Source organism: Misgurnus anguillicaudatus, chromosome 22 (genome assembly GCF_027580225.2).
Source record: "Misgurnus anguillicaudatus chromosome 22, ASM2758022v2, whole genome shotgun sequence".
NCBI lineage: Eukaryota > Metazoa > Chordata > Actinopteri > Cypriniformes > Cobitidae > Misgurnus > Misgurnus anguillicaudatus.
In genome coordinates, this window is record NC_073358.2 from 18,663,465 (window position 1) to 18,735,553 (window position 72,089).

General features: G+C 40.0%; 3 protein-coding genes and 1 long non-coding RNA gene across 5 annotated transcripts in view; 3 read left to right on the plus strand and 1 right to left on the minus strand.

Annotated features, from left to right (window-relative positions):
• The first annotated feature begins 3,228 nt into the window (after positions 1 to 3,228).
• On the plus strand, positions 3,229 to 9,707 carry LOC129445314 (E3 SUMO-protein ligase ZBED1-like). The gene is made up of 2 exons (XM_073860820.1): positions 3,229 to 6,511; positions 7,400 to 9,707. The coding sequence occupies exons 1-2, from the start codon at positions 6,266 to 6,268 to the stop codon at positions 9,065 to 9,067; spliced, it is 1,914 nt and encodes a 637-aa protein (XP_073716921.1). The 5' UTR covers positions 3,229 to 6,265; the 3' UTR covers positions 9,068 to 9,707.
• A 16,684-nt stretch (positions 9,708 to 26,391) lies between these two features.
• Positions 26,392 to 30,026, plus strand: LOC141358938 (uncharacterized). Its single transcript, XM_073860927.1, has 3 exons — positions 26,392 to 27,847; positions 28,071 to 29,357; positions 29,445 to 30,026. The coding sequence occupies exons 1-2, from the start codon at positions 27,473 to 27,475 to the stop codon at positions 29,142 to 29,144; spliced, it is 1,449 nt and encodes a 482-aa protein (XP_073717028.1). The 5' UTR covers positions 26,392 to 27,472; the 3' UTR covers positions 29,145 to 29,357; positions 29,445 to 30,026.
• An 18,241-nt stretch (positions 30,027 to 48,267) lies between these two features.
• On the plus strand, positions 48,268 to 56,220 carry LOC129440687 (uncharacterized). 2 transcript variants are annotated; one of them, XR_008643198.2, is made up of 3 exons: positions 48,268 to 48,405; positions 48,598 to 55,906; positions 56,099 to 56,220. XR_008643198.2 is itself a non-coding variant. In XM_055200178.2 (2 exons), the coding sequence occupies exon 2, from the start codon at positions 49,383 to 49,385 to the stop codon at positions 55,470 to 55,472; it is 6,090 nt and encodes a 2,029-aa protein (XP_055056153.1). In that variant the 5' UTR covers positions 48,268 to 48,405; positions 48,598 to 49,382; the 3' UTR covers positions 55,473 to 56,220. The 2 variants fall into 2 exon arrangements, 1 of the variants encoding a protein (XP_055056153.1); XM_055200178.2 differs by having other exon boundaries at positions 48,598 to 56,220.
• Positions 56,221 to 64,065: 7,845 nt separating this feature from the next.
• LOC141358869 (uncharacterized) overlaps positions 64,066 to 72,089 on the minus strand; it is a 15,720-nt gene continuing 7,696 nt past the window's right edge. The window contains exons 3-4 of the long non-coding RNA XR_012365379.1: positions 64,604 to 64,685; positions 64,066 to 64,402 (exon numbers count right to left, since the gene is read on the minus strand). This is a non-coding gene — a long non-coding RNA (uncharacterized lncRNA). The remainder of the gene's footprint in view (positions 64,403 to 64,603; positions 64,686 to 72,089) is intronic.

The window sequence follows — 72,089 nt, forward strand, 5'->3', positions numbered from 1 at the left end:
TCTCATGTTTTTAAGATTATCTTAAGTACTAAAGGATTTTTGGTATATTATGTACAAAATTAGTGTGTGAAAATATGGCACTTTAAAGGGATTGTTCACTCAAAAATTAAAATTATTTAAATTACAATTCTAAAAAAAATGTAATAAGAAAACACTGAGGGCTTGACATTAACTTTTTGAGGAACTTGTCCTTCGGACAAGTAAATTTGTGTTTCACTTGTCCATGCACAAAAGTCACTTGTCCAGGTAAAGTTTTGTAATATAATGTATTTTTTGTGTTTTGCTAATCAGTGGCAGAGCAAGGGATTTTTCATAGAGGAGTCGGACAACTAATTTTTTCTTAAACTTGTACTACAAAAAATCCACTTGTCCCGGACAAGCGGACAAGCCTTAATGTCGAACCCTGAACATGTGCAGCACAGCCGTTATAGTTGGTTCTAGGCTTGCTAGCTATCCCTGTATTTACATAAAATGGTCTGTGCTAAGCCCCGGATGTCCTTAAATGCTGGAAGCACCCCTGGTTACAAGCCTGTATACATTTCTGTGTGTGTGTGTGTGTGTGTGTGTGTGTGTGTGTGTGTGTGTGTGTGTGTGTGTGTGTGTGTGTGTCAGGAATGCTTTCACGTATTGAAACCAAACTTTGTACATGAACTTGGGACTCCAATGCGAGGATGCACAAGATAAAAAACATTCTAAAATGTAACATTTCACAAATCACGTTAGTGACCGCACCAGAGCAAGCACACTTTTGCGGTTCCTCCGGAAGTGCATTTTCTAGTTTTTATTATTTTTCCCGGGTAGATTTTTTTGGCCAGCTCTAGCGACCAGACCGTTTGACGCAGAGACACCGTTCAAACTTTAAAATGTTCGGGCAGTACCGGTGTAAGTTGCTTGAGAAGATGAAGTCACAGATCCATGTCGTTCGGCCACCATATTGGATAGAACACAAAACCTTTAAAAAGTTTCACAGGTCACAAATTTTGTCCAAACTTCAAGAAATTCCACGTACACGATCCTTGGACCAAGCCTCACAAAAGTTACTAGAAGGATTTTTGATTTTCGGAAGCATTTGCCCAAAACAGGTCAAAATATACCTATGGCGTAGTCCCCAAACAGGAAGTAGTTCATATCTCAGATTGTCTGTAACATATCTTTATAATTTTTTTAATATGAACTCGGAACTCCAATGTGAACATGGCCAAGATAAAAAAACATTGCAGTAACATGTCTATATTATGTTATTTTCACTTTAAAATGTCCAATAAAATCCTATGTAAAAATAAAAATGTCATATAGCTTTTACCACTAGAGGGCAGCCCAAGCGTGTTTAATTGCCTTGCCTTCACACGTGACTAGACCGAAACTTAGTCCGTGCCTATTGAAAACTATATATACTGAGGATTATTTGATACTAAATCCAATGGAATATTAATATTTCTCATATACATTTGTGTACAAAACTGCAAATGGATGTTATATTCTGAAGGCGTGAATCAACGCGAGCTCTCTGGAGAACGTGCAGTACAGGTAGGAATGTTTCAGGGATTCAGACGTAAAACCCTTTCTTTTATTTCAGTAATATATAACATGACAAGTTTAATTCCGTTTTTCATCAATGTAATACATTGTAAACGTATTAGTTTGTAAAGACGTCAATTTCGCGTCCTCGCGTAGCAGTGATCGTTTGGCATCGGCTCTATAACAGCTGCATGGTTTAAATGATTGTGAATTGACGCGAAAAAGTGTCACTTTACCTTAAATCATGCATGTTATGCCAAGTGTATTTAACGTAAACAGTCATGACTTTGAGAAATGTATGAGACATTAAAACACAGCTTGCCACAGCTAGAAGACTGCGTATATTTACATAATCTTCAGATAAGAAAGTTATATATCATCGTATGCTTAACTAACGGGAACACGATCGATTGCATTATGCTGTCAATCATTATGCTGTCAATCACTCAGCGAAGCATTGATTTCACATGGAAAGCAAGAGGACAGGGTCGCAATCTTGATGCGCGTGCATATGTTGTTGCATGAGATGCAGAGCGCGAGTCACCCCTTCACGTGTATTCGCGCTTTGGTCTGCCCGCGTCAAGATGCAGAGACCACGGACTCTATGGCTGTTTTAACTTTATTTCTTGTATTTCCAGCTTACAACAACTCCTCTTCCGACAGTTGTTGTCTGATATGTCGGCTCAACGATCACAATGACATTAGATGTCTTAATAAAGGAAACGATTTTTGTGAACTAGATAAAAGATCCTGGCGTTTCTCCGAAGTTCAAAGCAGACAAAGGCTCAAATATTATGCGAGTCATCGTTCTCACACAAGAATGCAATTTAAACGTGTAAGTTAATCGCCCATCGCTCACAGCCCAGCACCTGCACCACTGCATGCGTATCGCGCTGACAAACATACACGTGATTTTACTGCCCTGATGAAATCTAAAAGTATAATTTCTCTTATTAGAAGCTAGCTTAATGTTTGCCAGTTATTAAGATGGCGGTTGTAGTTTAAATAGAGGTCGTGAAATAATTAGCATTGCCAAAAAGTGCATAAAACAATGTTATGTTCCATATTATAAACTTTTGGTTATGTGTACTTAAGTGAGTAAATAAGTTAAATTCTCAATGAGTGTGATATGGCTCTTATTTACCCCTTTAAATGAAGAATAAAGCTTACTCGGGTATCTTACAATGCACTTATGTTGTTATGCAGTTTTAAAATACAAAATACGAACGTCTGGATGTAGATAAAGCCTACTTGGTCATATTACAATGCACAAGTTTTGTTGTATGCAGTTTGAAAATACATGTTTGTAGAAAAAGTATATTGTACAATGCACTGATTTTGTTGTTATGCAGTTTCAAAATACAACATGAGAATGTTTAAATGTATATGTAGTCATCATCACTGATGTATCTCTGGCCCCCATGACAAACTAATTGAATAGCCCTGTCGTAGACGCTCAACACACAATCATATTCATAAATAGTAAAGAAATGAAATGATATTAGGCTATCAGTGCTGCTGTCGCTCTTTCCTATCGCTTATTTTAAAAATGAGCTTATGATCAATAAAATGCAGCTTACATCTGCTGCTTTTGGTGACGTGAACTCTGGCCTACATTAAGTCTCATGTTTTTAAGATTATCTTAAGTACTAAAGAAGAATTTTTGGTATATTATGTACAAAACTAGTGTGTGAAAATAGGACACTTTAAAGGGATTGTTCACCCAAAAATTAAAATTATTTAAATTACAATTCTAAAAAAATTTAATAAGAAAACACTGAACATGTGCAGCATAGCTGTTATAGTTGGTTCTAGGCTAGCTAGAGCGGGTTATCTAGGCTTGTGATCCCTGTATTTACATAAAATGGTCTGTGCTAAACCCCGGATGTCCTTCAATGCTGGAAACACCCCTGGTTACAAGCCTGTATACATTTCTGTGTGTGTGTGTGTGTGTGTGCGTGTGTGTGTGCGTGTGTGCGTGCGTGCGTGCGTGCGTGCGTGTGTGTGTGTGTCAGGAATGCTTTCACGTAGAGGTCGACCGATATGGCTTTTTCTCTGGCCAATGCCGATATTTAGAAATCAGGGCAGCTGATGGCCGATATGTTAGGCCGATTTTCTATATGTACATAATTATCAAAATGTTCTCATCATTAGCAGATATTTTAAATGTAAAAATGTCACTATTTAAGTCAAAGTCTTTTAAAAAAATTATGACTGGTCTTTCTGAAGAGTTTTACAACCTCCTCTGCACCATGCATTTATCAGACACAGATATTACCTGACACTCTTCTGTCATCATCTTTGATCAGTTTTTTACCATGGCTTTTATTGCTTTGTAGGATAAAATCCTTATTTGGTAGACCTGATAAAATATTTATTCATCATAAAGTTAACATAGTAATAAATGTCTATGTTTTTTAGTTGAGACTGTTATTTAGGGCAAATCTTTCTAAACAGATTTACATTCTCCTTTCTGAGGCGCTATAAGTGACTGATTGTGCTGACAGTGACGTCTTGTGAGTTTAGTGTTGGGACAGATCTGTTGTTTCAACCGTTCATTCAAACGAATCCGTTCAAAGGAGTCAGTTCGCGAATCGGACGCATTGTGTTGTAATCCAGGCTGAGCAGCGCAAAACTGTAAACAAAGTCTCACTGTAACAACACGAAAAACATTTCCTCGGTGGATATGATTTGGTCTTCCGACCTTTCGCCATCGAGTCAGTTTTGTTTTGAGTAATAAAAGCAGGGAGACAGTTTAAAGATAGAACTGTCTCCCTGCTCTCCAGTAACGCATAACTTATGTTGTTATGCAGTTTTAAAATTCAAAATACGAACATGTCTGGATGTAGCATTTTTTTGTGGAGGGAGGTGCCCTTTTTTTTAGGTTAGAGCAACTGCCCCTTAAAATTCCTGTGCACGTCCCTGATGCTTAGTTACTGTTGAACGGGAACACGATTGATTGCATTATGCTGTCAATCACTGAGTGAAATATTTTTTTTTATGGTAAATTTTAGAGAAACAGTTGTTACAAGTCTGTATACATTTCTGTGTGTGTGTGTGTGTGTGTGTGTGTGTGTGTGTTTTTAAAATGTTCGGGCAGTTCCGGTGTAAGTTGCTTGAGAAGATGAAGTCACAGATCCATGTCGTTCGTCCGCCATATTGGAAACCTTAAAGTTTCACAGGTCACAAATTTTGTCCAAACTTCACGAAATTCCACGTACACGATCCTTGGACCAAGCCTCACAAAAGTTACTAGAAGGATTTTTGATTTTCGGAAGCGTTTGCCCGTCACAGGCCAAACTAAATGTGCGTGGACGCCGCCAAAACAGGAAGTAGTTTATATCTCAGGAATGATTTCACGTATTGAAACCAAACTTTGTACATGAATTTCGGTCTCCAATGTGAGGATGCACAACATCAAAAGAACAATTTTTTTTCTAAAATTTTACGCTGCCAAACAGGAAGTAGTTTATATCTCAGGAACGCTTTTACGTATTGAAACCAAACTTTGTACATGAACTTGGGACTCCAATGTGAGGATGCACAAACTAAATCGGCGGCACCAGAGCAAGCACACTTTTGCAGTTCGTCCCGAAATGCATTTTCTAGTTATTATTATTCCCGGGTAGATTTTTTGTGTCAGCTCTAGCGACCAGACCGTTTGACGCAGAAACACCGTTCAAACTTTAAAATGTTCGGGCAGTACCGGTGTAAGTTGCTTGAGAGGATGAAGTCACAGATCCATGTCGTTCGGCCGCCATATTGGAAAGAACACAAAACCTTAAAAAAGTTTCACAGGTCACAAATTTTGTCCAAACTTCATGAAATTCCACGTACGCGATCCTTGGACCGAGCCTCACAAAAGTTACTAGAAGGATTTTTGATTTTCGGAAGCGTTTGCGCGCCACAGCCCAAACTAAATGTGCATCAACGCCGCCAAAACAGGAAGTAGTTCAAATCTCAATATGTCTGTAACATTTATTAACCAAAATTTTTATATGAACTCTTTACTCCAATGTGAAGATGCCCAAGATAAAAAAACATTGCAGTAACATGTCTATATTATGTTATTTTCACTTTAAAATGTCCAATTAAAACCTGTGTAAAAATAAAAATGTCATTAGCCTTTACCAGTAGAGGGCAGCCTTTACGTTCAAACGTGTTTTTTAGACAGAATGTAAAGATAGCGGCAGCCATCTTTAGAAGCTAAGCTAACAGGCTATTGCTCCGTGGAAAAGTTTGAATAACAATGGCGGGTAGTGTTGTCAAAAGACCCGGTACTTCGGTACCAAGCCGGTACTAAAAAAAAAAAAAGTTACGGTTCCACGTTTTTTTTAAAAGAGCATTTCACCCGTAGAAACATTAATCTGTATTGAAAGTGCGTCATATTTGTAGTCGAAATGTAACATACATTTCGAATTTGGTGCCTATTTGACCGAGAAAAGGGATGTTTGTAGTCTCACCCCCTCAACAAAGATATTGGACTTCCTTCTTTCAATGATGCAATATGATGATTTTTACATCATTGAAAGAAGGAAGTGCAACACTGAAATCTGTATTTCTCCTGTCTCAGGGGAAACTGAGGGAATGATGCATGACCATTCAAAAACATGACTGGGGTTCTAACTATACAAAGCTTAATGCAAATGAGTGAAGTGTCCCTTTAAGAACCGGGTACCCGGTCAACCCGGTTCTTGATGCGCAAGGTGCGCACGCAGTCGCGTCCTCGTTATATAAGCACTGAGACATGGCGACCGGCGGTGCTGCTGATGCAGCGGCGGCTCAGAATCCACTTGTTGAGAAGAAAGGAGGAAAGAGCCACGTATGGAGATATTTTGGGTTTGCAGCTGATGACAAGGGTAACATTATAGATCCCCAAAAACCAGTTTGCAAAAGATGTCACCGAAGTTTTCTCTCAAGAGGAGGAAACACTTCAAACTTAATAAAGCACCTTAAAGACAGGCATCCGGATCTAATGAGAGAGTTTAAGCAGGTAAGTTTCAATTTAATTTTGTTCTTAGAGCTTCTGTTATGAATATTATGCCGTATTTTAATTTGAGTGTCGGGTTGAAAATGGATCGCTGCTTGCGCAGTTAATCGTTAGCATAGGCGCGGCTAACGCTAATATAATGCGTATTAGAAAAAAAGTTTCTTCATTAATCATTTATTGCTCCTATAACTTTTGTTAGGGTAAAAAACAGACGAACATTGTGGTATTTGCTATCTTTTACACACCAGAGGATTTTTAAATGACTCGTGTATTCAAAATATGTGTTAGAAAATATACAAATGTATGGTTAATATTGTTTTTGTCATTAAGCACTTCTAGGCTTAATCTTGGTTAAATATTTTTTAAGCAAGTTTAAAAAAAATGAATTCATTTAGGAATAAATTAAAGTTAGAATTGACTAAAACACGTGTTATCTCCTGTATAGTTTGATAACACTTTACCATAAGATATCATTTTCATGCAACATCAGCTTACAGTGAGTGAACATATATTTTTACGACATTAATTAAAACAACATTTACAAATATTAATTAATGTTAACAGATAAATAATTGTGATTTTAGAAAATATATTTTTGATCAACCCTAAGAAAAATAATTGCTATTTAACTTTTGTTTATTGTTTGGTCATGTTATCTAATATCATCCAACTAATGTAATAGCATTTTAAATTGTTTTCAATAATACAGTTTTATCTATGTAACAGTGATATACAGTACACTTTATCTGCACACTGTAACTTACCTACATTTATTATAAAAGCTAAGGTTTGTTACTGAAAAATTGTGTTTTAGCTAGTGTCAACAATTTAATGTAGCATTTGGTCAGACTCAAGTCTATTGCTTTACTTGAGTATTTTTTTATTTTACAGCTGCAGACTGAGGATGATCATCAAACACCTCAGCAAACTCTAAAACAGACAACAGTTACAGATGCTTTTCAGCAGCAGCAGAAATATGACAAAAACTCACCTGAAGCAAGAAAACTTAACCGAGCTGTTGCAGAATTTTTATGTACAGATCAAGTGCCCATTTACACGGTTGAAAAACGTGGATTCCAGCAAATGCTTCATCACCTAAACCCAAAATACCAGCTTCCAAGCAGAAACTTTTTTATGTACACAGAGATTCCCCGCCTGTACAATGAAACGAGGGATATCATAATCCAGCATCTCGGAGAGAAACCGTTTTACAGCTGCACAACAGATCTTTGGACAAGTAGAACTGCAGACACTTTTATGTCTGTAACTCTGCAGTACATTACCAAATTGTGGGAATTGCAATCCTGGTGCCTTGGCTGTTGTGGTCTCAACACAGATCACACTGCTGAAAGTTTGAAGGAGGCCTTTGAAGAGAAACTTGAAGACTGGAATTTGGACATCATACGAATGTCAGGCATCACAACTGATAATGCCACACATAACAAAAAAGCCTTCGAAGACTACACCTGGATTCCTTGCTTTGGACACAATCTCCATCTTGCTGTAAATAAAGCATTAGAGATTAGCAGGGTGTCTGCATCGCTGTCAAGGCTCCGAAAAACAATCTCTGCCTTTACAAGATCCCCAAAACTTTCACGTCAGCTTGTCAAAAAACAGAAAGATCTCTCCTCTCCAGACCATAAACTCATTCATGATGAACCCACTCGCTGGAATTCTTCATACGATATGGTGCAACGTTTCTTGGAGCAACAGCAGGTTGTCTGTGCTGTGCTGGCTGAAGACAGGAAAAAATGGTATCTGATGCCAAAAGACACGGACATTACAGTTTTAGAAACTGTTAAAGCAGTTCTCGAGCCTCTCAGTCCTTTTACAGATGCACTTAGTGGGGAAAAACATACCACCCTGTCCTCAGTCTTGCCATTGCTTTGGAAGATATATGATTGTCTCAGTTATGAACAAAGTGACTCTGCATTAACCCAGGAGATGAAGGAGAAGATAAACGAGTATCTTCGGCATCGCTATGATAACCTGCAGCTACAGCTTCTTTTAAACACTGCAACTTACCTTGATCCAAGATTTAAGAACAGCTTTGTTTCTCTTAAGGATGATGTGAAGCAAAGTCTCCTGGATGAGGTGAAGAAAATGGGCAATGATGGAAATGTATCTCAAGTTTCTGGAGAGTCAAGTCAAGTGAGGCCTTCTAAAAAATCCAAAACTGACCTGAAGCAACTTCTCTCCACCATACAAGGGGAAAAGAAAGAAAAAGGAGAACCAGCATCCTCAAGTCAAACACAGCTTACTGCAAGTGACGAGTTAAATGGTGAGTTCTTGGTGTACAGTCAGATGCCTGAGGTCAGTGCTGAGGATGATCCACTTTCATGGTGGAAAACAAATATGGGTACACTACCTCAACTATCAGAGTTTGCCAGGAAGTATCTGTGCATTGCTGCATCAAGCTGTTCATCTGAAAGAGTATTCAGTACTGCAGGGTATATTGTAAGCCCAAGACGCTCAAGACTGACTCAGGAACATGTTGATATGTTAGTGTTTCTTTCAAAAAATCTGGAAATGACAAAAAAGTTACCCAAGGAAAATTAACATCAAAGTTCTTTAAATAAATGTAAGCCAGTATTGTTTGGTGTGAAACTTTAAGCAAAGAGTAAGTGAAACTTTTTTTGTTCTTTTCAATGCTTGTAATTTATTAAGATGTTATTTAGTTACTCAGATGTTTACAATCCTTGAAGTACTTGAATAATGCCATTGTTTTGTTTACATTTTATATTATTTCAGTGTTACTCAGTCATGGCATATTTTGTTACATTTATAAAAATGTTTAATGTTATAAGAAAAGTGTGTTAAGTAATTTGTGTGTTTTTGTTTAACTTTATTAATAAAAAATAGTGTTTTGTTTGAATAACATGTTTTTGTGTTTTGCTTTGGTACCGGAATTGGTACCGAGAACCGTGAATTTTCACTGGTATCGGTACCGAATACTGAATTTCTGGTACCGTGACAACACTAATGGCGGGACAGATTCCTGGATACATATTTTTAGAATTGTAAACTTCATCTTATTCACTATACAGTATGCGGTTTCGGACGCAAAACTGCAAATGGATTTTATATTCTGAATGCTTGAATCAACGCGAGCTCTCTGGAGAACGTCTCGGTTACGGATGTAACCCTCGTTCCCTGAAGGAGGGAACGGAGACGTCACGTCGTGACCGACGAATTGGGAGCTCGCTTAGAGAGACCAATCTGCTTCGAATACTACTAAAACGCCAATGAACTTGGCATTGAGATATTTGCATAATGCTGGCGCCGCCCCGCCAGGTGCGTATATAAGGCGCACGTGCAAATAGGGAAATCAGCTTCTGTTCGCTGAGAAAGCCGGAAGGTGACCGGCCTAAACAGCAGGTGGCAGCACCTGTGGCGACGGGACGTGACGTCTCCGTTCCCTCCTTCAGGGAACGAGGGTTACATCCGTAACCGAGACGTTCCCTTTCAGTCGGTCACTACGACGTCACGTCGTGACCGACGAATTGGGAAACCCTACTAAAACGCCACTAGGGGCTGACCTCTTCCAGTGTCTGCATAAAGCCCTCCGGTTCCACTTAAGGATAGGAGAATTAGGTTTTAAGGCAGAAGGCCGGGCACTAGATGTTCCTTTAACCCACAGTAGTGCCAGCGACTGGGAAGCGCCCTATCTGAGCGGTATAGGGACGCTGCGGAAGCCACCGCCCCGTTAAGGGCTATTGGTGGGCGAAAGTCAACCGTAGTTGAGGTAAATGACAGCCGTGGCTGTGTAAGCAAAGCAGTGCTCTGCTAAGGGAAACGTGGGCTGGTAGGATTAACCCCACGGAATAATACTCACAAAGGAACCCGTTGGGACACAATGTGGGGCCCTGGCCAAACACGTAGGTTCGTAAGAATACAGCTAGTGAAAGGCTGACAGCCAATGCTCCACAACAAAGGCTGTCAAGGCAGTGGAGAGAGCAAATCAAACCATTACGCATTTTTGCTCTGTTAGCCTTCCATACTGAAACTCAATTTGGAGCCTCAGTCGGAGGCTGCAAGCCGACTTGCGAGTCTGCTCTCCGTGTCCTTCCTGGTGAGGACAGAACACGAGAGGATACAGGCTCGATACGAACATTGTAGAATCTAATGAACGTATTAGGTGTCGCCCAACCAGCAGCTCTACAGATGTCTGTTAGCGAGGAACCACGAGCTAATGCCCAAGATGAGGCAACACTCCGAGTGGAGTGCGCTCTCAAATTAAGGGGCAAGGAATGCCCTGCAAATTATAAACCAGGGCGATAGTATCAACTATCCAATGACACATCCTCTGCTTAGTGACAGCTTTCCCTTTCTGCTGGCCACCATAACAAACAAAGAGCTGGTCTGAGGTCCTGAAGCTTTGCGTGCGGACCACGTAGAATCGCAGTGCGCGTACGGGCACAACAAAGCCTCGGTTGGGTTTGCCTGCTCCAAAGGCAACGCTTGCAAGCTCACCACCTTATCTCTGAAGGGAGTGGTGGGAACTTTGGGCACGTAGCCTGGTCTGGGTCTTCAGTGAGACAGCAGGACCAAACTAAAGGCACGAATCGTCAACAGAGAATGCATGTAAATCTCCTACTCTCTTCATGGAGGCCAATGCTAGCAGGGTCAGAGCTTTCATTGATAAAAACTTCAGACTCGCAAACTGCAAAGGCTAAATCGGAGACCTGAAGGCTTCAGCACCATGGACAGGTCTCAGGAAAAAAGAGGGAGGGCGCGAGGGGTTTAGCCTGCGAGCGCCTCTTTAAAATGTAATAATTAAATATGCTGGCCAACTGATCTGCCGTAGATAAGTGAGTGATGAGCAGAAATAGCGGCGATATCAATTTTAATGGCGGAGGGACAGCCTACCATCTAACCCATGTTAAAGATATAAAGCATAATGTTAAAGGGCATTCTCTGTGTCCTCGCGTTGCGAAGAGCACCGGGTGACGAAAAGGTTTCATTAAGCGCGTAAGCCCGTCCTGTGGACGGTGCTCGAACCGCGTCGATGGTGTTAGATACCATCCGTACATGGATATCCACAGGTCGGGGCGCGAGTGCCAAATGTGCCCCTTCCTAAGAAAGAAAGTCCTTCCTCAGGGGAATCCGCCAGGGAGGGCTGTCGCGAGGAGCATTAACTATGAAAACCAATTCTTGGTCGTCCAGTACGGACGATTAATAAAAGGCTCTCCTCGTCCTGCCTGACTTTGCACAGTGTCTGCGCAATAAAGCTCACTGGAAGGAATGCGTATTTACGCACCCCCCGCGGTCAGCTGTGTGCCAACGCATCCACGCCGAGGCTGCCCTCGGTTAGTGGATAAAATAGGCGACAGTGGGTATCGTCCGGCGACGCAAACAGATCTATCTACGCACAACCGAACTTCTTCCAAATTAGCTGGACCGTCTGGGGGTGGAGTCGCCATTCGCCGGGGGCGCAGCTCGGAAGCGCGTACCGCTGTATTGAGCGATCCTAACGTGCATTTTCACATACAGGTAGGAATTATATGATTCAGACATATTTTAATCCCTTTCTTTTATTTCAGTGATATATGGCACGACAAGTTTAATTCCCTTTTTCATCAATGTAATACATTGTAAACGTATTAGTTTCGCTCGCGTCAGTATCGCGTCCTCGCTCGCGTGATCGTTTGGCGTCGGCTCTATGACAGCTGCATGATTTAAATGATTGTGAATTGACGCGAAAAAGTGTCACTTTACCTTAAATCATGCATGTGATGCCAAGTGTATTTAAATAGTCATGACTTTCAGAAATGTATGACACATTTAAAAACACAGCTTTTGCCAGAAGACTGCGTATATGCCATTTACATGATCTTCAGGTAAGAAGATACATATATCTAAATCGTATGCTTAGCTACTGTTGAACGGGAACACGATTGATTGCATTATGCTGTCAATCACTGAGGGAAATATTTTCTTTTATCATTAATTTCACAGTCTGGGTCGACAGAGGCGCGGGCGCCGCAAAATCTTTATTTTTCAATCACTCCGCAAAGAGACTTAGATAACTCTGCTGATTTTGGACTTACAGATATGATTTATACATCATTTAAAACGTTAAAGTGTCTAGTATTTTTTCTGTCCACTCCCATTAAAAACAGAATGTTGTGCTTTTCGCAAAATTAAGAAAATAAACATAATGCGCGTTTGTTCTCTCTCTTAGTGACGTCCTTTCAGAAACACGTCAGAAAAATGAGCTGTAACTTAACGAATTGTTTTCATAGAAACAAAAGATAAATGTCTACATAATGCTTGGAATGTCTGCTTTTAAATGGTGTAAGTGAAATCGAAAACAAATATTGTACTTCGTTGTTAACTGTATTAAAAGAAGGAGATGTACCGTCTCTCATGTTACTGCATTATTTATAAAGAGCCACGCCCCGCTCCATTGAAGAGAAGAACAGAGATCATCCATATTCATTAGTCAACGCCACAGTCAATGGAGACTCTGTCTCTGCAGCCATTCAGTGTTGAGTTTTAATCCGAGTGCTGAAAACATCACATCTACTTGTTTACTCGGGACTGTAACTACAGTTATCTCCAGACGCGAATGTTTTCTCTGTGCTTGCTCATACAGCAAAGGCTCAAATATTATGCAAGTCATCGTTCTCACAAAAGAATGCAATTTAAACGAGTAAGTTAATCGGCCATCGCTCACAGCCCAGCACCTGCACCACTGTATGCGTATCGCGCTGACAAACATACACCTGATTTTACTGCTCTGATGAAATCTAAAAGTATAATTTCTCTTATTAGAAGCTAGCCTAATGTTTGCCAGTTATTAAGATGGCGGTTGTAGTTTAAATAAAGGGTTGTGAAATAATAAGCTTTGACAAAAAACTGCATAAAACAATTTTATGTTCCATATTATAAACTTTTGGTTATGTGTACTTAAGTGAGTAGATATGGCTCTTATTTACACCTTTAAATGTAGAATAAAGCTTACTCGGGTATCTTACAATGCACTTATGTTGTTATGCAGTTTTAAAATACAAAATACAAACATGTCTGGATGTAGATAAAGCCTACTTGGTCATATTACAATGCACAACTTTTGTTGTATGCAGTTTGAAAATACATGTTTGTAGAAAAAGTATATTGTACAATGCACTTATTTTGTTGTTATGCAGTTTCAAAATACAACATGAGTATGTTTAAATGTATATGTCGTCATCATCACTGATATATCTCTGGCCCTCATGACAAACTAATTGAATAGCCCTGTCGTAGACGCTCAACACACAATCATATTCATAAATAGTAAAGAAATGAAACGATATTAGGCTATCAGTGCTGCTGTCGCTCTTTCCTATCGCTTATTTTAAAAATGAGCTTATGATCAATAAAATGCAGCTTATATCTGCTGCTTTTTGTGACGTGAACTCTGGCCTACATTAAAGGTGCAGTGTGTAATTTTTAGAAGGATCTCTTGACAGAAATGCAAAATAATATACAAAACTATATTATCAGGGGTGTATAAAGACCTTTCATATGGCTCTTATATGGCCGTTATGTTTTTATTACTTTAGAATGAGATGTTTTTATCTACATACACAGAGGGTCCCCTTACATGGAAGTCGGCATTTTGTGCCACCATGTTTCTACAGTCTTAATGGACAAAATCACGACATGTTTGTCCTGTGGTGGCTACCGTAGCTTCTCTATGCATTTCAAAAGCGAGGGGTGAGCTGTGAACTGAGCTTTTGGTTGCAATTTGGAACCTCACCACTAGATGCCGCTAAAATTTACACACTGCACCTTTAAGTCTCATGTTTTTAAGATTATCTTAAGTACTAAAGGATTTTTGGTATATTATGTACAAAATTAGTGTGTGAAAATATGGCACTTTAAAGGGATTGTTCACTCAAAAATTAAAATTATTTAAATTACAATTCTAAAAAAAATGTAATAAGAAAACACTGAGGGCTTGACATTAACTTTTTGAGGAACTTGTCCTTCGGACAAGTAAATTTGTGTTTCACTTGTCCATGCACAAAAGTCACTTGTCCAGGTAAAGTTTTGTAATATAATGTATTTTTTGTGTTTTGCTAATCAGTGGCAGAGCAAGGGATTTTTCATAGAGGAGTCGGACAACTAATTTTTTCTTAAACTTGTACTACAAAAAATCCACTTGTCCCGGACAAGCGGACAAGCCTTAATGTCGAACCCTGAACATGTGCAGCACAGCCGTTATAGTTGGTTCTAGGCTTGCTAGCTATCCCTGTATTTACATAAAATGGTCTGTGCTAAGCCCCGGATGTCCTTAAATGCTGGAAGCACCCCTGGTTACAAGCCTGTATACATTTCTGTGTGTGTGTGTGTGTGTGTGTGTGTGTGTGTGTGTGTGTGTGTGTGTGTGTGTGTGTGTGTGTGTGTGTGTCAGGAATGCTTTCACGTATTGAAACCAAACTTTGTACATGAACTTGGGACTCCAATGCGAGGATGCACAAGATAAAAAACATTCTAAAATGTAACATTTCACAAATCACGTTAGTGACCGCACCAGAGCAAGCACACTTTTGCGGTTCCTCCGGAAGTGCATTTTCTAGTTTTTTTTATTTTTTTATTATATAAGCGTTTGCGCGCCACAGCCCAAACTAAATGTGCATCAACGCCGCCAAAACAGGAAGTAGTTCAAATCTCAATATGTCTGTAACATTTATTAACCAAAATTTTTATATGAACTCTTTACTCCAATGTGAAGATGCCCAAGATAAAAAAACATTGCAGTAACATGTCTATATTATGTTATTTTCACTTTAAAATGTCCAATTAAAACCTGTGTAAAAATAAAAATGTCATTAGCCTTTACCAGTAGAGGGCAGCCTTTACGTTCAAACGTGTTTTTTAGACAGAATGTAAAGATAGCGGCAGCCATCTTTAGAAGCTAAGCTAACAGGCTATTGCTCCGTGGAAAAGTTTGAATAACAATGGCGGGACAGATTCCTGGATACATATTTTTAGAATTGTAAACTTCATCTTATTCACTATACAGTATGCGGTTTCGGACGCAAAACTGCAAATGGATTTTATATTCTGAATGCTTGAATCAACGCGAGCTCTCTGGAGAACGTCTCGGTTACGGATGTAACCCTCGTTCCCTGAAGGAGGGAACGGAGACGTCACGTCGTGACCGACGAATTGGGAGCTCGCTTAGAGAGACCAATCTGCTTCGAATACTACTAAAACGCCAATGAACTTGGCATTGAGATATTTGCATAATGCTGGCGCCGCCCCGCCAGGTGCGTATATAAGGCGCACGTGCAAATAGGGAAATCAGCTTCTGTTCGCTGAGAAAGCCGGAAGGTGACCGGCCTAAACAGCAGGTGGCAGCACCTGTGGCGACGGGACGTGACGTCTCCGTTCCCTCCTTCAGGGAACGAGGGTTACATCCGTAACCGAGACGTTCCCTTTCAGTCGGTCACTACGACGTCACGTCGTGACCGACGAATTGGGAAACCCTACTAAAACGCCACTAGGGGCTGACCTCTTCCAGTGTCTGCATAAAGCCCTCCGGTTCCACTTAAGGATAGGAGAATTAGGTTTTAAGGCAGAAGGCCGGGAACTAGATGTTCCTTTAACCCACAGTAGTGCCAGCGACTGGGAAGCGCCCTATCTGAGCGGTATAGGGACGCTGCGGAAGCCACTGCCCCGTAAAGGGCTATTGGTGGGCGAAAGTCAACCGTAGTTGAGGTAAATGACAGCCGTGGCTGTGTAAGCAAAGCAGTGCTCTGCTAAGGGAAACGTGGGCTGGTAGGATTAACCCCACGGAATAATACTCACAAAGGAACCCGTTGGGACACAATGTGGGGCCCTGGCCAAACACGTAGGTTCGTAAGAATACAGCTAGTGAAAGGCTGACAGCCAATGCTCCGCAACAAAGGCTGTCAAGGCAGTGGAGAGAGCAAATCAAACCATTACGCATTTTTGCTCTGTTAGCCTTCCATACTGAAACTCAATTTGGAGCCTCAGTCGGAGGCTGCAAGCCGACTTGCGAGTCTGCTCTCCGTGTCCTTCCTGGTGAGGACAGAACACGAGAGGATACAGGCTCGATACGAACATTGTAGAATCTAATGAACGTATTAGGTGTCGCCCAACCAGCAGCTCTACAGATGTCTGTTAGCGAGGAACCACGAGCTAATGCCCAAGATGAGGCAACACTCCGAGTGGAGTGCGCTCTCAAATTAAGGGGCAAGGAATGCCCTGCAAATTATAAACCAGGGCGATAGTATCAACTATCCAATGACACATCCTCTGCTTAGTGACAGCTTTCCCTTTCTGCTGGCCACCATAACAAACAAAGAGCTGGTCTGAGGTCCTGAAGCTTTGCGTGCGGACCACGTAGAATCGCAGTGCGCGTACGGGCACAACAAAGCCTCGGTTGGGTTTGCCTGCTCCAAAGGCAACGCTTGCAAGCTCACCACCTTATCTCTGAAGGGAGTGGTGGGAACTTTGGGCACGTAGCCTGGTCTGGGTCTTCAGTGAGACAGCAGGACCAAACTAAAGGCACGAATCGTCAACAGAGAATGCATGTAAATCTCCTACTCTCTTCATGGAGGCCAATGCTAGCAGGGTCAGAGCTTTCATTGATAAAAACTTCAGACTCGCAAACTGCAAAGGCTAAATCGGAGACCTGAAGGCTTCAGCACCATGGACAGGTCTCAGGAAAAAAGAGGGAGGGCGCGAGGGGTTTAGCCTGCGAGCGCCTCTTTAAAATGTAATAATTAAATATGCTGGCCAACTGATCTGCCGTAGATAAGTGAGTGATGAGCAGAAATAGCGGCGATATCAATTTTAATGGCGGAGGGACAGCCTACCATCTAACCCATGTTAAAGATATAAAGCATAATGTTAAAGGGCATTCTCTGGGTCCTCGCGTTGCGAAGAGCACCGGGTGACGAAAAGGTTTCATTAAGCGCGTAAGCCCGTCCTGTGGACGGTGCTCGAACCGCGTCGATGGTGTTAGATACCATCCGTACATGGATATCCACAGGTCGGGGCGCGAGTGCCAAATGTGCCCCTTCCTAAGAAAGAAAGTCCTTCCTCAGGGGAATCCGCCAGGGAGGGCTGTCGCGAGGAGCATTAACTATGAAAACCAATTCTTGGTCGTCCAGTACGGACGATTAATAAAAGGCTCTCCTCGTCCTGCCTGACTTTGCACAGTGTCTGCGCAATAAAGCTCACTGGAAGGAATGCGTATTTACGCACCCCCCGCGGTCAGCTGTGTGCCAACGCATCCACGCCGAGGCTGCCCTCGGTTAGTGAATAAAATAGGCGACAGTGGGTATCGTCCGGCGACGCAAACAGATCTATCTACGCACAACCGAACTTCTTCCAAATTAGCTGGACCGTCTGGGGGTGGAGTCGCCATTCGCCGGGGGCGCAGCTCGGAAGCGCGTACCGCTGTATTGAGCGATCCCGGGATGTAAATGGCACGAAGGGACCTCAGATGCTTCTGACTCCAAAAGAGGAGATGACGAGCGAGATGCGACAGGTGACGAGAGCGCAAAACCGCCTTAACGGTAAATAACGCAACAGTCGCAAAGTTATCGGTGTCGACAAATACATCCTTCCCTCGCATCTCCATAGCGGAGCGTACAAGTCCCAGATATACAGCGCACCGCTCGCGGCAGTTGGGGTGCTATGCACACCCCAGACTGCAGGCCCGTCATACGTGGCTGAACATCCCGTGCTTAGGGCATCGCATGCTACAGAATGCCAGGAGACCCCTCAGAGGCATATCTTGTTCTATCAGAAATGCTGGGTCTACTACGGGGAAATTTAAATGACACGCAGGTGTAGTGTTTACACAATGTATGCCGGTGCGCCACGCTCTCCTCGAGACTCGATCGTAAAGCCAACGCTGAAGCGGTCTCATATGACGCAGCTCGAACAGTGTCACGGCTGCAGCATGCTGTCATATGTCCAGGAGCTTCTGAAATTGTATCAGAGGGACCGCGTACTTCCCTCGAATTAAACCGAGGCAAGTCAGAACTGACTAGTTGCGCGCTCTTGTAAAACACGCCAATTAGTTGATCGAGTCTAATTCCATACTGAGAAAAAGGATCCTCTGCACGGGGCAAAGTTGCTCTTTCCCAGTCGACCTGATGACTTAAACGAGCGAGATGCCGAAGCATTACTCTCTGTGTTCGCGCACGTCTGCCAAGAACGGGCTATTATAAGTCAACGTAAATAAAGCAGAATGCGAACAACGCTCTCTCTCTGATATTTTAATGCCGTGACTAACACTTTCATGGAGACACGGAGAGAGAGAGACAGCTCGAATGGTGTACTTAATATTAATATGCCCACCCCACGACGCAGAGCGAAAAAACGGTCTAAGGCGAGGGGAGATGGACACAAAAGTACACGTCTTACAGGTCTAAAGCTGCAACCGATCTGAATATTGAAATACGAGCCTCGGCGTTATCATCCAAAAAAGACCACCTCCGTAGAGCCGGGCGTAAATCAAATCGATCGTAACCCACCGTGTATTTCGGGTACTATGAGATAAAGGCTGGAAAAACCCTATCATCATATCATCATCTCGGTAAGAGGGACCGGCTCGATAATCCTTCGCCAGCAGGACATCGACTTATGCACGCAGTACATGTGCATCGGACACTTTCACTATAGTGAAACGAAAGCCCGAGAATTTCGGGGTTGTGCCGGTAATTGTATTTCGTAACCGAGGCGGATCGTGCGTAAAACCCAACGAAACGGGCTGGGAACTGAAGCCAAGCACCCAGGCACCGCACGAGGAGAATTAACGACACTACCGGTGTACCCGCGGCGGGGCAGCGAGGCGGGACAGGCGGGACTGCCGGTGCGTCTGCCGTGACAGCATAAGCATCTACAGTATGTGTGTGTGTGACACTGACCTGAGCCCGCTGAGGGAAACGGTCGTCCGGTCTCCTCAGCTGAGGACGCAGACTCCGACGGGTTTGCTGGTGGTCCGGTCTCCTGAGTGGAGGGCTCGGACTCCTCAGAACACCCGCTGGCGATAGAGGAGAGGTAGGGTGAGCTGGTGTGTGCCCGCTCACGGCTCTCTCGATCCTCTGGAGACCTGAAGAGGGAAGAGGAATGCACTCTGTGTGTGGTTAGTGGGCACCGGCTAAACAGCCGGTGGAACATATGCAAACCAAGAATTTTCCACCCGACCCTCTATCGGGGGAAGGAGCGAATCACCGTCTCCTGAAGAGTGATCCTCTGCCAATCCAGGTCGCCCGCTTACTGGCCACTTAAACTCCCGATCTCACGGGAAGCGGCTAAGCGGGCGGGGCGAGCTGCTGACGACCGGTTCCCCCGCGCTGCCGAGATGGGGTCCGAAGAGGGGAACGGAGGTGGTCGCCGCAGGACGCCGACGGCGAGAGGCAGACTGAGGAACCGGCGTGGTGGTTTTTACCAAGGGCAGCTCTCCTTCGCCTGGGCATGACCACAGAGATCGCCTCAGTCTGCGCAGCGGAGCTGTATGACTCCACGGCCTCGCCGAAGAGGCCGGTCTGTGAGACAGGAGCATTCAAGAAGTTGTTCTCGCCTGCGTCCGTCAGCCAGACACAGCCAAAGGTGGCGATCTTGAACCACTGTCGTGAACATCGCACGACTGAAGGTCGCGGCCTCCCTCGTAAATCCTTGGTGAACCCGTAGCAACGTTAATGCGTGCAGGGCTGAAGCCGCCTCTCCGCATGCCTGACGGACAGCGCCCGTAACCGGACGACTATCTACAAACACGGGAGGGAAGGGTTGGGTGGTCCCTGCCCTTAGCGGCTCCATTGGTGAGGGAGGTGAGGGGTGAAAGCTGAAGCTGAACGGCCGGATGGCCGCAAACCACGTCAGCTCTTCGTGCCGTCGGAAAGAAAGGCACAGGAGCAGAGGACCGAGAGGCCCGAGCAGCTCCGAAATACCAATTACGTGGGCGGTACGGTTCGGGCGGAGAGGGGTTAACCCCTCCAACTCTACCGTTACCGCCGCTCGAGCGGGCACGGCCGCCATCTCCGGAACGACTCCACTTCGGAGGAAAATTGGACACCCCTCTGATGCTGCAGAAGTGAACGGGACCAGAAGGAGGTCCAATGGATTCGGCAGACATCGTAGAACACGACTCTGCCGTCTCCACCGGAACCTCAACCGGCTGAGGATGAAAGGCCGGTAGGTGGAGGACGCATCCTCCGTCCTCCTCAGCGTAGTGATGCGAAGAGCGTCATGCGAGCGCTTGACAGCCGCACCATGGCGGTGTCAGCACTGCAAAGACGCGGACAGCATTCCCGTAGAAACGTCAGTCGTCTCCGCAATCCAAGAGGGTTATGCTCTCACAGAGAGAACAAAAACTCTCCACGAGCGCAGCCTCAGAGTGCTTGATGCCCAAGCATGAAGACAGCGCTCGTGACCGTAACTGGAACCCTTATACCTCTCACATCCAAGATCGCACGGACGAAAAGCAATCCTGAAAAGGACGCTGATCTCCGAATATACGAGAGAGTGGCTGTCTTTAAAAAGACACAGAGCTCTCACGTATCACTCTTTTAGGGAAATCACTCTTGAGGTGCTCAGCTGATGATGCGCACAGGGAAAGGCAACGCACACACTAAACTCAAAACAAAAAATATGCAGAGCAGTGGAATACTGCGAGCGTCCGCTGTGTTAGTACTGCTTGTCAATCAACTTCAGCAACCGTTCCCAGAAGAGCAGATAGTAGCTTCTCAGTCAGATAAAGCCGGCTTTCGAAGCGAAAAAAAGCTGATTTCCCTATTTGCACGTGCGCCTTATATACGCACCTGGCGGGGCGGCGCCAGCATTATGCAAATATCTCAATGCCAAGTTCATTGGCGTTTTAGTAGTATTCGAAGCAGATTGGTCTCTCTAAGCGAGCTCCCAATTCGTCGGTCACGACGTGACGTCGTAGTGACCGACTGAAAGGGAACGTGCATTTTCACATACAGGTAGGAATTATATGATTCAGACATATTTTAATCCCTTTCTTTTATTTCAGTGATATATGGCACGACAAGTTTAATTCCCTTTTTCATCAATGTAATACATTGTAAACGTATTAGTTTCGCTCGCGTCAGTATCGCGTCCTCGCTCGCGTGATCGTTTGGCGTCGGCTCTATGACAGCTGCATGATTTAAATGATTGTGAATTGACGCGAAAAAGTGTCACTTTACCTTAAATCATGCATGTGATGCCAAGTGTATTTAAATAGTCATGACTTTCAGAAATGTATGACACATTTAAAAACACAGCTTTTGCCAGAAGACTGCGTATATGCCATTTACATGATCTTCAGGTAAGAAGATACATATATCTAAATCGTATGCTTAGCTACTGTTGAACGGGAACACGATTGATTGCATTATGCTGTCAATCACTGAGGGAAATATTTTCTTTTATCATTAATTTCACAGTCTGGGTCGACAGAGGCGCGGGCGCCGCAAAATCTTTATTTTTCAATCACTCCGCAAAGAGACTTAGATAACTCTGCTGATTTTGGACTTACAGATATGATTTATACATCATTTAAAACGTTAAAGTGTCTAGTATTTTTTCTGTCCACTCCCATTAAAAACAGAATGTTGTGCTTTTCGCAAAATTAAGAAAATAAACATAATGCGCGTTTGTTCTCTCTCTTAGTGACGTCCTTTCAGAAACACGTCAGAAAAATGAGCTGTAACTTAACGAATTGTTTTCATAGAAACAAAAGATAAATGTCTACATAATGCTTGGAATGTCTGCTTTTAAATGGTGTAAGTGAAATCGAAAACAAATATTGTACTTCGTTGTTAACTGTATTAAAAGAAGGAGATGTACCGTCTCTCATGTTACTGCATTATTTATAAAGAGCCACGCCCCGCTCCATTGAAGAGAAGAACAGAGATCATCCATATTCATTAGTCAACGCCACAGTCAATGGAGACTCTGTCTCTGCAGCCATTCAGTGTTGAGTTTTAATCCGAGTGCTGAAAACATCACATCTACTTGTTTACTCGGGACTGTAACTACAGTTATCTCCAGACGCGAATGTTTTCTCTGTGCTTGCTCATACAGCAAAGGCTCAAATATTATGCAAGTCATCGTTCTCACAAAAGAATGCAATTTAAAGGCGGAGTCCATGATGTTTGAAAGCCAATGTTGATATTTGAAATCACCTAAACAAACGCGCCCCTATCCCAATAGAATCTGGAGCTTCTGTTGATAGACCCGCCCCACACATACGCAAACCGGCATTTGATTTGATTTGATTGGCTATAAGTGTGTTTTGGTAGTCGGCCCGTCTCCTTTTCCAACGCACTTTTCAAACATCATGGACTCCGCCTTTAAACGAGTAAGTTAATCGGCCATCGCTCACAGCCCAGCACCTGCACCACTGTATGCGTATCGCGCTGACAAACATACACCTGATTTTACTGCTCTGATGAAATCTAAAAGTATAATTTCTCTTATTAGAAGCTAGCCTAATGTTTGCCAGTTATTAAGATGGCGGTTGTAGTTTAAATAAAGGGTTGTGAAATAATAAGCTTTGACAAAAAACTGCATAAAACAATTTTATGTTCCATATTATAAACTTTTGGTTATGTGTACTTAAGTGAGTAGATATGGCTCTTATTTACACCTTTAAATGTAGAATAAAGCTTACTCGGGTATCTTACAATGCACTTATGTTGTTATGCAGTTTTAAAATACAAAATACAAACATGTCTGGATGTAGATAAAGCCTACTTGGTCATATTACAATGCACAACTTTTGTTGTATGCAGTTTGAAAATACATGTTTGTAGAAAAAGTATATTGTACAATGCACTTATTTTGTTGTTATGCAGTTTCAAAATACAACATGAGTATGTTTAAATGTATATGTCGTCATCATCACTGATATATCTCTGGCCCTCATGACAAACTAATTGAATAGCCCTGTCGTAGACGCTCAACACACAATCATATTCATAAATAGTAAAGAAATGAAACGATATTAGGCTATCAGTGCTGCTGTCGCTCTTTCCTATCGCTTATTTTAAAAATGAGCTTATGATCAATAAAATGCAGCTTATATCTGCTGCTTTTTGTGACGTGAACTCTGGCCTACATTAAAGGTGCAGTGTGTAATTTTTAGAAGGATCTCTTGACAGAAATGCAAAATAATATACAAAACTATATTATCAGGGGTGTATAAAGACCTTTCATATGGCTCTTATATGGCCGTTATGTTTTTATTACTTTAGAATGAGATGTTTTTATCTACATACACAGAGGGTCCCCTTACATGGAAGTCGGCATTTTGTGCCACCATGTTTCTACAGTCTTAATGGACAAAATCATGACATGTTTGTCCTGTGGTGGCTACCGTAGCTTCTCTATGCATTTCAAAAGCGAGGGGTGAGCTGTGAACTGAGCTTTTGGTTGCAATTTGGAACCTCACCACTAGATGCCGCTAAAATTTACACACTGCACCTTTAAGTCTCATGTTTTTAAGATTATCTTAAGTACTAAAGGATTTTTGGTATATTATGTACAAAATTAGTGTGTGAAAATATGGCACTTTAAAGGGATTGTTCACTCAAAAATTAAAATAATTTAAATTACAATTCTAAAAAAAATGTAATAAGAAAACACTGAGGGCTTGACATTAACTTTTTGAGGAACTTGTCCTTCGGACAAGTAAATTTGTGTTTCACTTGTCCATGCACAAAAGTCACTTGTCCGGGTAAAGTTTTATAATATAATGTATTTTTTGTGTTTTGATAATCAGTGGCAGAGCAAGGGATTTTTCATTGAGGAGTCGGACAACTAATTTTTTCTTACACTTGTCCTACAAAAAATCCACTTGTCCCGGACAAGCGGACAAGTCTTAATGTCGAACCCTGAACATGTGCAGCACAGCCGTTATAGTTGGTTCTAGGCTAGCTAGCTATCCCTGTATTTACATAAAATGGTCTGTGCTAAGCCCCGGATGTCCTTAAATGCTGGAAGCACCCCTGGTTACAAGCCTGTATACCAGGGGTGCCCAACCCTGTTCCTGGAGGGCTACTGTCCTGCAGATTTTAGCTCCAACCCCAATCAAACACAGCTGAAGCAGCTAATCAAGGTGTTCAGGGTTGCTTGATAATTACAGACAGGTGTGTTGGAGCTGGGTTGGAACCGAAGTCTGCAGGACGGTAGCCCTCCAGGAGCAGGGTTGGTCACCCCTGCTGTATACATTTCTGTGTGTGTGTGTGTGTGTGTGTGTGTGTGTGTGTGTCAGGAATGCTTTCACGTATTGAAACCAAACTTTGTACATGAACTTGGGACTCCAATGCGAGGATGCACAAGATAAAAAACATTCTAAAATTTTACATTTCACAAATCACGTTAGTGACCGCACCAGAGCAAGCACACTTTTGCGGTTCCTCCGGAAGTGCATTTTCTAGTTCAAGCTGTGATCACTGGTAGTAAACACCAGAACAGAGATTTACCGAGCAGTAAACACATAAAGGCTTGAAGGAATGAACAATTACAATTATGATTCTAATTGACGTTATTTACTTTCACAACAACGTTTGGCATACGTTTCCCCTCATGAGCTTCAAGAAATGACTTTATAAATATAATTACTTTGACCCGTGATACGTGATGCTAAACGGCTAACATTCCAATGCCGACCGGCAGCATGGGCATGTTGTCAGACTGATAATATCATATTTATGTAACACCTCACACAATCTTTGTAAATATAATTATTTTGACCCGTGATACGCGATGCTAAACGGCTAACATTCCGATGCCGACCGGCAGCATCAGCATGTAGTCAGATTATAATACTATTTATGTAACACCTCACACAATCTTTGTAAATATAATTATTTTGACCCGTGATACGCGATGCTAAACGGCTAACATTCCGATGCCGACCGGCAGCATCAGCATGTAGTCAGATTATAATACTATTTATGTAACACCTCACACAATCTTAGTAAATATAATTACTTTGACCCGTGATATGCGATGCTAAACGGCTAACATTCCGATGCCGAACGACAGCATGTACTGTACTCATAAAAAGATATTTATGTAACACCTCACACAATAAAAGTATAAATAAGTGCGTACCTGTTCAACAAAAGTCTGCCGTGTCGGCGTCGGTTTTCAGCCCCAAATCTCCCTGAAGCTTCCTCCAACGGTCAATGGCGGACCATATATTGATTCTACTTAGAGTCCAGCGTTTTTCAAATTTTTTTAACCTCTGCTCTTTCTTCAACAGACTTCCTTTTTCTTCCAACCTTTACTGTAGGGACAAGCAGGGGCTGCTTGCTGCTGTCGTTTAGTTTTTTTTCCATTAGTGAGAAGTTGCTGCTTCGCTAGCTACCATACACTGACACAAATTTCATGTCGCAGGCAGGAGAGGGGCGGGGTGGTGTGCGATGGGGTGGAGACGCGAGCACGAGGTGCCGGACAGTTTACATTGGTCAACTTATCTGCTACCATACACCCAATAGACTGAATGGATTTTTTTAATTCTTTTTTCTCTTCATATTGTTAGGATATTACTGTAGAACCATAACCAGCATCTAAACGAGGTTATTAATAATGAACAATCTTTGAAATCGTAGACCATAGCTTTAACACTTTAGAGGCTTTATAAATAAAATTTATTTTTAAGTCTAGGAATAAGAGTAAAATGACGTCATTCTTAGAATTTTGACACACTTAAAGTGCCCATATTATGTGTTATTTTGTGTCTCTGATGCTCCCACACGCATACAAACTTGGAAAAAAATCCATCCATGCTGTTTTGAGTGAGATACAGGTTTCTGAATGTCCTCTGCCTTGAGTGTCATATTGTGCGAGTTCAAACTCAGCTCCGTTGTTACGTAACAAAGCGTTTCGTCACATTCAGTTTGAATTTTACCGCCCACCACCCCACTCGCATGTCTCCACCCACCAGGGAGCTAGAGAGAGCACAGAGCAGTCAGTCACTTTGCTGTTACTCTCTGTGCTGTTATCATGTCTCACTGAAATAACAGCCAGGGATGTGATTTTTCCGTATAAATAAGGATTTCCGTATTTTCTGACCTTGGTTGGATGACCCGTCTGAATCGCGTAAATCCGATGAGTTTTTTTTTTAGATGGGGGGGGTAATCACGCGTGTGTTGTATGCCCGTGTTGTTGCAAGTGCTGTCTCAGTATGCCTGCGTTGTCTGTATGCGCGCGCTGTTTTTGTGCGCGAGCTTCGCCGTCATCCAACATGGATCCCAGACGTTTTCTGTGTTCTACGTCATACACATGCTCGTGGAGGATGCGCAGAGCGACTACATTCGGAACGTAATTCGGGATCCAAGTAAGTCATCAGTCCAGAGTATAAACATAAAAGTTTGAAAAAACATACTACTGTACAATTCTGAGTCGTCAATGATATTAATTATAGCAACATGGCATTTTATACATAGACTGACATTGTGAAGTGGCCTAAAAGAAGTTTTAGTTCCACGATTTAAATGATTGAAATAATACAAACGATGGACATACTCCTCGCTTGTAAGGCACATTGATCTACCGCTGTAAATACATAAATGTGAAAGTTAAAACAGCTAATTATTGCATTGAATATTGTTAATACATGTGGATTAATGCAGGGTTATATGAATTTGCGGACCGTGCCATCTAGCGGCTCTTTGAGGAACTCCCATGAGCCTACAGTTCAGTTTTACGTTTACAGATTTTTGCAAAATAAAATGATTCCAGATGTAAAGTAGTAAAAGGGGCGTGCCACTTGTTACAGCTTTGCACAGTTATCAACACATTTAATTAAACATTGTTAATTAATTATAATCGTGTGTATTTTTGTGTATACTTGTGTGGCCTGATAAATGTTTATGAAATATTTGTTTTAGGTAGATTAGTTCATAGGATGTTGATTTATAATGTCATTTATTTTTATTATTGTTTGTTTTCAGCAAGCCACAAATTGGAGAGATGTCCAGGATAGATGTAAACAGCCCTGAAGTAAAGACAATTGATAAGGGGGTAAAAAATCGTTTTAAATGGAGTTGGTTGCAGGAGAGTGTCCAGGTTGAAGGGTGCACCCTTTCACTGAATTGTTTCAGTAAAATCAGTGAACCAGGCAAGGCAATTTGCAACATATGTAACCAACCTATTAATTATGGAGCAAATGGTAAGACTGCATTGCGGAAACACATGGAGCATCCAAAGCACATTAATAAATGGAAAATCCAACAGCAAAACATGCGCATCGAAATAACGCCTACAGATAACACTATTGTTGCAGCTCCTCACAGCGAACATCCAAGGTCGATTCCTCCTCTGTGTGACCGTGTTGCCCAGAATCAAGTGAGTTTTTTATTTATTTAATTCTTACATTGTAAATGCATATAATAACCAAAATAGACTGGTGGACAATTCGGAACATGATTAGACATAATAAAATTAAAAAACAAGTTTCATAGGTTTTATAATGATGTAAACTGTTCAAAAATGTGGTTATGATGTTACACTTTTAGGAGAGTACTGCTTGTTAAGGTTAATTTAAACTATTATTATAATCATCTTTCAGGCACTTGTACTTGGATTTGTTGCAGAAAATTCTCTTCCTCTGTCAGTGGCACCAGGAATTATTGAACTGGCACAGAAGTTGGCTAAAGATCCTAAAGCTCTTAGTGAGCTTTCAATGGACAGGACATCTGCATCATACAAGCTTACACATGGTGTAAAGAAGACTATACAAGATGAAATACTTCAGGAAATAAGAAATGTCCCTTTCTCACTCAACATTGATGAGGCCACTAGCAAGACAAATAAAAGGGTATTAGGGGTGCTTGTTAGTTACTGGTCCCAGAAAAATGAGAGGATGGTGGTACAACACCTTGCAGCACTGGAACTCATAACATCAGAGTCTCTGTTCACTGCACTCGGTGGACTTTTTACAAGAATGGCTCTCCCATGGGAAAATCTAGTGTCCATTCTTATGGACTCCTGTGCTGTTATGCGAGGCTCTAAAAGTGGCTTGGAGAAGAAAATCAGAGATCGCCGTGCCCCTCACCTCCTTGACATTGATGGTGATTCATGTCATCACCTTCATAATGCCAGTAAGAAACTATATAGCACTTTTGAGTCCTGGGTTGAAGATCTACTTACAGACTTGCACACAGACCACAAATGGTCAGCTGATATGAAGGAAGGCCTCAAAGAAATTAGCAGCATACTTGGAATCAGATTTTCACGTCCTGAGTGCTATATTCCACATAGATGGCTCTCAGTTTTGGATGTCAGTCTGGAAACATTGTGCATGTGGGATGCTTTAGTTTTGTTTTACTATGCCTTCTTGGACAAGGAGGATAAAAGTGTGTATGAAGATGTTGTCAACGGCATATTACAAAAGCTGCATGTACAAGAAGCAGGCAGGACTCGAATAAAAGAGTTGTGGAAGGAGTTGGAAAACCGATATAAGCACTTTACAACTGAGGGGAAGTTAAGAAAGGCCAGACTTTGCAAGAAGGTAAGATTAATGTTGTTTAAAATACATATAACTTACTTTTTTGTTTTTAACCAAAATTTAACAAGTATAGGTATTGGTTGCCGTGCTAAAAGATCAACTTGGGAAGGACCACCCTGTTACCAAGACTTTTAGAATGAAGGTAATCCAGGCCTATGTTAGCTGTGCATGTTGTCTCCAATCGAAACTGCCACTTGACAGTTCAACCCTCAGAGCATTATCATGCTTGGACCCAGATGCCCGTGGACATCATCAAATTCTTCCTTTCTTCCAAAAGTTGCCAGACATGTTTCCATTTGTGAAACTTAGTTGCAAAGAAAAAGCTGATTTTCAACAAGAAACACACAGGTTTGTCATGGTTGCCTATTTACATATCACCTGTTTGATATACATGCAATTGGAATTTTCATGCATACAATATTTTTCTCATTGTAGATATGCAAGTGACATGACCTTGCCTCAGATGGCAGAGAAGGCAAGAGTGGATTCTTGGTGGAACATTGTAAGGAAGACTGAAAGATACCCAGTACTCTGCAAGCTTGCACTCTCAGCACTTCGCCCTTTTCATGGGCCACAGGTGGAAACGGCATTTAGCATAATGTCCAATATCATGCAAGCTAAATAATCCAACCTTAGTGTGGAGACATACGAGTCGTATCAAGCTGTAAAATATAACCTGAAGGCCATCCAGGTGTCAGCAATTGAACACTACTCGAGGAACATGAAGGAGAGTCCTGTCAATGTGCCACTTTGTAGAAACGTGAAACTCTCAAGCCAGAGGTACAGAGCTCTCCTCAGAGAAAAACAAAAGAAGAACATGCAGCCATACCACTCACTCAAAAAACCTGATAGCAAGAAAAAGGCAAAAGATGCCATTGTTGCAGCCAGTCAGAGATCAAGACGGGAATACCTGAAAATACGTTCAAAAGCACTTAAGTTTGCAGTCAAGCCTAAATAATATGTGAAATGGTCTTAATTGATAACATGTAATTGTTCATTAAATATGTTCAAAATGGATCTAATAAACAACATTTCTATTATTACTGTTGTCCTTCTTTTTAAATTCGAAAAAATATTTTTTATGGAGTGGTGCGAGTTAATGTTGTTTCGTGGGGGGTGGGGTGTTGGGGGGGTGTTCGGCCTACCTTCCTTCTTTTTTGTCCTTGGCCAATCACATGCCTGAACAGCGCTATTTGGATATTATGGATTATACTCCCGCCTACTTTTAAAAACAAAGTTTTAACGCGTGGTTATTGGAACCCGGAGTAATCTTATATACAGTGTGTTACGACGCAAATAGTCCTCAGATTGTAGGCGATAAGACCTTCATGCGAAGGCTGATGTAAACAATAGACTATGGCCCTCATTTATCAAAAGTGCGTACACAAAATTTCCAGCGTACACCTGGCGTACACCCAAAACCACGGTGACTTTGAGATTTATCAATATGGACGTTGGCGTACGGCACGCTCAAATCCTATGCCAGCTCAGGAGGTGGTGTACGCACGTTTTGAAATGTACAGAAAAAAAATCCTAACACAACAAAACGCACTGAAAAACTAAAATAGTATGATATATTTAGACCCACTGTAAAAAAAACAACAGTATTTATAAACTTAAGTGGTTTTTTTGCAACATGAACTTCAAGGTTTAATTTGTGTGACTTTACCAAAGCATTTGATTTGTATGCATATGTATTCCTTAAGTTGCTTGCCGTTTCAAGAAGGCAAGAGCACGTGAGCGGATCGGAGCGTTGAGCGGTGCGGTAATATTACCATCAGAGCGCCTTTTTCCGAAAATACGTCTAGCAATAAGTTATGGAATTCAAGCCTTATACATAAATGTAAGGTAAAAATCAAAGTTAAGATTGGACAGGAAGAAAATATTGAAAGGGACTGCGAAGAGACTGTAAAAGTTAGCAAATATTCATCCTGGAATCTGAAGCGGCAAATTGCAAGAAAGCACAAGGATGTGCTACAAAAACATGGTAATAATGCATCAAAAGGTAAGCTAGTTACATACCATTCGATGATAAATAAATAGCTACACATGGTAAGGTAAAATGCTTGTGCTGAATGGAGCCATAAATCCGATCATGATGACATGCGGACAAAATCATGGCCACGAATTATCTTTTATGCTACATTATGGACACTTCTTTTTCTTATTTAGTCTAAAGTATGGCCATAAATATAAAATTCGTTCCCAATATTCAACAGTTTGTTCCCTGAAATTAATTATTACAATATTTCGTAATTACTATTACAATTATTATTACTTCAAATTATGAATTAGCCTAGTAAAACATGTGGATGTCATGGAATCAAATTGTTAATTTGAATTATATCCGGAGCTCCGTATCAAACGGGATCTTAGCTAACAAACAACTGTATGTAAATACAGAAAAACACACTACAAAAGTTACTACATCATTTTAAAATATTATTTTAAAAAAACTTAACCAAATCATTAAGCAGACATATAATTTAGATGTAGGCAACAGTAAATAATAATAATAATAAATAATTATTCTTCTAAATATCAAAAGCGGCATTAATAATAAAAATAATAATAAAATATTACAAATTGTCATGCAATTATTAATGTGTCTTTAATCCCACTCTTTTAACTCCGAAATAAAACAATTTTGTTTCTTTCCACTTCCCCGGTTTCTCTTCTTTGCCGTCTTTCGTGTGTCAATGGCGTAAAATGAGGGCGTGGGGGAGGTGGAGATTTGAATTTATATGGGCTTGTTATTCTACTGACGATCGTTTTCAGCCGCGGCATTTATGAAGGGCAGGTATTGCTTACACCTGAATTTCAGAGGTACGCACAGTTTCATAAATCAGGCGGTGAGAGGAGTGTAAGCAAAATCTTATGCCAACATATACGCCCGTTTTTACGCAAGAATGATAAATGAGGGCCTATGTATCTATATTTCACGGATTATACGCATTTGTGGACAAAAATGGTCATTGGATGTATTTTATTGGACTTTCATGGATCATTCACACATCTGAAACAGACTGGATTCGATTCGCGATCGTTGTATCAACACAAAAGGGAAGAAGTCACGTTATATTTTCCATGTTCTCATCTTCTGTCACAAAATACTACATTTATGATTCTAGAGCTAAAAGTTTTTTGTCAAACTAACCGAGACCGGCCCTTACGCCCCAGCTTTTCTTACGAGGCTAACCCCTGAGCCTCTAATAACTTTACGGTCCAGACCTCCCGGTAGCTTCTAGCAATTAGCACGCGGCCCACAAGCAGTATACATCCCCCGCCGGGTCTTAATTTCTGTAATTTGCGAAAATAATGCATTTGAAAATGTTTATAACGGGAATATGTTAGTATTGTCCAGGGAAAATGAGTGTATTGTTGAGACTGCTACATCACAATTTACGCTGGAATCTTTGTGTGTCATGATGAGTTTGACACACTGAGACCGAGCCTTACCGCCCCGGCTTTTCTGACGAGGCTAACCCCCGAGCCTCTAATAACTTTACGGTCCGGACCTCCCGCTAGCTTCTAGCATTTAGCACGCGGTCCACAAGCAGTATACATCCCCCGCGGGGTCTTAATTTCTGTAATTTGCTAAAATAATGCGTTGGAAAATGTTTATAACGGGAATATGTTAGCATTGTCCAGGGAAAACGAGTGTATTGTTGAGACTGCTACATCACAATTTACGCTGGAATCTTTGTGTGTCATGATGAGTTTGACACACCGCTTTTCTGACGAGGCTAACCCCCGAGCAGAGGTGGGTAGAGTACCCAAAATCTGTACTCAAGTAAAAGTACAAGTACTTCTACAAAAATGTACTCAAGTAAAAGTATCAATCTAATTATTTACTTGAGTATGAGTAAAAAAGTATTAGATGAAAAAACTACTCAAGTAGTTAGTTACTCGTTACTTCCGATACCACTGAGCACGCGCACGGGCACATGACGTTAGTAGTGGGGCGTGATCAAAGGAGCAGCAGCTCATAAATATGTAATGACTAGCTCAAAACGGCACAATCTGAAATGCCCTGAAACAGAAGCTCCTAGAGATGGGTAAAAATCTTTTCCTACAAGCTATTTTGAGCAAACAACTTTTGAAACATGCTTTATGGAACTCATACACCTATATAACTTGTGGAAAAGCAGTCATAATATGGGCACTTTAAGACTAAAATTTTACTCTGAACAGCTTTATACATACGGGCCCTGGGCCCGTATGTATGAAACATCTCAGAAATGCTCTTAAGAATAGTCTTAAGCTATGACTTAAGTGTCAAAAAATTCTTAGTAAGGAGTAGGACCAGTCTGAGAGTAGAAGACGTTTATAAAGAAGCTGAAAGCAACTTTCAGTAAAGTGTAAGACTCATTCTTAAGTGCTGACTTAAGTGCCGCAAACTGAGGACTACAATGATTTCAACACAAAATGGCCGCCCTTAACCTCTGAATCAGCCAATAGAAAGCCGGCAATGTTATACAGCCACAGCAGCATGTGACACCATACATTTATTTTATTTAAGAAGGGACAATGCACAAAATTAACATTAACCTTGTATAAAAACAAGAAGAGATGCCTTGTGCCAGGTTGTAGCACAGTGCTACTTTTCCGCCTGTAGTTATGAATCATGAAGACATTCAAATTATATTAGTATTTAAATATTTTAATTTTAATTTGCTTCACGAAACATTTAACAATATTACAAATAAGTACATGCATTTATTTTACATGATTTTGCACCATTTTTATTAAGTTTCAACATGTTAATGAAATATACAAATGTAATGCTATTTAAAAAATGAATCATTTTGATTTCACTCACAAGCTGTTTATAAAGAAAAGTGTTTGCAAACACTTAGATAAAAAATACTTTAATAATCAAGCCTGAACAAGATGATCAAGTTAAGTTGGATTTCTTCACTTAAACACAATTGTAATTTTTGCCATCTTTGTCACTTTCCCCTTTGGCTTGCTCAATGCTAACATTGCTTACATTATGTTTTGGATCAGGGTTGTATACTATATTAATATCACTTTACATGTTATAGTGTCACTGCAATCTTGTAGATACTTCACATTTTTTATTGTAGATTTTATTTACATTTTATGGTATTTTATTATCAGAAACTGTAAAATGTAAAAGTGGCTCTACTTAAAAACTTACTTCAATTGGTAACACCTAATATTTAAACATTTTTAACTTTAATTATTTCACTTAAACTGAGAAATTTAAGTTGAAAAAACATTACATTTTTAGGCATTACCCAGCAAACAATGACCTGGCGGTCCGCCGGCGGTTTTTGGGCGGCACGAAGTCAGCGGCTTGACGCGGTCGGACCACCGTCGGGGCACCCTCGGCAAACCGACCAACGTAAAAAAGCTATCAGTCTGCCGGCGTTTCTTGGGTCGCAAGCCACCAGCGGCTTGCCGCTGCTGGACCACCGTTGGTACACCAGTGGCAAACCGCTAGGTTTCTACTGAAACTAAGAATTATAATAATCTTAAGAAAATACATGAAAAACAACATGAGACTGCATATAGGGCTTATTTAACGAAATACATACATATTTTTTAAATATTTCAGTTTAAAAGAATTTAAAGGATAGAATAAAAAATGAGAGATATACATATAAGTGTTTAATTAAGCAATATCGCTCGAGTAGGAGTGTGATATAGCTCTATATCATCACGGCTGTGATTAGGCCAGAGGCACGAGGCCGCAGGCCGAGTGCCGGAGGCAATCACAGCCGTGATGATATAGAGCTATATCACACGACTCCGAGAGCGATATTGCTTTTATACAACAGTTCGACGGCACACGTTTGAAAAACGAAAACTAGAAAACAACAACGGAGTTATTTTAAAAGCCTCTTTGTTTGAGAACTACTTCTTCCGCCACGGATTTGAGGGCGGCCAGAATGACAGGTAAAACTTTCGGCTGCTTTGAAGGACGGAAAACCCTTTACTTTATATTACCGTTTCTTGGTCACAAAGTGTAGTTTTAAGATTAGTTCAGTCGAGAATGTATATGTATTGTATTTAAATCTGCAGTCGATTAGTAAAGATAGCGCCTGTTTGAACGTTTGCTTAGTGAGATTCGGTACGAATGAGAACCAAAGCATGAGCGGACATCAGTGTTCACTCGCCCCGCTGACCACCGCCCTCTCTGGGCTACATCTCTGAAAGAGATACCCTGGCTCTCATGTTGGCCTTGTTTGTTTATGATCGTCAAAATGAGATCAAATCAGCAGTATTTGGTGTCATGATCAAACTATTACTTGTTTTTTTATTCATATTTAGTGTCTTTTGTGTTGTTATTGTTTTGGCGCGAGGTAAAAGTTAATAAAACTACTTGTATAACGTTACTATTGCTTTCTCATTTATTCTTAACGTGATACGAGCACTCGATTATTATTATTAAACTTTGTTCTGGTCAGTACTATATAAAATGGTGTTTTATAAGTGTCAGAGATATGTTTTTGCATGCTGCTTATAAATATACCAGTGGCGATATCTCATAACATGTTTTAATAGTCAGGTCAAGATAAAGTAAATGATCAATGTCCACATTTAAAAGCTGCGGTGCTTACCTGCAGTTTCACGGTGTTTTCGCGTTCTGATAAGAAATATAGCTCCAGAAAAAAAACGAGTGTTTATATTCCTCTTTCCAAGTGTTAATAATCCACACGATGTGACAAGACATTTCTCCCATTAACTGTAACGTAACATCCAAGAGCGCTGATCTTTGGCGGAATAACTTCTGATTGGGGATTCACAGACTGATTTATGAGCTAGTAAACTAATGAGACAAACAGAGAGTGATTCAAAACAGGGCGTCTGTGTTTTTCCATTCAGAGATGAGCCTGCTTAGGACCTCCATTCACTAGGTGGCGGAATGATACGAAAGGTGAAGCGGTTACAGTGCCGATATCAGCACAATATCGCACAGGTCTTAGCCAATCAGATTCGAGAACCAGAAAGAACTGTTGTATAATACAATATAGTCCACGTGCAGGCGTGGTAATTTGGATATATATGAATTAGACAACAAAACGAGTTTGTGATTTCATAATCATTTGAGGAGATTTTAAATTGTTGTAGTGATTATGTCAATGTGTGACTTTGTCATGCTGCGTGTGCTGTTCACGCTGAACACGTGCCCTTTTTAAAACACTAGGCTTGTTCGACTTCATGCGGCGCTGCAAGAACCGACAGCCGGACGACGTCAAAGTACCGCGAGAACGATTTGAGAACTCATACGAAGTGTAATTTCGTCTCGCTATCGTGGCACTTTAACGTCATCTGCCTGTCAGTTCTAGCGGGGGTGCAGAAAGTCGAACAGCCCTATTTCTCAACACGGATTACCATGAGGCGGGACTGACGACAACGAAGCTCCTCTTTCACTGGTTTCTTTACTGTTTTCAGGTAAGTTTAGTCCCTCAAAATACACAAATAATACACACAACTATTATTGACACGTAACAGAAACGCTTTTGTTGAATATTTACTTCATAGAAATGTTTTTTGTCTTCGAGAAAAGTCTGTTAGCATGTGGACACTTTTCAAAAGTGATAATGTTAGGGTAACTATAGCTTTTGCATTGTTTATTAAGTTTTGGCTTTTTAAAAAGCAACTTCGTGTGTTAATGAGATGATGTGATAGCTTTGTTCAGGTTGTCAATGCATTATTGGAAGTAATTTAGGCTAATTTGTTTAGCTTAAAATATGCAATGTACTGCACAGTTAAACAGAACTAGTACAAACACATGTTTTATCGTAAACATATATAGACAAAAAGTTGTTGTTTTATTTTAGGAGTGACAAAATAACCTCTATAATAGAAGAAAATTTGAAGATTTCAACATTTTCTGAAGGGAGCCACAGACGGAGATGTAAACTCAGGGGAGTTGAGAGCGTATTAACTCACTTTATATGCACTTTTTTCCACAACATATTACCATGCATCTTGTAATTTTTCTGTGTTTATAGCAGTTATTCTAGGAAGGTTTTAACATTGAAACGTGAGTGGCACCATATGAACAATATTAAATGTAAAAGTAAACCTAAAAACATAGATTCTGTTATATTTTGTATCCTATAATTTTCTTTTCAGTGTTTCACATCTTTTAAATCAATATTGATTGCTTTGTGACAAATTGCATGTTTTGTTTGTAGATTTTCCATGCTGATATCCGTGCAGAAGAGTTGAAGCAGACCTGTCAGAAACCATCTCTAAGGTGCTATGAATCTCATAACTAGTAAGTACAACCTCAAAGTAACACATTGCTGTTTACAGGTTTAAGGTTGTGGCTTATTTATTTAAAGTGCATCCAATTTCATTGGTAAAAAACAACGTTATTTTGTGTATTTGGTATAATACAATGTGTTTGCGTGGTGTACGGTTAAATACACATACATTTTTATAGCTTTGGATTTCCTCCCTTCCTCAAACGCTTTGATTTTGTACAGAACTCATTGATCTGAAATGCGCTGTGTCCCTGATTGGCCAGCTAATCTGTACATTGTGATTGGCCTGAATGCCTCTACATCAGCAGGAAATGTGACGCTCCTGTTTGAAAGATTCGGTAACAATGCAATGCTGACAGGAGTTAATTTGTAGGCTATGAGTAAAAGCGGGAGGAATTATAGAGACAGCGCATTATTTGAAAACCACACCCACCGGGGGAAAACAATCCAACCTTTTCCATTTGACAGAAGGATTGCTGCTGTTCATATTATTTCAATGATTTTAAATTGCATTTCTGGCTTATAACAAAAAACATAACAACATTATGTTTACAGAGTCTACAGCGAACAAGCTGAACAACCCAGAAATAACTACCACGCCATAAAACTCAGCCTTTAAGGAGACATAAGTGGATCGCTGATTACGTTTCCCTCCAGTGGGCAACTGGGCATAGTTCTAATTCTAGTAGTACTATGACAAGTTGCCTGTATCCAGTTTTGTGTCTTTGAAACGCTATTTTTTTGGGGGGGTCAACAGCTTATAAAATCTTATTTCTGGGTTTTTGGCTTGTTAGCTCCAGCCTGGTCCAACCAGATTCTCGTACATTCATTTCATTTCTACAGAGAGTCTGGCCACGCTCCATTGCAGAGCATTACTTCCGTTAATGGGGGTCCTCTGTTGAAGTTTAAAACTATTGGATCTGCCCAGAGTCACTCAGGATCTGCCATAGGCAATCGCTAATGTTTGGTCATGACGTACATCATGCGCCAAAACCGTCCGGAAACAAGAAGTCCAAATGATCAGACCAACAAAACTTAGCAAACATTGTTCTTGCTCCGGCTTTACATTCTGTATATTCGGCAGTTTTGCAACAACGGACCGAATAGCATTTCTCACGTTTTTTCCGCTGCCATTACTGAACTACAACTCAAACTGACGCACAACCTTAACGTCATCGTTCTTAGCCACCCCTCTGTTCGTTGATTGGACCTGCAGATTTTTGCAGGAGAAAACGAAACTCTACATAGCAGTCCCAGATGTTGTAATGAAGTGAAATGAAAATTAAGCGGAAGCACGTAGGAGGGCGGAGCCAGGCTATTTTAGCTCTACACCCTGTCACACAGTAGCTAGGCATTGTTCTGGTATTTGTTGCAGTATAAGCCAGAAATGACATGGAGGCAGCCTCATGCAATACAAAGTCAATGGAGATGGTTGAATTGTTTTTCCCCCCGGTAAGTGTGGTTTTTGGTTATAACGCATTGCGCTCTGTCTCTATGATAATGTCGGTCTTGTCTACGTAAACAAGGTTGCTTACTTGTGTGTGTGTGTGTGTTGTAGTCCAAGAAAAAAAGAGTGCATTGGAAACGATAACTCTTTGTTTACTTATTGTTTATGCATATCGTTAACATGTACTAATACACACTTACACACCAAAGTAAATGTAAAATCGTGAGTCGGACCATAATTGCTCTTTAACAGAAATACAATAAAAAGGCAGGGCTTTTTCACATTTTAAACTCTCCAGGTCTAAGTAACAAAAAACACTTCTAAGACAAGCATTCACATACACTAAAACATCGTATGACCTTGTTCTCTAGTAATAAAATAATAAAAAGCGCAAATAAGCTTTTGCTTGAAATAATATGAACAGCAGCAATCCTAATTCTTCTCATTTTGCTTTTCTGTTTTTGTCCATCAGGATACACATCATAAGATAACTAGAGTTTACGGCTCTGTTTGGATCCAGCCTCATTTGTAAAGACTTCAGATGACGTAAACACTCACAAAGACATTATATGATGGCATCTATAGATGGACATACACAACTGCCAAATGTAATATATTGTAATTACTGCACCAAAGCGCAACTCTGCAGATTTTCAACCCACTTAATATTGTTACAAATACAATATGTTTATATTTGAAAAACATTTTTTACTCTTTATTCTTTAGCTAATTTTAATGATTTATTTCCATTTATTTGTCATCAATACTCTGCCAAAATGATGTTTTGCATCATCCAAATATTGTTAATTTACATATTACAGACATTGTAACAGCACAAAGTGGGTTGAAATCCTGCTAACTTACCCTATAATAATAACCGTCTGTTAACTAAACATGGCTTTAACACATGACTTATTGTATTAGAGCTGTTGTGATATGAATATATGAATATTGATTTGTTTCCAGAATATGCTCCTCACTGTGTCACACTCACCACGGGCTAATTAAGGGATCTTTTGTAACTTTGAAACATGCATTTTCTAAATATGACATGTATTGTGAAGAACAATATACCCTTTAATGGTTTTACTTTGGTAAAACTGCAGATAATTTTTCAAACTAAGGTTTTTGTACCGTGGTTCTACTATACTGTAGAGGCTGACATTTTTTCGGGAATCCTGCGGGTCCCGCGGGATTCCCGTGGGATCGGGAACAAAATCACTATTAATCACGGGATTGGGATGGACAGGAAAAAATGTCAGCGGGAGTGGACGGGACCGGGATCGTAATAAAACTATGATACCCAACTTTATAGACAAATATGCAGTTTCTATAAATAAACTTAGTTAATATATTGTGTGCGTGCGTGGTGCATAAGCGCTCCAACGCAGCCTGAGCGCTATGAGAAAAGGGAACAGCAGCAAAGAGTATAGCGGCTCTGATCAAACGGAGAGATAAGTGTGTGACGAGAGTTGTGTTGCGAAGAGATTTCTTGCTGTTTGGATAGGTTCTGTGCTTTATTGTGTGCGTCAGTGCCGAATAGTAAGTTTTTTCTAGCTGTCTTTAAATTAGCAGCAAGATTACCGCATCTTTTATGTTATATTGTCAGTTATCATTCATAATGTAAATGAAGCTGTTAGATAGCGCGAATCTTCTCATTAATAGTCATGGTACCCAATTTATATTTGTGTTAGTTTATCTTGTACATATTAATTCAGTATTATTTCCTTATATTGGAGATTGTATAGTTCTAATACTTATACAGTTATTTAACAGTTCTAACAAATATAGTTATTTACTGTATGTGTTATCTGATACATGTGCTAGTCACATTTTAGAACATATGACACCATTTCGCGGTATCTTGTCTTAATTACAGCTGTTAATGCTGGTTATTTAAACAAATGTATATTAATGTTCTTTCATAAGGCTTTTATTCTTGTTTATTATTTGTTGTTGCAGAACCACACAAACACAGATACTTAACTCATTCCCCGCCATTGACGAGTTATCTCTTCAATTATGAGTTTATATTTAACTAATAAATATGCCTTTCTGGACGAATTTCAAAGTGAAAGTGTAATACCGCCTTTATCCACTGGATGGCGCCAAAACCGAATTTATCAAAAACGGAAGTTAAAAAAATGTAATGCTTTATTTTAACTGCCTTTATGTTTGATAGTCATTCTGAGTCTGATATCTAACATAAATTCCTTTACAAAAACGCAATTTTTAAGCTTTTTGCTCAAAATGTTGTATTTTTGAAGAGAAATATCCATATTTCAGTGGTTAAATTAAGTGGAAAAAGTAAATATATAATGAAACGTTTTTTCCCCATTTTGTTTGTTTGTTTGTTTGTTTATTGTTTGTTTGAAAGCAAAGGGTGTGTTCTTTAATTTGATATAATTTGTATGTTTATATATTTATAGAAGATCATTTTTCCTGCAAGGAATTTTGTGAAACTTTTGTTAAAATCACAAAAATGCAGGTGGGCAACTTTTCTCAAAAAGGCTGGCGGTGAATGAGTTAAGTGCATATTAATGGAAGGTTTTATGCCCATACTGCAACTGTGAATTAAACACCCAAACATAATCCAATTATTCGTCTGGTTCTTGTGTTCTGGACTCCAGACTTTGGGTTTATTAAACTATTGTAGACATGGAGTGAACTATGTATTGTTTTTCTTTTATTTGCTGTATTCCATTTTTTGGAGAAAATCTAGAAACCGGCTCAGCAGCTGGTCCAAAACAGGATGGAGAGCAGATTAAATCAAATTCTTTGTATGAACTAAACACTAGTAGAGGAAAAAAATATATGGGAGCGATACAGGAGCGGGAGTCAGTTTAAACAGGAGCGGGATGGGAGTGGGAGTCAATTTACCAGGAGCGGGATGGGATGGGATGATTTTTTAAACTTTGTCTGGGAGTGGGACGGGACAAGATTTATTTCTATGGGAGTGGGACGGGACAGGAGTGAAAATCCACTCCCGTGTCATCCTCTACTATACTGCCCTACAAAGGTTAAGTGCAGTAACTACGCAAACACTGAAACTGAGAAAAATGCCCTTAAAGTTTTTTACATCAGCCAGTCAAACATGTAACTGCAATTTTGGCAAACACATTTCTCCGATGGGACAAATTAAACCAGGATACTTTGTCACAAGACACAACAGATCTCACAAAGGCCATTTCAACCTTTAACTCAAATTTTGACCAAATGCGTAGGTACTGCGCTTTGGCTTTGTAGGGCAGTATAGTAGTTTTATAGTAATACTGGAGTGAAACCATGGTAACCATATATTTTTAAATCATGATAAAGTTTGTGGTTACTAAAATGTAGTACTAACCTATATGCTGTTGTAAGAGAATGTTTATTCTTTATAATTGTTGTAAAACCATGGTTGATTTAAATTTACCATGTTTTACTGCAAATGATGGTAAAATCATGTATAACTTTGCATGCACTCTAAAAATGGCTGGGTTATTTTTGACCCATGCTGGGTAAATATTGGACAGAACACATGCTGGGTTAAAAAATGACCCAATGCTGGGTTATTTTAACCCAACTGCTGGGTTATTATACCCCATGGTTGCATAACAACAACCCAACATTGGGTCATTTTTAACCCAGCATGGGTACATTTTTAACCCAGCACGTGTTTTGTCCAATATTTACCCATTATGGGTCAAAAATAACCCAGCCATTTTTAGAGTGTGGGTACAGAAAAGTCCGCTGGCCTTATGTTAGCTGGGGCAGCGGTCCGCCAGCAGACCTCTGTCGAAAAAGTAGCGGCTGCCGCTGGTGGTCCGCTGGAAAAACGATGGGCAAAACTAAGGCGAGCCGCTGGCGGCATCCGCCGTTGGACCGCTGGCCTTATGTTTGCTGGGTATCAATAACTTGATCCAACTTTAACTTTTTACAGTGTATATTATTAAAATGTATACACCATTTAAGTATATACCATTGCTGTCTTGATAATCCCATACAAATTCTTGGTACTGTGCAAGCACTTGAATAATTTTCACTAATATACATCTTATACTGTATATTATATTGTGTAATATAATATACATAGTATAAAAACCCTACTCTTTATATTTCATGTTATATTAAATCCTATCTACTGTCTATTGAGAGTGAGGAGTCACGTGCCGATTTGGGCGTGGTCTGAGCCAGTCGGCCATGACGGTAGGAGACACTATCGGTTGCCAGGGGCAACTTCACAGAGGCGCGAGTTCCAGAGCTCTTTAATTTATTATTTTGGCAGGACAGAGACGATCTACAAATACGATAAAGAAAAGGAATAAAGCAATGCAAAAAGATGGGCGAAAAGAAAGGGACCTTACAGGAACAAGCTCACAAACAGCGTTGTACTGCAAAGGTAACTTACGTTTCTTCACATGCGTTTAGTGTATTGTAATTACATTGCATTTAGCAGACACTTTTTTACCAAAAATGACATAGTAATTAACTGCGACGGTTTCTAAACACTAGATTGTGACGAGATGTTCAATGTACACAAACGTTTCCAACATGTTTTGATGTAGAATATTTAGGTATTTAGTTGTAATTTGATTTTAGCCCAATGACACACTGTTGTACCAGGTTTTTGTGTTGGGGGCTGCAAAGTGGAGAAACCAGTTCTGGGTTGGCTATGGTAGTTAAATCTGTGATTGCAAGATGTAAATGATTAAAGATTAAAGCCATTAACAGTGTGGGTAACACTTTACTTGAAGGGGTGTGCATAAGACTGACATAAAACCTTCATAATTATTTATGACATGACACGTCATGAATACATGTTTATGACAATTTTAAGTGTCATTCGTTCAATTATGACATTTTTTAATGCAAATATGCCATTGTTTGAGATGTCTTTGTTATGCATAATGGTGTCTCCACTTCGGTAACCTAAAAAACTGTATTCCATTGTTCGTATGTTTTCCATATGTATCGTGTGAGATACTGGAGCAGTTTTTAACACAGCAGTAAATGCGAGGCATTGTAAAACAGTGTAGAATTGCGAAAAACTACTCTACTACCGAGCTAAGAACACATGTAAACAATCACTTTCTGCCGCCGGAATCCTGCCAACATGGCGGAAAGGGGGGCCTCTGTACCATGACAACAGCTCCTCACTCTCAATATACTACTAACATGTATTTATTGTACATTTTCTGCTCTGCAACAATGTAACAATAATTTTTTTCAAAAGTGCTATAGAAATACATTTGAATTAAAGTAATTCTAACACATTCTTTGTTGTAAAGTGCATGATCTCCGCCTCTCTGCTGCCCCCTTGTTACTCTTAACTAGGTTAAGAGACCTCTCCAGCTCTCTTAAATAATTTAGGAGCTTGGACCTAGTCTTAACACTTAGTAGGCTTTATAAATCAAACTTATTCTTAAGTCTAGGAATAAGAGTAAAAGTCTAGGACTGACAAATGTCATTCTTAGAATTTTGACGCACTTAAGAAAAATTTTACTCTAAGTGGCTTTATACATACGGGCCCTGATGTCTCTCTGCCAAAGTAGAACACAGGTTTTTAAAGTTGTGCAATTTTCGTGCACACTGTTTGAAATAAGTGTGTTTACTTTCAAATCTGAGAGTCCAGAGACGTATAAGAGGTCCAAATTTGATTATCAGCTCTGGATAGTGACAGAGATAGTGATAGTGATGTTTGGGTTTAAGGGAGAACTCTGGAAATATCTCCACTCTAGACTGGATGTATTCTTCAATGAGGACACCTAAATAAGCGACATGATCAGCAGTAATGGCTGGATAACACACATACACAACTATCTCTCTCAGGAGCAAAATCAACTTCCAAACACTGTTTTCACTTGGGCTTTTAATCCGGTCTCCAATCAGTACAGGGAGGAACCTCAACAGGCACCAATTTTGGACAGCATGCCCACCCAACTTCTTACTGTTTGGACAAAACTCAAGAGGTTTGTCATCTGCATCGTTTCCAAGACAAGTAAACTTCATTATGCATCGATTAAGTTCTTTAACACTGATTCTCCATTGCTTTCTCTTAGGTCATCATCAATGTGCTGCTGATATGACTGCTTTGTTCTTTTTAATCCAGCTGACATTGGACTAGACTCAAATGTTTGTCTATCTATGTCACAAAATCTACAAAAAAAGTGCTCTTGCTGAAGTTTTCCTGGAAGCCACCGATGCCGTGTGACCCCAGATTGTCTCCTGCTATCGCACACAAAGCTGCTTTAAAAGCTTCACCATCCTTCAGTACAATGCCATGCTCCTCTAGAAATTTAAGGTCATTAATCAATTGATTAAAAACTTTTTCCTGTCCAAAATGTCTAAAATCTTGTTCCCTGCAGAGCAGTACAAGCTACATATCGTCGCTGTCCGATGAAAACCACGTATGTCCATTTTGCTGATTTTGAGATTTTTCGACGGATTGAATGTCCAGGTTCATTTCCGTATACATTATGCGTCACATACCTAAATGGCCAATGAAAAGTTGTGAAATCATGTCATCTGATTTTCACGTATATCCATTTAGTGTCAAAGCTGTCAATCACACCGCATATCTCCCGCCTGTGAAGCGTCTCGCCGGTCTCTTAAAGTTTCATTGAAGCGCAGCACTGGATATAAATAAACAGACAAATGTGAGACAATATCTTTCCTTCATCGAGGTAAACGTTCCCCCTGACGCCAGACATACGTCTAGGAGTGACTAAATTACGGTAGGACTGTGCAAACAAAGTATCTGTCTAGCATAGTGTTATTTACACTGGGGACATCCCACCGCTTTTTGAAGGCGTTTGGTTAAAATGTTCTGAAAAATCAAGCGATGCTTAAGACTGGTTTTGTGGTCCAGGGTCACATATGTTGCGTTTTATGCTTATGGTGTGTTTTCTTGTACATATGTAGTGTTAATGAAATTCATTGTAATCATTGACTACACCTGCTGCTGTTTTTTACGGTATGGTGCTTTTGCATTGTTCGGTTGAGCTGGTGTTGCAGGGACTGTTACATGTGTGCAGTCGACATTGTTGAGGGTTTTATGCTGAGTATTTTCTTGTTGTTGACTAGCCTACGCTATGCCCATTTTTGATGCGCCGTTATTCAATATTTTTCCCGTCATGCAATAATGTTTTTTATCTGATCTTTTGTCCCCACCACTTTTCAACACAAACTGACGCCCCTGCTAGCATTACCATGTCAGTGTATTGATTCATTGTCCCTTCATAGCTTGCAAGAGACATTTAATACACTTATAATTAATAGTTAAATACGCTTAGTTTATTTAATAAGACGTAGGCTATTTAATAAACTGAGCGTATTCATCTGTCAATATGAAACGCGACTTGGGCATTCTAATTAATGATCGGAAGAACGCGTGTCGACCACAGTTACTGTAAAATATGCACGTATGTCCATTTAAACTCAATTTTGGTCAAATGTGGATTATATCATGACACTGGCAAGAATATGGTTACATATAAAGATGCCGTACCAAGTATGACAACGCTACATTTAACTGCTTTTGATATACAGTGTTTTTTTTTTCACTTCCTGAAAAGTAACTGTTTTGGACATACGGGCAGCGACGATATGGTCAATATTAGATCTGTTGTATGGCAAAATATTACCAAGTGTTAAATATACTGCCAAAATCTTGTGTTTTTTTCAGCCTGACCCTAAAGGATTTACAACCTCAAATGCATCTTGATAGAGAATCAAGGCTAGAGATGATTTGTGTGTTTTAAATAAGGTACTATTGGTGATATTATCTCCATCCCAAATGTCCTCATACAAATCAGTGGTTGGTAGGCGATAATGACATTGTTCATATTGCTTTTTAAAAGCCTCTGATTCAAAAAGGGCTTTGAGTGTTTCCTTTACAGACACGTACTGCGCAAAGCATTCTTTCCCCGAGTCATTAGTACCCAAATACACAGACACTGGCTCGACATAATTAAACAAGTTCTTAAACACTGTCTTGCGACATTGATCTGTACGCAACACAGAATTGCCTGCCTTAATTATATCATTTTTTTTGAGTTCCTCTGTTATATTTTTTATTGTGTCACTAGACACCCCAAGTTCAGACAATCTGTCTATGAGTTTTGAGAATACATATGTCTGGGCCAGATCATACAGGGAACTACACTAACCTTTTCCACTGGTGGCACTTGCGCTACCAACTTTTTCAGTTACTGGCGCAAAATATGATTTGGTCGCACATATTTTTTTCAAGTTATATTAGGGCGCTCTGGTTAATAATGAACAATAATGAAACTGTATTGCATACAGATATGCTTTTTATTTTACTTGCCATCTTTTAAACCACATGCCGCCTTGTTTTCTTAAACGTTGCAGTCAGTATTTCCCACAGATCTGAAATTTACTTGGTGGTGGTAACCGGTAAAAAGGGCAATCATTACCCACTGACAAATAATGGTCTACTATACATATGACGAAGAACTAATAATGTGTGACACAACACAATACTTTGATTTATTAAAAATTAATATTAATTTCACATTATATTTCATTAATCTAAACACTCCAAACTTTCTTTGCCATTAACAAAGCTGACACTGTTTGTCAAAGCACCACGAAAACACTTACTGTTTTTGCACTGAAGCAATTAGGCCCCTTTTATCAAACTCAATATAATACAATACTATGTATAGTATATTCATAGACAGTAGCTACAGGTCTATAGATTATAAATGTGACTGATGTTATAATGGTAATAATTTCTATTAAATAGGCACTTCTACTGCTTCTGCTCTATCTTTCTATTTCTCTCTTGCCGATTTAAAAAGCTTAATCCACTTATTATTTCAATAATATTATTCCACTTATTTTATTTTCAAATCTACTTGCTGTCAGTGGGCTTGACATTAGCACTGCTTTTTTGCTACAATCTGTGCAAACTAAATATGGATATGGTTTTAGAAAATATATGGTTTATTAATAATAAGATTATTAAAAACATGTGAGAAAGAAAACGCAGCGCGTGGTCGTAACAAGAACCATCGCCATAGAAACCGAAGGCACGCTAAACTGCACTCGAGCTTTAGCGCGGTAGCGCTCATGGCCGTTTTGCGATCGACTCGGGTTATAAACTCAATATTAATCAGACTTGGGACCCAAAGTAATTAAACTAGGACCTAACCGGACCCGACAGACCATTTAAAATATAAACCCGGAACCATACGGGTCCCGCGTCCTCAGTGAAGAAAGACCTCTGCTCAAGTTCAGAAACATGGAAGACACTGCGCTTGCGTCGCGTCGCACCCAATTCATTGAGAAACAGCTGAGCACGCAAACGCACACTGATAGGGAGAGACACGATGTAGCTGCCATCAAAGCAATTCATATCTCATTTTAATATAGTTCATAGTTAAAAAATATAAGGTTAAAATTCATATGATTAAATCATGTTTTATAGTCAATAAATAATAATTTCATGTTCATTTCTTTTTGTTAAAATACTTGTGTAAAAGGGGGGAACTTATTTTTTGGTTCCGTGTGGAATTTGTTATTAGGGTGATGTTATTTTTGGGTGCACTCACTGTGATTAGAGAGACATCTGCTGTGGCTTGCCAGCATGTTGTTTGAAAGCTTATGGAAAGGTGTAAAGCTGAGTACAAGTTGTCCTAAGGTGTGAAGATGAATATCCCTTAAGTTATTCTCTCGGGTTCATGCGGCCAATGAGGTATTTGATCTGTCTTTGTGATTTATTTGTGTTGTGTGCTGTGTTTGTAACAAGCCAGTTATGATGTCATTTTACATGGCATAAATGTATGTTTGTTTATTTAGTTTTCTATGTAATTTTGTCTTAATATTGTCTGCAAGTATGTTTATAATTTAAGGTTAATGTATGTTTTTTGTGCTTTGTTTATACCAGTTCTGACGGCAATTTGGTATTAAAAAAGGGACAAGTGAAGACATGTTTGAAGATTCTGTCATCAAATAAATGCCCGTTAAAACCCAGGAACGACTTGAGCCTTTTTTTAAACTCGAGAGGAGTAACAGTCAGAACTCAGCCTGCTTCGTGCTGGAGGAGAAGAGCAACGGAGCCATTAACGAGCGGCTCGTTACATCGTTAACTACGCTAACGAGCATCAAAGACAGACAACACGAACTGCATGCACGGAAAACCTGACAAGTGGCAAACGGAGTCCAGAGTCTGGTGGGGTCAAGCTACAAAGAAGTAACACATTTAAACAAGTTAAATGTTAAGAAGTAGTTTAATCCTGCTAACTTAAAGGGACAGTAAAGTGTCAAAAGAGGTTGAAGTGTATGTTTTCTTGCAATTCAAATTTGAGTTTAAGTGTATGTTTTGCTATTCAAGTTTGAGTTTAAGTGTATGTTTATATTTTGTAAGGTGATTATTGCAAAACTAGTTGTAAGACTAATCACAAGTTATTTTCTAAGTTAAAGGTGCCCTAAGGTATTTTAAAGAGCAAGTTATATTGGGTGTCTTTGATATTGAATGCCATTTCTTTATTTCATACAAGGTGCAAACAGTTTATAATTAGCTTAAAGTGTTTTTAACACATTTAACTTAATTTACAAGTTCATAATTACAATATTATATTCCATAGTTCATTACAATAATTTAGAACATCTTACAAATTCACAAGTAATTTGATCTTAAGTCAATACATATACATCAGCTCAAGTAGTGAAATGACTGAGCCTGACCAAGGAAGTGAAGCTGTGCAGTTGCATGAGCAAGTAAGCCCGGATGAAGAATCTGTAGACTCAAGTTCACAGCAAGAGGCAAATTCAAGTAAAGCAGCTGAAGATGTTGGTTTGAGGAAAAGTCAAAGAACCAGAAAGCTTACTAAAAAGGGCCAAGCTCTACATGAAGAAAGGATGAATAAGCTTCAGTGTCGCTTTAAGACCAAATATGACAAATGGAAATCTATGGCCAAACAAGCTAAGAAAGCACTTGATGCACCTAGTACTGCAAGTTTACAGGATCACATTGTAAAGGTCCAGAGTGCTTCAGAAGAAGTAAAGCAAACCTATCATGAGTTGCGCAGGTACGACACTCCTGAGAGTGATACTCGTCGTAGAGTAGACACATGTCATGCTGTTTCGTTAAGGATAATAGAACAAGCAACAGAGTTTCTTAAAGAAGAAGAAAGTGGTAAATGCCCAGCTAAAAGATCCATTCACTGGAGTGAGGCTGGCTCTGTGTTCCAATCAGCAGCATCTTATAGGTCCAAAAGTGTGGGTAGCGCAATCACACGTTCAAGCCATTCAAGTAAGTCCTCTGTGAAGAAACAAGAAGCAGCAGCAGAACTGGCTGCAACTGAAGCCACTTTAAAAGTGATGCAAGAAATGGAAAGTAAGCAAAGGGAACTTGAAAATCTTGAAGCTGAAAGCAGAAAACGACTTGCACAACAAGAAGCAGAGAATGCTGAAACGCAAAGGAAATTAGAAGAAAAGCGAAGGCAGATAGAACGCTTTGAAACTGTCAAGAAAATGGAAGCAGCCAAAGCACGTCTGAAAGTTTACAAACAAGAATTAACTTCAGATGAAGAAATATCAGAATTTCTACACAATGAGTCCAAGCCTAAGAAAGCAGCACCTTACATGCATAGTTTGCCTGAATCTCATCTTGGACAACCTGCTGCTAACCTACAACAACGCATTGTGCCACAAGAGGTCACAAGCCGGCAACATGTAACCAATACTACACAGGAAGATGGCACTACTGTATTAGCTAGAGCGTTAGCAGAATCAATTAACATAAGCCGATTACCAGTACCAGAACCTTCAGTCTTTATTGGAGACCCCCTCAAGTACAAAGATTGGGAAATGTCCTTTCAAACTCTGATAGACAGGAAGAACATCCCAGCAAATGAAAAACTCTACTACCTCCGCAAATATGTTGGTGGGCCAGCAAAGAAAGCAATTGAGAGCTATTTTCTGTTGGGGACTGACACAGCGTATCTTGCAGCATGGAACATTCTAAAGGAAAGGTATGGAAGCTCATTAGTAATCGCCAAAGCCTTCAGGGATAAGCTTACATCATGGCCAAGAATAGGACCAAAGGACAGTGCTGAATTACGAGAGTTCTCAGACTTTCTCAGAGGCTGTGAAGCAGCAATGTTCCAGATTAAAAATCTTGAAGTTCTCAACGACTGCAGTGAAAATCAGAAAATGCTCAGCAAGCTTCCTGATTGGTTAATAGCAAGCTGGAATAGAAAGGTAATTGAGATTCAAGAGCAAAGCGGGTCATTTCCAACATTCAGCAACTTTGTCAACTTCATTACAAGAGAGGCCAAGATAGCTTGTAATCCAGTAACATCGCTTCATGCACTAAAGGCAAGTGATTCTGAAAAAATGAAGAACCCAAAGATACGAAGTGTTGGTGCAAAGGTGCTAGCAAGCAGTTCAGAAGAGAAACCAGACATTAAGAGGTGTATATTCTGTGAAAGGCCAAACCATGGAATTCATGTTTGCCGAAAGTTTATGGACAAGTCAATTACTGAACGAGTTAAGTTTGTACAAACAAAAGGCTTGTGTTTTGGATGTCTCAGCCCTGGACACTATTCAAGGAAATGTGAAAGTAGAAGTGTTTGTAACGCATGCAAAGGAAAGCATCCAACATGTTTACATCAGGAACGTGACAGGGAAGTCAAAAGGACAAAGGATACTGACAAGGAACAAAAGGACACAAGGGACACCAAACAACCAAGTACAGAAACACCAAACAAGGCAATATCCAATCGTGTTGTACAAAATATTAACTGTGATCTCACATCCACAATCATTCCAGTTTGGTTATCCACAACAAGCAATCCAGAACATGAGGTTCTTGTCTATGCCCTTCTGGACAGTCAGAGCGACACCACATTCATTCTTCAAGAAAAGGCGGATGCTCTAGTCACAGAAAGGGAGCAAGTACAGTTGAAGCTTTCCACGCTGTCATCCAGGGACACAGTCATTCCAAGTCAAAAGCTCTTTGGGCTACAAGTTAGAGGCTTTTACACATCCAAGAGAATCCCTCTCCCAACGACATACACAAGAGACTTTATCCCTGTCAATTTAAGTCATATTCCCACACCTAAGATAGCAAGAGCATGGGCTCACCTAGAGCACCTTGCTGAAGAGATCGCTCCTATGATAGAGTGTGATGTCGGCTTGCTTATAGGGTACAACTGTTCGCAAGCTTTGATACCCAGAGAAGTGGTGTCGGGAAAGGACAATGAACCATTCGCTCAAAGAACAGACCTTGGCTGGACTATAGTCGGAGGTATTGACCCCTGTGTGGATTATGGTGATGCTATAGGAAGTAGCCATAGGGTCATAGTTAAAGAAGTGACACCTTCTGTTCAGTCACCAACTCCCTTAACAAATGAAGTCATGTATGTCTGTCGTACACAAGTCAAAGAGCTAGTCACACCATTTGATGTGATCAAAGTATTGGAGTCCGATTTCAATGAACGACGCATGGAGGAGACTCACTTCTCCCAGGAGGATTTGCGTTTCATTTCCATAATGGAGGAAGGAGTGAAAATGAAAGCAAATGGTCATTGTGAGTTGCCTTTGCCCTTTAAGAAGGATAGACCAAATCTGCCAGACAATAAAATCTGTGCCGTACATAGACTTAAATGTCTAAAGAAAAGATTTGAGAAAGACACGCAATACCACAAAGACTACACAACATTCATGAATGAAACAATAACCCGTGGAGATGCGGAAAAGGTTCCATTTGACGAACTGGACAAAAGTCCCTCCTGGTACATCCCTCACCATGGTGTCTACCACCCCCAGAAACCTGGAAAAATAAGAATCGTGTTCGACTGCTCGGCAAAGTATGAAGGTGTGTCATTAAATGACTTTCTGCTCACTGGGCCAGAGTTGACCAACAGCCTGGTAGGTGTTCTATGTCGGTTTCGTAAGGGTCAAATAGCGGTGATGTGTGACATAGAACGCATGTTTCATCAATTCCATGTCAAGCCAGAAGATCAAGACTACTTCCGCTTTCTGTGGTGGGATAATGGAGACTTCTGTTCCAACGCCTCTGTCTATCGTATGCGTGTTCATCTTTTTGGAGCTGCTTCATCACCCGGCTGTGCAAATTACGGTCTTAAGTACATCGCAGCTCAAGGGCAAGGTCATTTCAGTGAAGCTACAATCCGTTTCATTGAGAGAAATTTCTATGTGGATGATGGCCTAATAAGTGTCCACTCAGAAGAAGAGGCTATCCAGTTGGTAAAGGAAGTAAGACAACTCTGCAGTACAGGCAAGTTGCGACTTCATAAGTTCATATCAAACAGCCAACAAGTATTGGCATCCCTACAAAAGGAAGACTGTGCAGAGACAGTAATGAAACGAGACCTAGCTCTTGGCGAACAACAAATTGAGAGGGCTTTGGGCGTCAAATGGTGTGTTGCCTCAGACCATTTTCAGTTTCGAGTAGTCGTAAATGAGCGCCCTCTCTCCAGAAGAGGAGTTTTGTCCACAGTTGCCTCTATCTTCGATCCACTTGGCTTTGTGGCACCTTTCATCTTACTTGGGAAACAAATACTTCAACAAATGTGTCGTGAGAAGGTCAGCTGGGATGAGCCACTGTCAAATGAGTTAAGGCCACGGTGGGAGTCCTGGCTACTGGATCTACAAAACTTAGCCAATGTCAAGATTGAGCGATGCTACCTACCAGATGATTTCAAGACAGTTCACAAGTATGAAGTCCATCATTTTTCAGACGCAAGTGTCAATGGGTATGGAGTCTGTACCTATCTAAGAGCAATCAGCACAACAGGAAAGATACACTGTGTCTTAGTAATAGCTAAATCCAGAGTATCCCCCACAAAGGTAACCACGGTGCCAAGACTCGAGCTGTCTGCAGCAGTGGTAGCAGTACGCACAAGTGACATGCTCAGAGGAGAATTGGAGCTTGAAAACGCCCAAGAGTTCTTCTGGACCGATTCAAATGTTGTCTTAGGATACATCAACAATGATGCAAAACGATTTCATATCTATGTAGCCAACCGCATACAGCGCATCAAGGAAAGTACAAACCCAACTCAGTGGAAATATGTGACATCAGAAGACAATCCCGCTGATCATGCATCACGAGGGCTTAAGGCAAAGGAGCTCATTGCTTCCAATTGGTTTAGTGGCCCAGATTTTCTCTGGCAGGAACAGCTTCCAGGTGGTGAGGTAAAGGTGGAAGAAATTGATGCCAAAGATCCAGAAGTGCGCAGAGTCATTGTGCACCAGACCTCAACCACAAAGGATTTACTAACTAATCGTTTCCTTAAGTTTTCAAGCTGGACAAGACTAGTGAAAGCAGTTGCCAGACTTCAAAGATTTGTCAAGGAGTTTAAGGGTACAATACAGAGAACTAATGAAGCCACAAGTCTTGAGGAAAGACAGGAGGTAGAGCTTACCATCATGCTCATGGTACAAAGGGAAGTCTTCTCCAAGGAGATCAATGATCTTGAATCACAAAGGGAGATGACCAAAGACAAAACCAGTAGGTTGTACCGACTCAGTCCCTTTTTGGACCACAGAGGTATCCTTAGAGTGGGAGGTCGATTAGAACATGCTGCCATGCATTCACATATCAAACATCCAGTCATTTTACCAAAAAACAGTCACATAACAAGATTACTGATCGATCACTATCACAGACAAGTGAAACATCAAGGGCGTGGCATGACCATAAATGAGTTGAGATCAAATGGTATTTGGATCCTTGGATGTAGTCAAGCTGTGTCATCAGTCATCTACCACTGCGTTAAGTGCAGACGATTCAGACGTAATACAGAAGAGCAGAAAATGGCAGACCTGCCACGTGAGAGAATGGAGACAACTCCTCCCTTCACGTATTGTGGGATGGATTGTTTCGGTCCATTTTACATCAAAGAAGGTCGAAAGGAGTTGAAACGTTATGGACTATTGTTCACATGCTTGTGCTCTCGTGCAGTGCACATAGAGTTACTTGATGATCTTTCAACCGATGCATTCATCAACTCACTTCGTGCTTTCATTGTCCTACGTGGAAATGTTCGTCAACTGCAATCAGATCAGGGCACCAATTTTGTTGGAGCGAGGCGTGAATTCCTAGAAGCAGTGAAAGAAATGAATCAAGAATGCCTTAAACAATTAGGCTGTGAGTTTGTGATGAACCCTCCTTCTGCTAGCCATATGGGCGGAGTTTGGGAAAGACAAATCCGTACCATCAGAAGTGTATTAACATCTATACTAGATCAGTCATCCCGAACACTCGACAGTTCATCCTTACGGACTTATCTTTATGAAGTGATGGCCATCATAAACAGCCGACCTATGACAGCACACTTGCTCAACGATCCAACAGGTCCTCAGCCTCTCACGCCCAACCTGCTTCTGACAATGAAGTCCTCAATAGTATTGCCTCCACCTGGAAACTTTGTGAAGGAAGACCTTTACCTCCGCAAGAGATGGCGTAAGGTCCAATACCTTGCCAATGAGTTTTGGCACAGATGGAAAAGGGAGTACCTACTGAGTTTACAACAAAGACAGAAATGGCAAAAGACAAAAAGAAATGCAAAAGTCAATGACATAGTAATTCTACAAGACGATACCGCACCCAGAAACGAATGGAAGCTGGCTAAAGTTGCCAACGTGTATCCAGCTGAAGATGGATGTGTGCGGAAGGTTCAGTTGCTGATCAGCAACTCTGCATTAGATGAACAAGGAAAGAGACTCAGCAAGCCAGTCTATTTGGAGAGACCTATTCACAAGACAGTCACATTACTTGAAGCTGACTAACATAATTTTAACTTGCAGTAATCGCTCACACATAGTTAATTGGTTAAAATCACAAGTGATTTGGTGGGAGTGTAGCTGCCATCAAAGCAATTCATATCTCATTTTAATATAGTTCATAGTTAAAAAATATAAGGTTAAAATTCATATGATTAAATAATGTTTTATAGTCAATAAATAATAATTTCATGTTCATTTCTTTTTGTTAAAATACTTGTGTAAAAGGGGGGAACTTATTTTTTGGTTCCGTGTGGAATTTGTTATTAGGGTGATGTTATTTTTGGGTGCACTCACTGTGATTAGAGAGACATCTGCTGTGGCTTGCCAGCATGTTGTTTGAAAGCTTATGGAAAGGTGTAAAGCTGAGTACAAGTTGTCCTAAGGTGTGAAGATGAATATCCCTTAAGTTATTCTCTCGGGTTCATGCGGCCAATGAGGTATTTGATCTGTCTTTGTGATTTATTTGTGTTGTGTGCTGTGTTTGTAACAAGCCAATTATGATGTCATTTTACATGGCATAAATGTATGTTTGTTTATTTAGTTTTCTATGTAATTTTGTCTTAATATTGTCTGCAAGTATGTTTATAATTTAAGGTTAATGTATGTTTTTTGTGCTTTGTTTATACCAGTTCTGACGGCAATTTGGTATTAAAAAAGGGACAAGTGAAGACATGTTTGAAGATTCTGTCATCAAATAAATGCCCGTTAAAACCCAGGAACGACTTGAGCCTTTTTTTAAACTCGAGAGGAGTAACACACGACGTGCTTTCACGCAAAATGAAGCCAACGTGTTGATGGCTCAGAGCACGTTATAAAACGTATTCTTAAAATCCACATTTATGTTTTAATAAATGCTCATAGTAAATCATAGCATATTGTCTAAAACATTAGGTAGCACATTTGCGACCCATTAAAAATTAGGGTCGCAACGGCAGTTCAAAAGGTCGCATATGCGACCATTTTGGTCGCAGTGTAGCTCCCTGTCATAAATTCCTTGGACTTCCTCAATGATGGTCTGAATAACAGATGAAGGTAAAAGAAGCTTTGCTTGCAGTTTTAAGTAAAACAGAAGTCAAATTCTTTAGAAACAAACCCTCATCTACATTCTCAAGGTCTACAAAGACTTCACCTGGCTCAGGCCCCTCACTGTCATCAAGAGATGTACAGGGCTGACACTCATGTTGTGATGGGTTTGCAAAAACAGTTTCATGTAGATGTTCAGGTTTACTGTTTTTGTGTATTCTTGAGACATGAGACACAAATGTGGATATAACACTAAAAGTTCTCTCACAGCTCTTAAAAGGGCATTTTATCTCCCTGCCTTCATTTATATGGTCTTTTAAATGTCTAATGAAGTCCTTCAGGCTTGTACATGTGAAATGACAAACTACAATTTGGCAAGTAAATGTGGTGTCTGTTTGGTCAAATATGACACTTCTATGATACCTCTGATGCCCTCTATGGTCTCTGTATAGATGAGACTTGAATGCTGAAAATGTTTTGAATGCACGGGAGCAGTCAGGTACCCCACATGTAAAGGAACAGTTTGGAACATTACTGTGTACTTTCATATGCTGAGTAAAGCCTATAATAGTATTGCTCTCATGGTGACACAACTTACACTGATACATGTCTAAAAAGTAGCAAAGTCAACAATGAAGTATAGCATCCATCCATGAAAAAAGTGGGTTTACAGTGGGTTTTTTCACCAACTACAAAATTAATTACATCTGACTATGTTGGCTAATGTTATGAAATATTTCTAGTCGAAATAACAGGCACCAACAGGCATCAAATTGCTTCACATAAACTTAAGCATGACACAAGTAATGTGTTAAACACTACCTTAAGTAAGGAAAATAAACTGACGAAATAAACTAGAATAGAAAAACGCAGCATCCAACCGTAAACATATTTTCTAAAATGAGAGCAAATACGCATTTATCGTGTACGTTCCCCTTACGTTCGTTTTCTTTCACAAGCAATTCCGTCTAAATATCACGTTCGTTTAACAGCAATCCTCTAAAAATACTTTAACAAAACTTAAAAAATAAGTTAAAACGTCCTGTATGATGTTTTTGTTGGTGCTTCTTGTTACTATGCGTTCACACCAGCCGCGGAAGAGGCGGCAAATACGCGTCTACCGCGTCTAGTTTGCCACTTGAACATTTTGAGTTTACTCGCTTCATCCGCGCGTGAAATTTTAGTCATTCGAGACATTCACGCGGAAATTCGCGTCATGGGAGGGGCTTTTGCCAGGCCGGAGATCCAAGCATTCACCCACTCCTTCACGAGCTGCCCTGACGGCCGCCTGCAGCGCTACTTCCGGCCGGCCTCAGTTAGTGTCGGTGGGAGGATAACCTACGAGGACTGCGAAGCGCCTGTCTATCGGTCTCCGGTCAGTAAATCATTGAATATTCTGTGTGATTACAAGTAATTAATGACTGAGAACCTCCATAGATATAAATGGGGTGGTTTCCCGGACAGGGATTAGCTTAAACCAACTGTTGTAGACAAAAGTTAATTGTCATATCAAGTGCTGTATTGATAACGGCATTGTTATCATTATTGATGTGTTCAAAAGACTATGGGGCGGTTTCCCCTTATGGAAATTAATGTGTGTTTGTGGTAAAAGTGTAGTAACCATACTATTTTGGTGTATTGATTATTATTAGTAAAACCATGGTTAACTTTCGTAAGGACAGGGATTAAACTAGTCATAGACTAAAATAAATGTAAGGGCTGTCCAAACTGAAAACCACTTGCACTGCCATATCTTAAAATACATCAGTGCCCTTTGTTAGTTACGTCACAATGGAGCTGAGTTTGAACTCGCACAATTAGGCCGTAAGGTGAAGACCCTTTTCGTTTCATCCCGTTCCCATATATGGGGCACTAAATTCAATTCATTCCAATAAAAAGAGCTATTGGTTTTGAGCGAGAAAATAAAAGTTCTCCATGTATAATCCTGCAGTTTATTTTTTATTAGTGTTTAAAGTCGGCACTAGTTCCTTCGTCGCGTAATCCTATTTTGATCACGAGTGATTCGGCTTCGCGTCACGTGTAGGAAGCACGACCAATCAGGTGGCCGCTTTTTGGAAGGATGAGTCCAAGATGTCTGCGCCCTTGTTGTCAACATCGAGTAGCGAAGAAGAGGAAATTACGGTCAGACCTCATTCTAAACTCCCTAAAAAGGATTATAAACAATGCTATATGCATCTCGCATCCATAAAGAAAGAAGAAACGAAGGATTTTCCATGCACACGATGGGATACATACAGAAATAGCGTCAAACGGTGGCTTGGTTTGCACGGTGAGAATCAGAGAATAGCAGAAACATACAAACATTGTCTAGAAATTGATTTTGAAAATGTTCCCGAAGACGCTGGGTTTCACTCCACTTGCTACAGGCGTTTCATTGACAAAAAGCGCCTAGATGCGGCAGAGAAACGTGTCATACAGCATCCTGAAATTCTAGATGCTCACAAAGACCAGTCTGTGTCATTGAGTAGTAGTACCTCAACAAATGAATGTCCTAAAAAGAAACTTAGGTCCATGACGGGACTGCCAGTAGCTTGTGCAGGTTCTGTGCTTCCTGCCTTGTGCATAATTTGCAAGAAAACGGAAAAGTACATTACTGTGGCAGGCAAACGACTGAAAGACCATCTTTCACAGGCAGAAACGTTGTGTGCAGGTGGGTACACACACACGCACGCACACACACACACACACACACACACACATACAGGCATATGTGGTTTACGAGGTCAATGTGACTTTTTGGTGGTTTACGGGGACACACCTTTCCCAACATCCAATCGACATGAGAGTTATGTCAAAAAATTTCATTTGATCTACAAAAGACAAAACATGCTTCAAAATAGCAAATTCATTTTTACAACACACAAATAATAATTATGTGACATTTTACAGGCTTATGGGGTCTGAGCCAAATTGTGGTTTATGAGGACAATGTGACTTTTTAGTGGTTTACGGGGACACACCTTTCCCAACATCCAATCGACATGAGAGTTATGTAAAAATGTTTCATTTGACCTACAAAAGACAAACCATGCTTCAAAACAGCAATTTCACTTTTACAACACACTAATAATAAGTATGTGATATTTCACAGGCTTATGGGGTCCGAGCCAAATGGTGGTTTATGAGGACACTCAAAGTTTATGAGGTTTCTCTACACACAAACCTAGCCCAGTGGCCGTTCTAGACAAATTTCACTATGGGGGCCAAGGAGGTGCACATTAAAAAAGGGCAACAAATGATATTTCAAGATTATAGGGGTGGTTACAGGGATTAGTTTAAGCCAGGACTACACCTTTATTTAGTTATATTTAGGAAGTATAACTAGTTTTAACAAACATGCCTTACTAAAAACATTACTTGTGTGCATTTTAAAGCAAAACAAAGAGCACTGATGTATTTTAAGATTTGTCAGTGCAAGTTGGACAGCTCTTACATTTATTTTAGTCTAGGACTAGTCTAATCCCTGTCTTGGAAACCGCTCCTTAAACTTTATTAGGGCCCGAGCACCAAGGAGGTGCAAAGCCCTATTGTTTTTGTCCGGTTTCTTCTTTTTTTTCTCCGAAATGAATCGCATTTTTGGAGGTCTAAACATGCTCAAAAACTCATGAAACTTTGCACACAAGTAAGAAGTGACGAAAATGTACATGTGGTATAGGCATCAGAAGTTGGCGTGTAGAAATGACTCTATAGCTAACCAGCAAAATTTCAAGAGAACAGCCCTCCCGCTACGAAAAACAAAGGTGGCCAGAGACATGTCTACACAGGCACGGGCCACCCTTGGCCTCTGCATAGAACCGCCACTGACCTAGCCTCATCCTGGTTTAAGGGGACTGACAAACACAGCTCAATTTCACAAGTGGTGAAAGGTTTTCATTGCTTTTAAAACAAGTCTCTTCTATATATATATATATATATATATATATATATATTTTTTTTTTTATTTTTTTTTTTGATTGGTAATATATTATGGCTTCCACAAAAAATATGACCGTGAGTAATGATGCTGAAAATTTGACTTTCAATCATAGAAACAAATTATAATTTAATATATATTCACATAAAAAACAGTTATTATGAATTGAAAATATTTCACAAATTAGTTTTTATTGTATTTTTGACAATTAATTCATTTTGACAATAATGTAATGATGATAATCTTGGATAATTAACTCTTTCCCCGCCATTGATGAGATAACTCGTCAATTAAGAGAAAACGCTTCCCTGCCAATGACGAGAATTTCCGGCTTTCCGAAATACCGCAACTTATACAACCCGTAAGAAATGCCTCACATGAAAGAACTCCGTGTATGTTTTAAAGATCGCTCTGCATCTGATCTCTATAAAAAGTCCTTCACAAAAATGGAATTATTTCAGCTTTTTGCTCAAAATTGGGTGTTTTTGAAGAAACCTTCCCATATTTGAGAGGTGATAAAAAGAGAACGAATGAAGGTATGATGAAACAGGTTTTTTTGTTTGAAAGCAGAGGGTCTGTTCTTTCATTTGATATATTGTTTGTTTATATATTTAAAGAAGAACATTTTCTGGAGGGCATTAAACTTTTGTGAAAATCATGAAAAATGCTGGCGCTGGCTGGCAACTTTTTTAAAATGCTGGCAGGGAAAGAGTTAAGAGAGTAAAAACGTTTAATAAAAAAATCATTTTTTGAATTTAAAAACTGTCAACATTACAATCTAGTGCTGCCAAATGATTAATCACGATTACATTCAGAACATTTTTACTTTAACAGGAATTTAAAAAACATTACTTTCAAAAGCAATAACTTTACAACCAGAAAAAATTTACTTAAAGGAACACACCCACATTTTAGCTTATTCACAGTATCCCCCAGAGTTAAATAAGTCCCTACATATTATTCTTATCTCCGTGCGTGCTCTGTCTGATGCAGCCCCCGCTAGCTTAGCTAAGCACAACGACTGGAAGTGAATGGCTCCAGCTAGCATACTGCTTCAAATAAGTGACAAAATAATGCGAACATTTTCCTATTTATGTGTCGTGATTTGTATAGTCACACCGTGTACAAATATCAAGGTCATATGAGACAGCCATCTTTTAACAGTATACAGTAGGGGTGTAACGGTACGTGTATTCGTACCGGACCGTTTCGGTACAGTGCTTTCGGCACGTGTGCACCGAAGGGCCAAATGCAATCTTTTGTGTGCGGAACATAGGTGTAACATAATATGTTGTGTGCGTTTCCACACAAACATATTAAGTTGGCGGAAGTCTCCGCGTTCAGCGCAAGTCTTCTGTCAAACATATAACATAATTCGGCCTGCAGAAAGATTTTTATTTACTTAGTTGTATATTCGTTTGATTATTGATTTAAACGTTTACGTGTCGCGTCTAAAAGCGCATGTTAAACGCGTGTTGATGCGCTGTTTTGTTCTTTTTGTTCTTTCGTTGCTACGCAATCATGAGTCGCGCTTTCTGTGACACGCGAGAATAACGGAATGCGTGATCAGATTTTTCATCTGCACCTCACGTCAATCATATCATTGTCACAATGTGATCAGCTGGTCGGGACAGAGAAGAGCTGTAACCCGGGCTTACTCAGCTGTTACTCAGCTGCGGAGGGGTTCGTTAGTTCAAGTCACAGCTTACATTGGCAACACAAGCAAAGATTAGGAGAAACGTGCAAAAGGTAAAAGAAGGCTATGTATGCAACTCACCCATCTTAATATGAGTGTATAATAACTATATCATCATGTTGCTTGCTGTGCAGTTACACATAGAGAAGTAATATTATTTTTATACAGAGATGGTACATAACCAATTCAATACTGTGACTTAAAAAATCCAAAATAATTCAAAACAAAAACATTTTTGGTGGCAAAAATGTAGGCTAATCGTTCATAAATGTATTTTACTTTACTCTACCGAAAATGAACCGAACCGTGGCCTCAAAACCGAGGTACGCACGAACCATGATTTTTGCGTACCGTTACACCCCTAGTATACAGGGCTCAAAATAAACCCTTTTATTTGGTAGCACTGATGCTCCCAACTTTAAAGAGTTAGAAGCACCAAATTTTGAAGCACCACAATATGTATAGTTATAGATTTATTTTATTAAAAATAAACACAACTGGGCTTTACACATCATATGGCCAGGATTTGAATTTTTTTTTTTGCAGATTCCTAAAATAGTACCCAAATGCTGTTTAAATAATAAAGCCGCAATAATAATTAAACAATTATAGGTAACATAATTATGATGACAATAAAAAATCTAGCAAACACGTAAAACACTGATTAATTGTGACATTACAAAAGGATGTTTGTCGGATGTCCCTCAAGCAGGATGCGCTCATACATCACCAAACACTATTTGATTTGATAGACAGGTCAGTGTCTCCTTCAATAATGAACACATTTGTCATGACACTTTTTGTGTTTTTGGCACTTTCGCCATGTTCAAGCAAGGTCTCGCGCTTAAAATGTGTGGATTCCGCCACCAACGCCGTTTTACCTGCAACCTCCATTAATACAGTAGTAAGATTGGCTGTAGTCGTCTCGTTCTCTTCATTCTCATGGTTCGTTTTTTCACATTTTCGCGCTTTGCGTACCAACGTAGCACGGCAACAAGGAATGATTGACATTCATATTAACCAATCTGTGCTCTTCATTAAACGCAAAAACTTAATGGTGAAATTTGATTGGTTATGTAATGCTGGAGAGAACGCTGAACCTGGAACAGCACACAACATACACTATCTAAATCAAGTCACACCACAACAAAATAAGCAGTCGCAAAAATGCTACCAAATATTTTTTAAGGTTGCACAGATTAAATTTTGGTCGCATATGCGACCAAAACAGTCGCAATTTCGAGCCCTGGTATACATACTGGGAACTACATTCTCAGAAGACGAAGCACTGCCACTTGGGCGGAGCGACTTGCACAACTCTGACCGAACTCTCTGCTCCTCACCAGGGGGCTTCTCGGGGGCTGCGAGCAAATCACTACGCCCAAGCAGCAGTGCTTCGCCTTCTGAGAATATAGTTCCCAGTATGTATTCGTTAAAAGATGGCTGTGTCTCATATCACCTTGCTATCTGTACACGGTGCGACCGCACAAACCACAACACACAAACGGGAAAATGTCCGCGCCATCCCGTCACGTATTGGGAGCAGCACGCCCGCTGGAGCCATTCACCTCCAGTCTCCGTGCCAAGCCAAGCCAGCAAGGGCTGCGTCAGACAGGGTTACAGCAGGCACAGAAAAATATGTATGGACCCACCCAACTCCGGGGAACACGGTGAACAAGCCAAATTCCCAAAATGTTGGCGTGTTCCTTCAATGACGGCAATTACAAAACGTTACTTTAAAATCAACAGCATTACATTCTGAACATTTTGACTCACTTTTCCATGCGCTTTAAGGTAAGCCCTCGGTTTCTAACAAAGTCTCTGATATTTTGGGCTGTCCTATTTTGGAGCACTGGATGCTCACATCTTTTACAGGACTCACACTCTTTCATTGACGCCAAGTGACCTTTGCTGATATGAGATCTAAAATGTCGCATTACAGCGTTCACTGGGGCGGCAGTGGCTCAGTGGTTCATGTAGGTTGTCCACAAACCGGAAGGTTGGTGGTTTAATCCCCGGCTCCACCTGATCAAGTGTCGAGGTGTCTTTGAGCAAGACATCTAACCCCAGCTGCTCCTGATGAGCTGGATGGCCCCTTGCATGGCTCACACCACCGTCGGTGTATGAATGAGAGAGTGAATGGGTGAATGTGAGGCAAATTGTAAAGCGCTTTGGATGGCCATAGGTCTGTTAAAAGCGCTATATAAAATGCAGTCCATCTACCACTCACTTCAGCTTTTGTCCAGGGTTTTTTGAGCGTACCCTTTCCTCTGCCAGAGACTGAAAACAAACAAGATGATAAATTGTTAACATAACTGACTACCATTTTTTTACCTTTTAACCAGAACTGGTTCCCTGCCTGAACTAATATAAAGATTTGTTTAAGTAATGTTTACTCAAATTAAGCATGACAGTGTTCAAAGTTAAGAACAGGTAAGCCAACTCATTACATGAATGAAATAAAACCCAAATTTACCACACCATTGTTTTGAGAGACATTTATGACAAGTGTTTGTTCCTTCAGATGGGTACTTCAGGCATGGTTTCCTCCTTTTCAAAGGCTCTATGGAAATGGATAGGCAAATAATTGTTTTACAATGCTTTGTCTACATATAGAAATATTATTATTATACAATTTAAGTTCTCTGAAAAAGAGAGTATAAAACTCAAATGTCTGTAGACCTTTCACGACTGTTTTAAACACAGCTAATTATTTCCATTCGGGACGAAACAAATGATTGGCTTGCGCAACTATCACTCTCTCTAGCGACCATGGCAACACCCCTGTTGCTACGGGATCTGCCCACACATGCGCAAACCCGATTGATTATCCAGTGCACGGGGCACGAAATCTATGAAGAGCAAAAGTACTGCAGTGAAAGAGCATTAACTCACAGTACCTGAATATCCAGTCAACGAAGGCAAACGAGGCAAAAAAAGGAATAAACGAAGAAATCAAACGAGAGTAAATATCGCGTGGCTTTTCCTCGAGTCGACGATGCAGTAGTGGTATTGTCTCCGGAGTGTAGTCCTCATCAGAGTCAACAATGCTTTCATCACGGAAACTCTTACATGCAAACATTGTTTATGTTATGAATCTTCCACGAAATTCACCTTTATTACAGTGTAACTGATGGTAATGAAAAAACTTGTATCAATGCAACCTATTTTTAGATGTCTTATAGGCTAAATATAACTAACTTGTTCGTTACCGAATCAAACTAAATATATTTTAAACTTTTCCAGTATCGATATGCTTGCTTAATAGTGAGTACTAAAAGGCATCCTATTTGTTTATATTCATAGTGATAAAGTTAGGTGTATTATTACATGTGATTCTGACGTGATGTTACTACATGCACCGTGCTCCTTCCTCTCCGCTCGTCTGAGGTAAATGATGGTTCTCCCAGCAAAGCAGTCGCGCGTTCATGTGTTTTGGGGGCGTGGCTTTAGAAGAAACCCAGGAGGGAGGAGGTGGAGTGAATGGAAAAATGAGTCGTGAGAGGTCTACAGACACTCGATTTTATACTCTCTTTTTCTGGGTACTTACATTTTACTTATGTATTGAAATATAAAGACAGTTCAAACAAATTTGGTAAAAAGTGTTTTAGACTTTTTAGACTTAAACCTGCCTACTCTGCCTTTAAGTGAAGAGGAAAGTATTTGTTGTTAAGTTTATTTATTGAACATTTTGACTTCAACGGAATTTTTTACTGTATACTGCCAGGTTTCCTAAAAAAAAGTAGAATAAAAAACTAACTTAATTTTTTTTTAAGTCTAGTAATTCAGGGCTCCAGACTAACTTTTTTGTTATTAGGAGTACTTAAAAGAAGTATTTTAAAATTTTAAAATGCCTAGAAGGGGAAAAAGTCTTCTTTATGCGCGTTGCAGAAAATGACAAAGGCACGAGCGTTTGCTGACTAGTGTTGCCAGATCTTACAGGAAAAAAAAGAAAAACAGCAAACAAGAAAAATCCAATAATAAACCAAAATAAATCCAAATGCTTTATTTCAAAGATCAAAATATTCGTACAGGCATGTTTACACTTTAATAACACCAAAATCTTGATCGCTTCATGTGCCAAAAGCCATAAACGGTTAAGCACCAAAACGGTATATAAGTACAAAAAAGACGAGGACCTTGCAACACCTCAAGATGTTGGGCGCTGTGAACACAAATGCATGCAGTACACAACGCCAAGACGGAGGTTTATTGCAAAACATAATCCTGTTAAATTATTTTGGTCAAAGCTGTGAGTGTTAAGCACGCGAGGCGGCAGAAGGTGGCTATTGTTATCTCTTTGTCAATCATCACATTTTCCTGAGTTTGCAGTGTTTTCGAGGCCAATGAAACAAGTCTGACAATGTTCTGCTCTGTATGTTCTGCTTTTATATTTCACATATAAGAAATTCAACCAATGGTGAGGCTTAACGACAAAGGGTGAGGTGGTAGCCAGGAAGTATAACGCTATCTAAAATATTGCCAAAGACGGTGTTACAGGGACGCAGGAAGTATGACAAGGGAGACGCAGCGTCTCGTTCCCTTCTCAGGGAACAACAGTTACATACGTAACCCAACACGTTTTCATGTGTCAAACACAACTATGCAAAAAAGCATTTTAGAATGAATCAACAGCTTACCATCTACTTGCCAAATTGCCGATGTTGCACGCCCTCTGTGAAGCCTAATGTGCAAACAGTACTGTTGTTTAAGATGCAGTTTCTGTTTTACATTGCCTAATGCAATTTTGTGTTTGGGAACTTATAGCATAGCACAGATGACAACATGTTTGCTTGAGACAGCGCAAGCTAACACAGGTAAAGCTAAGCTACATTATAGCGATGACGCTGTAGTGAATATTCTCTCAGACCAATCAGTGACCTACAGTGTTTTCGCGTCATGTTTGGTATCAGCTCGAGTCGCTTGGTACCCAAACCGAGGTGGTACGAAAAAAAGTATTGGGTACTGTGTACTGCACCCAGTGGAAAAGCTCTCAAAAGTAAAGCTGACCCGACCCAAACTAAACCAAACCGTGGAGTACTATGCAATGGAAAAGCGCCATAAGTATATCTTCTGTAAGGGGGTTTTCACACCTGCCTTGTTTAGTTCGATTGAATCGTACCAGAGTTCGATTGCTCAGTTGGTGCAGTTCGTTTGGGCAGGTGAGAATGCAGCTATCGAACGCTGGTGCGCACCAAAAGCGGACCAAACTAGCGGCCCGAGACCAGCTTGCAGAGGTGGTCTCGGTACGCTTTCAAACGAACTCTAGAGCGGTTCGTTTGTGGTGAGAACAAGATCCGAGATCGAACCGACCTAACTGCAAAAGTACTGCGCATTTTGGACTAAACCAGCTGCCGTAGGCAACTGCGCAGTGCATTATCGGATGAGGAAGTGTTTGTTGACCCTCTCTGTTAGCAATATTAGCAAAATGACAAATCGCGGACATACCTGTAGTTGCAAGGAGGTGCGGGCGGAGCCTCGGATTTTTTTTGTCTTCGCCGTTTGTAGTGCATTAAACCTTTGTTTTCAAGCCGCGTCCGCGATTCATTCTGAAAATGAACAGTTTGTCTAGAGTGCTGTATACAAATGTATAACAACCACGGAGACATATTCACAGCGCGCAGCCGTTTGTCCATGGTGTCTGCTGTATTATCCTTCTTTTGTTTACTTCCGGGGGTTCCGTTGGAATTTCCCGCACGTTGTTCTGACCAATCGTGAAGCCGTTTAGGAAATACGTTCAAATACATGTGGCCAATGAGTGATGTTGATCTTATCACATGACAGAATTTTGGTTCGTTTCAATTGGTGCGGATCAGAGCAATCAGTGTGGTGTGAAATGGAACCAAATCTGCTAAAAAAGTTACAATGTATCATTTTTTGCTTTTGGTCCGGACCAAATGAACCGAATTACAGATGTGAAAACGCCCTTAGTCACACTTTCGGAAGGTTGGTCTGGACCATTCGTAAGCTCTCTCTTAGCATTGCTTGAGCGCAAAACGCTATCGCCGCCACTGTGCAGCAGTCTTTAGACATCAGCGCAGCGCAGTACAAGTCAAACTATGGTATGTTGACAATGATTTTATGTTATGGACATTTTAGGACTTATAATAATATATGTTTGCATTAGATACAGGACTTTTTATGCAGTTGACTTTATTTGGTATCAGAACTAATGAATCGAAGACGGCGCTGGTGTTGTTTCGAAGGTTGTTCCCCATTGAAGTCTGTTCCCTCTGTTTATAGCGTTTTCATCACGTTACATTTATAATTTATTTAGAAAGATTAAAGATTTGAATTGGTTATACTAAAAAGCAATAATATCATGTATTCTATTATACAATTTATTAAATATTTCATACATTTCACAGTTTTATATTATGGTATGTCTTTATTACATTATACTGTTTGTTTTAATACGTGCATACATAATAAATTTATATATTATACATATAATATGATTCATACTATAAAAATAACTGACTTACCATTAAGAACAATAAATGAAGAGTTTTGTTGCAAAACGAGATAACCACCGTTTTTTTAATTGTCCAGAAATCTCGTTTTTTGGTTGTGCATTCCAATTAATATCAATTCAAATGCAGTTGGTTTGTTTTGATTTAAACCTTCATAACTTAAAAAATACAGCTAAGTAGCACCATAAAACAAAATAATAACATGATAACATAATAATAAACATGTTTTGACAAAAATGTAAAAAAATGGATATCTCGTTTTGCAACGAAACTCTTCAAATATAGAAATGCACACATACATCTCAGTAGCCATTAAAGCCATTTCTTGTTGTAAAGTACCTATTAGTATTAAAATGTATTACATAATTTTTAAAAGTCATTAAAGTCATTAAACCCATGTCAAGAAGCAGCACAAGTGACAAGTGGTTCGTCTACCCGTATTACTGATAATTTAATTAATAGTCTATATTTTACGGATAACTTAAACTAAGTTAAAATATATGTTACTGGAATAATTTGAGTAATGTTCCATTTCTATAGAGCGTGTTGTCTTTTATAGCGCCGTAATGCACATAAAGTGGAAAATCAATCCCTGAGTGATCAATTCAAATAATTCAGCACCTTCACTTGGGACAGCGGCATCTTTAGGTCCAACTTAGAGGCAGCGTGTTAAGAAGCTTCCTAAGGGACACTTCGGGGAACACACTTAGGAACATAAACAACTTTGGTAAGATATATCTTTTTGAGTCTTCTTAGGGCGCTAAGAGTGAGCGTTATTGGGGAACCGCGCCCTGAAATCTGAAAATATTTCACTTTTTTTATATGGTTAATGAACTTAAACTGAATCAACACTGAACTGAATTAAAGGGTCATGAAACCCCAGACTACTTTGCACATCATAGAAGACAATGTTAGCATCTGAAAGCTGGTTAATTTTGAGCTTTCTGTGCTATTTTCATCTTCTGGGTTTAAAATCTACATTGTGTTGACGTCACACGTGGCAAAGAACTAGTACATTGATAACGCTTCAGTGTCTATAAAATTATTCATGAGACTGCGTGTTCTTATCCTATGAGAAGGCCCTTAGCTTAAAGGGGCGGTGAATTTGTCGATTTTATTGTTTTATACTGTTGTCTGATGTCTACTTATGATGATCACGTTTTTTACATTTAAAAACATCAAAAGCAATAAGTAATAGGCTATTTTGTAACATGGACTAGTGGCTCTCTGGAGAAATGGTTAGTTTGAAGGGGCAGGCCGCACTGAAGACCTGGACGTAACACCCACTGCTATGATTGGACAGCTTCATTCCCCGTCATTACATGTGGGGAAATGTTTTAAAAACGTTAATGTGTAAAAATAACAGCCGAACACAAATATGTTTGAGCCACAAAAGATTCTGGGTGCTAAAAATGATACACATAAATGACAATACGTATAGTAAAGTAGAAACAAAAATTTAAACTCGACGTGACTAAATTACTGTATACAACACAGTAAGCGTGCATTAGAATCTAAACTGCGGCTGATAAATCCTTCAATCCATCAATAACTTTGCATATTTCTTGTGTGCTTGTGAGGTTGCTCTGACATACACGTAACGTTACATACCACAGTTATATGATAAAAAAGCTTTGTGGAGTGTTTGACCTTTCAAACGCAACTCGCCTAAATTACCGTATACAACACAGTAAGCGGGCATCAGAAACTGCGGCTGATAAATCCTTCTTTATCACTAACTTTGTATATTTCTACCGTTAAATTACAGTCGTGTTGTTAAGTGTTGTACCTTTATTAATCGTTTAATGTTTTTAGTACATTAAAACAGTCAAACATACGTGTTTAGACACGAATGTTACAACAGACATATCAAGCGATCTCTTCTAACAAAGCAATAGTGAAACGCAGTAACTTAAATAAACTTAGTGTATACTGCTGTGTCATTTTTGTCAGATCCAATATTAGTGGTGTTTTTAATCACAGTCTCTCTGCAAATCCAGCATCGACTTCTTTACAAATGAATCCGTGTACACAACAAACACTCCCCACGCGAGCTGGAACTTCTTCAAAAACAAACTTTATCCACGCATTCCTAATGTTGAGCCTCCGTTATCCAGCGTCTGTGTTATTCCCATAGACGGTTCTTCCACAACCGAAAATGCGTTTCCATGGTTACTTTAGATCACCGTGTCAAAATAAAAGTCTCTAAGAAAAAATGTATTTAACCCTCTGGGGTCTAAGGGGTTTTTAGGGCCCTGGGGAAGTTTTGACATGCACTGACATTTGTGCTTTTTTCAGTTGCTTAAAAACATATTAATGGCAAAAGTCTCATAACACTGCGTTCAGCACAAACTGGGCTACAATATCATATAATCAACATGTATGTACATGTATGTATTTTTGAGAGAAAAATGTTTATGCGTAGTTTTTGAAAAAGCAAAAATTTTAAGTCACTGATATAAGTCCACAAAACTAATTCTAAACATGTTTTCCCAAGACTTTTCAAAACAGGATCTAGTAGTCTAGAGTTTTTTTCTTCAAAATGATGTGAAAATCATTCGGCCTACTCGTTCACATAAAGCAAGATATTGATTTACAATTTCTAAGACACTTTTGCTTGGGAAAGGCTGTATGCGTGGAGGCGGGAATGCTCCTGAATAATCAGTGATTGACAGCTGAGAGACAAAAGGGTTGCATAATGAGCCACATGAGCCTTGTGGGGATGTTCAACAGGAATGTAACTTTCTCTGTAGTAAAACCATGATGGTTTACTTTTCAATTTAAATGTAAATACACACACACACACACAATATATATATATATATATATATATATATATATTAATTTCACATGTAGGCTATAAGTTACCTTTAAAAACCATAGTAGCCTAATCAAAGTGAACACAGGGTTTGTGTGTGGCAAAAAGCTCAAAAGAACAACTGCCTGTCGTTGTTTGGACTCTTAGTTGTGTTTTTGTAATCATTATATCATTATAGTAGAAACACAACAAGGGACAAGCATGATAAACTTGCTCAATGTTTGTTTACAGCCGCCGCCATTACCTCACGTGTTGCTCATGAAAGCAGTCGGCTTGTTCGACTTCATGCGGCGCTGCAAAGATCGACAGCCGGGTGACGTCAAACTACCGCGAGAGTGATCCGCGAAATTATATGGAAGAGTTTGCTTTTAAATCGCTCTCGCGAAACTCTGACGTCATTCGGCTGCCGGTTCTTGTGGCGCCGCATTAAGTCGAACAAGCCTATTAACTTATGTGTGCACATGCGAGTGATCCTGTGTTTAATAAACGTGCTGTACGGAGATATATGCTTAGACGCAACTAAATAAGGATTGTACTGTTTGCAGTCACGTATTTTATAAGAATACCAAAAACCGCGTCGATTTCCTGACTCGCGTGTTTGTGCATGCGTTTCCCATCGCGTAAACTGTTTGACGGAAGACAAAGAAAACACTCGCGTCTGGAGATAGTGACACAC

Bases quoted from the DNA above. Each gene is read 5' to 3' on its own strand.
- LOC129445314 (XM_073860820.1), top strand. From the start codon at position 6,266: ATGGCGACCGGCGGTGCTGCTGATGCAGCGGCGGCTCAGAATCCACTT. The intron at 6,512-7,399 runs GTAAGTTTCAAT...TTTATTTTACAG, and splicing joins TAATGAGAGAGTTTAAGCAG to CTGCAGACTGAGGATGATCA.
- LOC141358938 (XM_073860927.1), top strand. From the start codon at position 27,473: ATGTCCAGGATAGATGTAAACAGCCCTGAAGTAAAGACAATTGATAAG. The intron at 27,848-28,070 runs GTGAGTTTTTTA...ATCATCTTTCAG, and splicing joins ACCGTGTTGCCCAGAATCAA to GCACTTGTACTTGGATTTGT.
- LOC129440687 (XM_055200178.2), top strand. From the start codon at position 49,383: ATGACTGAGCCTGACCAAGGAAGTGAAGCTGTGCAGTTGCATGAGCAA.